This window comes from Arachis stenosperma, chromosome 5 (genome assembly GCF_014773155.1).
Source record: "Arachis stenosperma cultivar V10309 chromosome 5, arast.V10309.gnm1.PFL2, whole genome shotgun sequence".
Classification (NCBI taxonomy): Eukaryota; Viridiplantae; Streptophyta; class Magnoliopsida; order Fabales; family Fabaceae; genus Arachis; species Arachis stenosperma.
The window spans coordinates 85,662,604-85,734,692 of record NC_080381.1 but is presented as its reverse complement, the minus strand read 5'-3'; the positions used below and the strand labels follow the sequence as shown (position 1 = coordinate 85,734,692).

General features: G+C 39.2%; 1 non-coding gene across 1 annotated transcript; it reads right to left on the bottom strand.

Annotated features, from left to right (window-relative positions):
* Positions 1-30,375: 30,375 nt before the first annotated feature.
* Positions 30,376-30,479, bottom strand: LOC130983683 (small nucleolar RNA R71). Its single transcript, XR_009087663.1, has one exon. It is a non-coding gene; the product is annotated as a small nucleolar RNA R71 (small nucleolar RNA).
* Between the last annotated feature and the right edge of the window lie 41,610 nt (positions 30,480-72,089).

The window sequence follows — 72,089 nt, the reverse complement described above, 5'->3', positions numbered from 1 at the left end:
GCAATCTAGCGCTCATTTTTCTGCTCTGCCCTCTTGGAGAGCAGGGCAATGTCGTGCTCTTCTTGAAGAAAATCCACGAAAAAATCAAACTCCAAGTGCCACCCATGAGTTTCGAACCAAGCACCTAAGGGGAGTGAGGAGCGCATCATGACACGGTCCAAGGAAGTGAGCGCGCAAGACACACATGCAAGGCAACATTGCCCTGCCCTCCCCAAGGGCAGGGCAGCATCCTGATGCTTCCAAGCCTTGGCATGCAAATTGGATACCCACACAAAGTTTCCCTGCTCTGCCCTCCACAAGAGCAGGGCAGCCTCCTGGGAGCAACATATGGGCCAAAATCAACCAAAATTCAATTTAATTCAATTCCTCACCAAATTAAATCAAGGCCATCCAAGACCCATTCTCCTTCAAATACAAAGCAAGAAAAGCCCACTCAACATGACTCAAAGGCACACAGAGAAGCTAGATTAGGAATTTCATTTTGTGAATTTGTTTTCAATTTCATTTTATTTTCATTTTGTAAAAAGCCTATATAAAGGCATCACTCTCATTTCAAAAAAAAGGGAATTAGAAAGGCTTGCTCCATTAGGGAGTAGTAGTAGAAGAGAGCTCACTTTTACATCTTAACTTGAATTGGAGAACTGAAGGAATTCTGTTTCAATTCTCACCTTGAGTTCTCTCTTGTTCTTTTACTGCATAATTCAAAATTCATTTGCTGTTTTAAATCTTCTTCTTCTGCAACTTTAGCTTTTCTATTTTGGATCTTGAATTGAGGTTGAAGAGCTCCATTGATTCAAATTCTGAGAATCATTTTCCACTCTTCCTCTCAATTGATCTAAGGATCGGGTTTTACTCTTCTTTGCTATTTTTAAACCTCATTTTCTTCTGCAATATATTTTCTGACTGAGCAAAGGAGAATTGAGATCTAGATTTGCTTCCTGAGTTCATTGCTCTTCTTGGATCCTCAAATTCTCTTTTAGATTTTACAATTGAGCTAAGTTTCTTTCTGTCTTGTTCTTCAAGCAATTTTTCATTTCTGTTTGAATCTGCTGCACTTACTTCATCTTTTACTTCTTTGCTTGATTGCACTTTACATTTTCTTGTTGAAGTTTTAATTCCCAGCACCCAATCCCCTTTACTTTTCATGCAATTTAATTTTCTTGCAATTTAAGTTTAAGCTCTTTTACTTTCTTGCTCTTTAAGTTTTCTGCCCATTTACATTCTGCAACTTTATCATTCCTGCAATTTACTTTCTGTTGATCAACTTCACACAATTCACTTCAATGTTAGCATTGACTAGACTAATCACCCACTAAAGTTGCTTGATCCATCAATCCCTGTGGGATCGACCTCACTCTAAGTGAGTTATTACTACTTGATGCGACCCGGTATACTTGCCGGTTGGATTTGTGTGTTGGAAATTCGTTTTTCCACAAAAACACCATCACTAACCAGCAAGTGCACTGGGTCGTCCAAGTAATACCTTACGTGAGTAAAGGTTGATCCCACGGAGATTGTTGGTTTGAAGCAAGCTATGTTTATTTTATTATTCTTAGTCAGGAGATCAATTATAATTATCAGTTTGAATTACTAAAAAAATTAGAAGAGCATGAAATAATTACTTGTTGTGCAATAATGGAGAATATGTTGGAGTTTTGGAGATGCTTTGTCTTCTGAATTCCTGTTATGTAATATTCAACTCATGCAAAAGTGCAAAGTTCCTTCCATGGCAAGCTCTATGTAGGGTGTCACCGTTGTCAATGGCTACTTCTCATCCTCTCAGTGAAAATGGTCCAAATGCTCTGTCACAACACGACTAATCAGCTGTTGGTTCTCGATCATGTCGGAATAGAATCCATTGATTCTTTTGTGTTTGTCATCACGCAAAACACTCGCGAGTTTGAAGCTCGTCACAGTCATCTGATCCCAGAATCCTACTCGAAATACCACAGACAAGGTTTAGACTTTCCGGATTCTCATGAATGCCGCCATCAATTCTAGCTTATACCACGAAGATTCTGGTTAAGGAATCTAAGAGATACTCATTCAATCTGATATAGAACGGAGGTGGTTGTCAGACACACGTTCATAGATTGAGGAAGGTGATGAGTGTCACGGATCACCACCTTCTCCATAGTTAAGCGCGAATGAACATCTTAGATAAGAACACGCATGTTTGAATGGAAAAACATAAATAATTACATTAATTCATCGAGACGCTGCAGAGCTCCTCACCCCCAACAATGGAGTTTAGAGACTCATGCCATCAAAGTGTATAAAATTCAGATCTAAAAATGTCATGAGATACAAAATAAGTCTCTAAAAGTTGTTTAAATACTAAACTAGTAACCTAGGTTTATAGAAAATGAGTAAATTGAGATAATTGGTGCAGAAATCCACTTCTGGGGCCCACTTGGTGTGTGCTGGGGCTGAGACTTAAGCTTCTCACGTGACTGGGCTGTTTCTGGAGTTGAACGCCAGGTTGTAACGTATTTTTGGCATTGAACTCCAACTTGTAACCTGTTTCTGGCGCTAGACGCCAGACTGCAACATGGAACTGGCGTTGAACGCCAATTTACATCGTCTATCTTCGCGCAAATTATGGACTATTATATATTGTTGGAAAGGACTGGATGTCTACTTTCCAACCCAATTGAGAGCACGCCAATTGGACTCCTGTAGCTCCAAAAAATTCATTCCGAGTGCAGGGAGGTCAGAATCCAACAACATTAGCAGTCCTTTTTCAACCTAGATTAGATTTTTGCTCAGCTCCATCAATTTCAGCCAGAAAATACCTTAAATCACAGAAAAACACACAAACTCATAGTAAAGTCCAGAAATATGATTTTTGCTTAAAAACTAATAAAATTCTATTAAAAACTAATTAAAACATGCTAAAATCTATATGAAATTACCCCCAAAAAGCGTATAAAATATCCGCTCATCACAACACCAAACTTAAACTGTTGCTTGTCCCCAAGCAACTAGATAAATTAAATAGGATAAAAAGAAATTAAGAAGCAATAATATCTCAAAGTTTTAAGTGAAGCTCAGATTCTAATTTAGATGAGCGGGGCTAGTAGCTTTTTGTTTCTGAACTGTTTTGGCATCTCACTTTATCCTTTGAAATTTAGAATGATTGGCATCTATAGGAACTCAGAATTCAGATAGTATTATTGTTTCTCTTAGTGTAGTATGTTGATTCTTGAACACAACTACTTTATGAGTCTTGGCCGTGACCCTAAGCACTTTATTTTCCAGTATTACCACCGGATACATAAATGCCACAAACACATAACTGGGTGAATCTTTTCAGATTGTGACTTAGCTTTGCTCAAGTCCCCAATTAGAGGTGTCCAGAGTTCTTAAGCACACTCTTTTGCCTTGGATCACGACTTTAACCACTTAGTCTCAAGCTTTTCACTTGGACCTGCATGCCACAAGCACATGGTTAGGGACAACTTGATTTAGCTGCTTAGGCCTGGATTTATTTCCTTGGGCCCTCCTATCCATTGATGCTCAAAGCCTTGGATCCTTTTCACACTTGCCTTTTGGTTTAAAGGGCTATTGGCTTTTTCTACCTCTTGCTTTTTTTTTCTTTTTTTTTTCACTGCTTTTTCTTGCTTCAAGAATCAAATTCATAATTTTTCAGATCAGCAATAATATCTCTCGTGTTTCTCATTCTTTCAAGAGCCAATAATTTTATCATTCATAAAATTCAAGATAAAAAATATGCACTGTTCAAGCATTCATTCAGAAGACAAAAAGTATTGGCACCACATATAATTAATTATAATTTTTCTTATTAAGAACTCGAAAGATATAAATTACCTCTTTATTTTAAAACTCTACTACTTTATTCATGTTTGATGATGATGAGAAAAATAAATTATAACTTAATTGGAAATAAAGTCAAAATAGAGATACTAATTACTACTACTAATATATAGCTTCTAAGGTAAATTCATAATAAGAATAGTTATCACAGAGTTAAGGCAAAGATTAGGACTCAACAACCTTTATTTTGGAAAATGGGTGTTCCTCTAGTCTGTGGGGTGCTTGATCCTTCAAGAGATAATTTTTGACGCTTCAGTTCCTTCAAGTCACATCCTTGCTCTTCCTGTTCCCTTAGGTGCCGTGATCTTGATGAGTTTTAGCTCAGTGATTAGTGCACGAAATTGTGATCATCAATGGCGCCATCAACATGGTACGCTCAATTGCAATCTCAACTCCTTATCACAACTTCGCACAACTAACCAGCAAGTGCACTGGGTCGTCCAAGTAATAAACCTTACGCGAGTAAGGGTCGATCCCACGGAGATTGTTAGTATGAAGCAAGCTATGGTCATCCTGTAAATCTCAGTCAGGCAGATTCAAATGGTTATGGAGGATTAATGATTAAAATATAAATAAAACATAAAATAAAGATAGAGATACTTATGTAATTCATTGATGAGAATTTCAGATAAGCGTATGGAGATGCTTTATCCCTTCCGTCTCTCTGCCTTCCTACTGTCTTCATCCAATCCTTCTTACTCCTTTCGATGGCAAGCTGTATGTTAGGCATCACCGTTGTCAATGGCTACATTCCCGTCCTCTTAGTGAAAACGTTCAATGCGCTTTGTCACAGCACGACTATTCATCTGTCGGTTCTCGATCATGTCGGAATAGAATCCATTGATTCTTTTGCGTCTGTCACTAACGCCCCACAATCGCGAGTTTGAAGCTCGTCACAGTCATTCAATCCTTGAATCCTACTCGGAATACCACAGACAAGGTTTAGACTTTCCGGATTCTCAAGAATGCTGCCATCAATTCTAGCTTATACCACGAAGATTCTGATTAAGGAATCCAAGAGATAAACATTCAAGCCTTGTTTGCATGTAGAACGGAAGTGGTTGTCAAGCACGCGTTCATAAGTGAGAATGATGATGAGCGTCACATAATCATCACATTCATCAAGTTCTTGAGTGCGAATGAATATCTTGGAACAAGAATAAGCTGAATTGAATAGAAGAACAATAGTAATTGTATTAATACTTGAGGTACAGCAGAGCTCCACACCTTAATCTATGGTGTGTAGAAACTCCACCGTTGAAAATACACAAGAACAAGGTCTAGGCATGGCCGAGAGGCCAGCCCCCTGATGTAAGATAGCATAAGACTACTCAAAGATAGCTACCAAGATGAAAATACAATAGTAAAAGGTCTTATTTATAGAGAACTAGTAGCTTAGGATTTACAGAAATGAGTAAATGACATAAAAATCCACTTCCGGGCCCACTTGGTGTGTGCTTGGGCTAAGCATTGAAGCTTCCATGTGTAGAGACTTTTCTTGGAGTTAAATGCCATCTTTTGTGCCAGTTTAGGCATTTAACTCCCACTTTTGTGCCAGTTCCGGCGTTTAACGCCGGGAATTCTTGAGCTGAATTGGAATGCCGGTTTGGGCTATCAAATCTCAAGCAAATTATGCTGGAAAGCCCAGGATGTCTACTTTCCAACGTAATTGAGAGTGCGCCAATTGGGCTTCTGTAGCTCTAGAAAATCCACTTTGAATGTAGGGAGGTCAGAATCCAACAGCATCTGCAGTCCTTTTTCAGCCTCTGAATCAGATTTTTGCTCAGGTCCCTCAATTTCAGCCAGAAAATACCTGAAATCACAGAAAAACACACAAACTCATAGTAAAGTCCAGAAAAGTGAATTTTAAATAAAAACTAATAAAAATATAATAAAAACTAACTAAAACATACCAAAAACATACTAAAAACAATGCCAAAAAGCGTATAAATTATCCGCTCATCAGTGATCATGGCAAATCACACCAAACTTAAAGGTTTGCTTGTCCTCAAGCAAAAGAAAGGAAAGGAGAGGAATATAGGGAGAGGCAATTTCGAAATTCAAAAGATATGATGAGTTGAAAAAGATTTGAAAAAGAGTTGGATTGGATTGAAAAAGATTTGTGTTTATGGATTAAGATACATTTGATATTTTTGAAAAAGGGATTTTAGAAATTAGGATTAAAATTTTTGGAATTGAAGGATGAGAGTTTGTAACATGTTTATGCAAGAAATCATGATTTGAAACGTAAAAAAATTTAAAAAATTGTGAAGTAAAAACGAATTTACCTCCTCCCCACTATCCTGGCGTTAAACGCCCAAACGCTGCATGTTTTGGGCGTTTAACGCCCAAACGCTGCTTCTCCTGTGCATTCAACGCCTAGCTGTTGCTTCTTTCTGGCGTTGAACGCCAGGAAGTCCTTTGTCACTAGGCATTTTTTTGAACGCCTAGGACGCTGTAAATCTGGCGTTAAACGCCCAGAAGGTGCTTCTTTCTGGCGTTCAACACCCAGAAGATGCTTCTTTCTGGCGTTTAATGCCCAGAAGGCTATCCTTACTGGCGTTGAACGCCCAGTGGATGCTTCTTTTGGGTGTTCAACGCCCAAAACAGCTTTTACTGGCTTTTTCGCACCAGTGAGCTTCCTTTTTGCTGTTTTATCCTGCGAATCCTTCTGTAACTCTATGAACTTAAGCAATTGCTATTTTACCTTGAAGATACTTGACATATACCTGTAAAAATCAATTAATTAACAAATAAACTTTGTAAATGGCTGGGTTGCCTCCCAGCAAGCGCTTCTTTATTGTCTTTAGCTGGACTATTACTGAGCTTTAATCAAGCCTCAGTTTTAAGCATTCTTGCTCAAAATTGCTTTCAAGATAATGTTTAACTCTCTGTCCATTAACAATGAACTTTTTGTTAGAATCATTATCCTGAAGCTCTACGTATCCATATGGTGACACACTTGTAATCACATATGGTCCTCTCCACCGGAATTTTAATTTCCCGGGGAATAATCTGAGCCTATAATTAAATAGCAGAACTTTCTGCCCTGGCTCAAAGACTCTGGATGACAGTTTCTTATCATGCCATCTTTTTGCTTTCTCTTTGTAAATTTTTGCATTCTCGAAAGCATTGAGTCTAAATTTCTCTAGCTCATTTAACTGGAGCAATCATTTTTCTCCAGCTAACTTGGCATCAAGGTTCAGGAATCTGGTTGCCCAATAGGCCTTATGTTCCAGTTCCACTGGCAAGTGACATGCCTTTCCATACACAAGCTGGTATAGAGAGGTCCCTATAGGGGTTTTGAATGCTGTTCTGTATGCCCACAGAGTATCATCCAAGCTTCTTGCCCAATCCCTTCTACGGTTAATCACAGTCCATTCCAGGATTCTTTTAAGTTCTCTATTAGAGACTTCAGCTTGCTCATTTATCTGTGGATGATATGGAGTGGCCACCCTGTGGCTAACTCCGTACCGAACCAAAGCAGAGTAAAGCTGTTTATTGCATAAATGAGTGCCCCCATCACTGATTAATACTCTAGGGGTACCAAATCTACTGAAGATGTGTTTCTGGAGGAATTTCAGCACTGTCTTAGTATCATTAATGGGTGTTGCTATAGCTTCTACCCATTTGGATACATAATCCACTGCCATCAGAATATAAGTGTTTGAGTGTGATGGTGGGAATGGCCCCATGAATTCAATACCCCATACATCAAACAACTCGATCTCCAAGATCCCTTGTTGAGGCATGGCATAACTGTGAGGCAGATTGCCAGATCTTTGGCAACTGTCACAATTGAGTACAAATACTTGGGAGTCTTTATAGAGAGTAGGCCAGTAGAAGCCACATTGGAGGACTCTTGTGGCTGTTCACTCACTTCCAAAATGTCTTCCATACTGTGATCCATGGCAGTGCCAGATGATCTTCTGTGCTTCTTCTTTAGGCACACATCTACGGATTACTCCGTCTGCACATCTCTTGAAGAGATATGGTTCATCCCAAAGATAGTACTTTGCATCTGTGATCAATTTCTTTGATTGTTGCCTACTGTACTCTTTGGGTATGAACCTCACTGCCTTGTAGTTTGCAATGTCTGCAAACCATGGCACTTCCTGGATGGTAAAAAGTTGCTCATCTGGAAAGGTTTCAGAGATCTCAGTAAGAGGGAGGGATGCCCCTTCTACTGGTTCTATTCGGGACAGGTGATCTGCTACTTGGTTCTCTGTTCCTTTTCTGTCTCTTATTTCTATATCAAACTCTTGCATAAGCAACACCCATCTGATGAGTCTGGGTTTTGAATCCTGCTTTCTGAGTAGATATTTAAGAGCAGCATGATCAGTGTACACAATCACTTTTGATCCTACTAAATAGGATCTAAACTTGTCAATGGCGTAAACCACTGCAAGCAACTCTTTTTTTGTGGTTGTGTAATTCTTCTGTGCATCATTTAAAAGATGAATGGCATAGTAAATGACGTGCAGAAGCTTGTCATGCCTTTGTCTCAACACTGCACCAATGGCATGGTCACTGGCATCACACATTAATTCAAATGGTAATGTCCAGTCTTGTGCAGAGATGACTGGTGCTGTGACCAGCTTAGCTTTCAGAGTCTCAAATGCTTGCAGACACTCCTGATCAAAGATAAATGGCGTGTCAGCAGCTAGCAAATTACTTAGAGGTTTGGCAATTTTTGAAAAATCCTTTATAAACCTCCTATAGAATCCTGCATGCCCCAGAAAGCTTCTGATTGCCTTAACATTGGCTAGTGGTGGTAATTTTTCAATTACCTCTACCTTAGCTTGATCCACTTCTATTCCCTTGTTCGAAATTTTGTGTCCAAGGACAATTCCTTCAATCACAATAAAGTGACATTTCTCCCAGTTTAAAACCAGGTTAGTCTCTTGGCACCTCTTTAGAACAAGTGCTAGATGGTCAAGACAGGAGCTGAATGAGTCTCCAAATACTGAGAAGTCATCCATGAAGACTTCCAGAAATTTTTCCACCATATCAGAGAAAATTGAGAGCATGCACCTTTGAAAGGTTGCAGGTGCATTGCACAAACCAAATGGCATCCTTCTGTATGCAAATACTCCAGATGGACATGTGAATGCTGTTTTCTCTTGATCCTGAGGATCTACTGCAATTTGATTATAACCTGAATATCCATCCAGGAAGCAGTAGTATTCATGACCTGCTAGTCTTTCTAGCATCTGGTCTATGAATGGTAAAGGAAAATGATCCTTTCTGATAGTTGTATTGAGCCTTCTGTAATCAATACACATACGCCACCCTGTAACTGTTCTTGTAGGAACCAGTTCATTTTTTTCATTATGGACCACTGTCATGCTGCCTTTCTTAGGGACGACTTGGACAGGGCTTACCCAGGGGCTATCAGAAATAGGATAAATAATCCCAGCCTCTAGTAATTTAGTGACCTCCTTTTATACCACCTCCTTCATGGTTGGATTCAGCCGCCTTTGTGGTTGAACCATTGGCTTAGCATCACCCTCCAATAAAATCTTGTGCATGCATCTGGCTGGGCTAATGCCCTTAAGATCACTGATAGACCACCCAAGAGCTGTCTTGTGTGTCTTTAGCACTTGAATTAGTGCTTCTTCTTCCTGTGGCTCTAAGGTAGAGCTTATAATTACAGGAAAGGTATCACCTTCTCCCAGAAATGCATATTTAAGGGATGGTGGTAATGGTTTGAGCTCGGGTTTAGGAGGTTTCTCCTCTTCCTAAGGGATTTTAAGAGGTTCTATTATTTTCTCTGATTCCTCTAGATCAGGCTGAACATCTTTAAAGATATCCTCCAGCTCTGATTCAAGACTCTTAGCCATATTGACTTCTTTTACCAGAGAGTCAATAATATCAACGCTCATGCAGTCATTTTGGGTGTCTGGATACTGCATGGCTTTGACAACATTCAACTTGAACTCATCCTCATTGACTCTCAGGGTTACTTCCCTTTTTTGAACATCAATGAGGGTTCGGCCAGTTACTAGGAAAGGTCTTCCCAGAATGAGAGTTGCACTCTTATGCTCCTCCATTTCCAGCACCACAAAGTCAGTGGGAAAAGCAAATGGCCCAATCTTGACAATCATGTCTTCAATCACGCCTGATGGGTATTTAATGGAGCCATCAGCAAGTTGGAGACATATCCGGGTTGGTTTAACTTCATCAGTCAACCCAAGCTTTTTGATAGTAGCTGCAGGTATTAGGTTAATACTTACCCCAAGATCACATAGAGCTTGCTTGGTACAAGTACCTTCTAATGTGCATGGTATCATGAAGCTTCCTGGATCTTTAAGCTTCTCAGGTAAGCTTTTCAGAATGACTACACTGCATTCTTCAGTGAGGTAAACTTTTTTAGTTTCCCTCCAATCCTTCTTATGACTTAAGATCTCTTTCATGAACTTAGCATAATAGGGTATTTGCACAAGTGCCTCTGCAAACGGAATCTTTATTTCAAGAGTCCTGAGGTAGTCTGCAAAGTGGGTGAATTGCATATTCTGTTCCGCTTGGTGGAGTTTCTGAAGATAACGCATTTTGGCTTTGTTTTCCTCAACCTTAGTTGCTGCAGATTTATTACCTACAGATGTGGGTTGAGAAGCTGGTGCACGAAATTGTGATTCATTCTTTTCACAACTCAAACAGTCCCCGGTAATGGCTCCAAAAACTTGGTGCTCAATACCATGGTCTGAACATAATTTCACAACTTCGCACAACTAACTAGCAAGTGCACTGGGTCGTCCAAGTAATAAACCTTATGCGAGTAAGGGTCGATCCCACGGAGATTGTTGGTATGAAGCAAGCTATGGTCACCTTGTAAATCTTAGTCAGGCAGACTCAAATGGTTATGGATGATATATGAATAAAACATAAAGATAAAGATAGAGATACTTATGTAATTCATTGGTGAGAACCTCAGATAAGCGAATGGAGATGCTTTGTCCCTTCCGTCTCTCTACTTTCCTACTGTCTTCATCCAATCCTTCTTACTCCTTTTCATGGCAAGCTGTATGTTGGGCATCACCGTTGTCAATGGCTACAGTCCCGTCCTCTCAGTGGAAATGTTCAACGCACCCTGTCACGGCACGGCTATCCAGCTATCGGTTCTCGATCATGTCGGAATAGAATCCAGTGATTCTTTTGCGTCTGTCACTAACGCCCCACAATCGCGAGTTTGAAGCTCGTCACAGTCATTCAATCATTGAATCCTACTCAGAATACCACAGACAAGGTTTAGATCTTCCAGATTCTCTTGAATGCCGCCATCAATTCTAGCTTATACCACGAAGATTTTGATTAAGGAATCCAAGAGATAAACATTCAAGCCTTGTTTGCTTGTAGAACGGAGGTGGTTGTCAGGCACTCGTTCATAAGTGAGAATGATGATGAGCGTCACATAATCATCACATTCATCATGTTCTTGTGTACGAATGAATATCTTGGAATAAGAACAAGCTGAATTGAATAGAAGAACAATAGTAATTGCATTAATACTCGAGGTACAGCAGAGCTCCACACCTTAATCTATGGTGTGTAGAAACTCCACCGTTGAAAATATATAAGAACAAGGTCTAGGCATGGCCGTGAGGCCAGCCTCCCAATAATCTAAGAACTAGACGTCCAAAGATGATCCTAAGATCGAAAATGATCAAAAGATGAAAATGCAATAGTAAGAGGTCCTATTTATAGGGAACTAGTAGCTTAAGAATTACAAAGATGAGTAAAAGACATAAAAATCCACTTCCGGGCCCACTTGGTGTGTGCTTGGGCTGAGCATTGAAGCATTTTCGTGTAGAGACTCTTCTTGGAGTTAAACGCCAGCTTTTGTGCCAGTTTGGGCGTTTAACTCCCATTCTTGTGCCAGTTCCGGCGTTAAACGCCGGGCAGTTTTGAGCTGATTTGGAACGCCGGTTTGGGCCATCAAATCTTGGGCAAAGTATGGATTATTATACATTACTGGAAAGCCCAGGATGTCTACTTTCCAACGCCGTTGAGAGCGCGCCAATTAGGCTTCTGTAGCTCCAGAAAATCCACTTCGAGTGTTGGGAGGTCAGAATCCAACAGCATCTGCAGTCCTTTTCAGTCTCTGAATCAGATTTTTGCTCAGGTCCCTCAATTTCAGCCAGAAAATACCTGAAATCACAGAAAAACACACAAACTCATAGTAAAGTACAGAAAAGTGAATTTTAACTAAAAACTAATAAAAATATACTAAAAACTAACTAAAACATACTAAAAACATACTAAAAACAATGCCAAAAAGCGTACAAATTATCCGCTCATCACAACACCAAACTTAAATTGTTGCTTGTCCTCAAGCAACTGAAAATCAAATAAGATAAAAAGAAGAGAATATGCAATGAATTCCAAAAACATCTATGAAGATCCGTATTAATTAGATGAGCGGGGCCTTTAGCTTTTTGCCTCTGAACAGTTTTGGCATCTCACTCTATCCTTTGAAATTCAGAATGATTGGCTTCTATAGGAACTCAGAATCCAGATAGTGTTATTGATTCTCCTAGTTAAGTATGATGATTCTTGAACACATCTACTTTATGAGTCTTGGCCGTGGCCCAAAGCACTCTGTCTTCCAGTATTACCACCGGATACATACATGCCATAGACACATAATTGGGTGAACCTTTTCAGATTGTGACTCAGCTTTGCTAGAGTCCCCAATTAGAGGTGTCCAGGGTTCTTAAGCACACTCTTTTTGCCTTGGATCACAACTTTATTTCTTTCTTTTTCTTTCTTTTTCTCTTTCTCCTTTTTTTTCGTTTTTTTTCTCTTTTTTCTTTTCTCTCTTCTTTTTTTTTCGCTTCTCTTTTTTTTTTTGTATTCACTGCTTTTTCTTGCTTCAAGAATCATTTTTATGATTTTTCAGATCCTCAGTAACATGTTTCCTTTTTCATCATTCTTTCAAGAGCCAACCAATCATGAACCACAAATTCAAAAGACATATGCACTGTTCAAGCATACATTCAGAAAACAAAAGTATTGCCACCACATCAAAATAATTAATCTGTTATAAAATTCAAAATTCATGCAATTCTTCTCTTTTTCAATTAAGAACATTTTTCATTTAAGAAAGGTGATGGATTCATAGGACATTCATAACTTTAAGGCATAGACACTAAGACACTAATGATCATAAGACACAAACTTGGATATCAAATTCGAAAAACAAGATAAAGAACAAGGAGATTAAAGAACGGGTCCACCTTAGTGATGGCTTGTTCTTCCTCTTGAAGGTCTTATGGAGTGCTTGAGCTCCTCAATGTCTCTTCCTTGTCTTTGTTGCTCCTCTCTCATGATTCTTTGATCTTTTCTAATTTCATGGAGGAGGATGGAATGTTCTTGGTGCTCCACCCTTAGTTGTCCCATGTTGGAACTCAGTTTTCCTAGGGAGGTGTTGATTTGCTCCCAATAGTTTTGTGGAGGAAAGTGCATCCCTTGAGGTATCTCAGGGATTTCATGATGAGTGGGGTCTTTTGTTTGCTCCATCCTTTTCTTAGTGATGGGCTTGTCCTCATCAATGAGGATGTCTCCTTCTATGTCCACTCCGACTGAATAACAGAGGTGACAAATGAGATGAGGAAAGGCTAACCTTGCCAAGGTAGAAGACTTGTCCGCCACCTTATAAAGTTCTTGGGCTATAACCTCATGAACTTCTACTTCTTCTCCAATCATGATGCTATGAATCATGATGGCCCTGGTCTAGAGTAACTTCGGACTGGTTGCTAGTGGGAATGATTGAGCGTTGGATAAACTCCAACCATCCCCTAGCCACGGGCTTGAGGTCATGCCTTCTCAGTTGAACCGGCTTCCCTCTTGAATCTCTCTTCCATTGGGCGCCTTCTTCACAAATGTCAGTGAGGACTTGGTCCAACCTTTGATCAAAGTTGATCCTTCTAGTGTAAGGATGTTCATCTCCTTGCATCATGGGCAAGTTGAATGCCAACCTTACATTTTCCAGACTAAAGTCTAAGTATTTCCCCCGAACCATTGTAAGCCAATTCTTTGGGTCCGGGTTTACACTTTGATCATGGTTCTTGGTGATCCATGCATTGGCATAGAACTCTTGAACCATTAAGATTCCGACTTGTTGAATGGGGTTGGTAAGAACTTCCCAACCTCTTCTTCGGATCTCATGTCGGATCTCCGGATATTCACTCTTTTTGAGTTTGAAAGGGACCTCGGGGATCACCTTCTTCAAGGCCACAACTTCATAGAAGTGGTCTTGATGCACCCTTGAGATGAATCTCTCCATCTCCCATGACTCGGAGGTGGAAGCTTTTGCCTTCCCTTTCCTCTTTCTAGAGATTTCTCTGGCCTTGGATGCCATAAATGGTTATGGAAAAACAAAAAGCAATGCTTTTACCACACCAAACTTAAAAGGTTTGCTCGTCCTCGAGCAAAAGAAGAAAAAAGAGAGTAGAAGAAGAAGAAATGGAGGAGATGGAGGTGGCTTTGTGGTTCGGCCATAGGGGGGAGAAGTAGTGTTTAGGGTGTGTAAAAATGAAGGAGTGAAGATGGGTTTATATAGGGGTGAAGAGAGGGGTAGGGTTCGGCCATTATGGGTGGGTTTGGGAGGGAAAGTGGTTTGAATTTGAATGGTGAGGTAGGTGGGGTTTTATGAAGGATGGATGTGAGTGGTGAAGAGAAAGATGGGATTTGATAGGTGAGGGGTTTTTGGGGAAGAGTGGTTGAGGTGATTGGTGAATGGGTGAGGAAGAGAGAGGGTGGTGGGGTAGGTAGGGATCCTGTGGGGTCCACAGATCCTGAGGTGTCAAGGAAAAGTCATCCCTGCACCAAGTGGTGAGCAAAATTGCTGTTTGTGCCAATTCTGGCGTTAGACGCCGGACTGGTGCCCATTTCTGGCGTTTAACGCCAGCTTCTTGCCCTTTTCTGGCATTTAACGCCAGTCTGGTGCCCCTTTCTGGCGTTAAACGCCCAGAATGGTGCCAGACTGGGCGTTAAACGCCCATTTGCTAGCTTCACTGGCATTTAAACGCCAGTAAGTTCTCCTCCAGGGTGTGCTATTTTTCTTTCTGTTTTTCATTCTGTTTCTGCTTTTTCAATTGATTTTGTAACTTCTCATGATCATCAATCTACAGAAAATATAAAATAACAAAGGAAAATAGATAAAATATAACATTGGGTTGCCACCCAACAAGCACTTCTTTAATGTCAGTAGCTTGACAGAGGGCTCTCATGGAGCCTCACAGATACTCAGAGCAATGTTGGAACCTCCCAACACCAAACTTAGAGTTTGAATGTGGGGGTTCAACACCAAACTTAGAAGTTGGTTGTGGCCTCCCAACACCAAACTTAGAGTTTGACTGTGGGGGCTCTGTTTGACTCTGTTTTGAGAGAAGCTCTTCATGCTTTCTCTCCATGGTGACAGAGGGATATCCTTGAGCCTTAAACACAAAGGATTCTGCATTCACTTGAATGATCAATTCTCCTCTGTCCACATCAATCACAGCCTTTGCTGTGGCTAGGAAGGGTCTGCCAAGGATGATGGATTCATCCATGCATTTCCCAGTCTCTAGGACTATGAAATCAGTAGGGATGTAATGGTCTTCAATCTTTACCAGAACATCCTCTACAAGTCCATAAGCTTGTTTTCTTGAGTTGTCTGCCATCTCTAGTGAGATTCTTGTAGCTTGTACCTCAAAGATCCCTAGCTTCTCCATTACAGAGAGAGGCATGAGGTTTACACTTGACCCTAAGTCACACAGAGCCTTCTTAAAGGTCATGGTGCCTATGGTACAAGGTATTGAAAACTTCCCAGGATCTTGTCTCTTTTGAGGTAATCTCTGCCTAGACAAGTCATCTAGTTCTTTGGTGAGCAAAGGAGGTTCATTCTCCCAAGTCTCATTACCAAATAACTTGTCATTTAGCTTCATGATTGCTCCAAGGTATTTAGCAACTTGCTCTTCAGTGACATATTCATCCTCTTCAGGGGAAGAATACTCATCGGAGCTCATGAATGGCAGAAGTAAATCTATTGGAATCTCTATGGTCTCTATGTGAGCCTCAGATTCCCATGGTTCCTCATTAGGGAACTCAGTGGAGGCCAGTGGACGTCCATTGAGGTCTTCCTCAGTGGCGTTCACGGTCTCTTCATCCTCTCCAAGTTCGGCCATGTTGATGGCCTTGCACTCTCCTTTTGGATTTTCTTCTGTATTACTTGGAAGAGTACTAGGAGGGAGTTCAGTAATTTTCTTGCTCAGCTGACCCACTTGTGCCTCCAAATTCCTAATGGAGGACCTTGTTTCAGTCATGAAACTTTGAGTGGTTTTGATTAGATCAGAGATCATGGTTGCTAAGTCAGACTGGTTCTGCTTAGAATTCTCTGTCTGTTGCTGAGAAGATGATGGAAAAGGCTTGCCATTGCTAAACCTATTTCTTCCACCATTATTGTTGTTGAAACCTTGTTGAGGTCTCTGTTGATCCTTGCATGAGAAATTTAGATGATTTCTCCATGAAGAATTATAGGTGTTTCCATAGGGTTCTCCCATGTAATTCACCTCTTCCATTGAAGGGTTTTCAGGATCATAAGCTTCTTCTTCAGATGAAGCATCCTTAGTACTGCTTGGTGCATTTTGCATTCCAGACAGACTTTGAGAAATCAAATTGACTTGCTGAGTCAATATCTTGTTCTGATCCAGTATGGCATTCAGAGTATCAATCTCAAGAACTCCTTTCTTCTGATTTGTCCCATTGTTCACAGGATTCCTTTCAGAAGTGTACATGAATTGGTTATTTGCAACCATTTCAATTAGTTCTTGAGCTTCTGTAGGCGTCTTCTTCAGATGAAGAGATCTTCCAGCAGAGCTATCCAAAGACATCTTGGATAGTTCAGACAGACCATCATAGAAAATACCTATGATGCTCCATTCAGAACGCATGTCAGAGGGACATTTTCTGATCAATTGTTTGTATCTTTCCCAAGATTCATAGAGGGATTCACCTTCCTTCTGTCTGAAGGTTTGGACTTCCACTCTAAGCTTACTCAATTTTTTAGGTGGAAAGAACTTTGCCAAGAAGGCATTGACTAGCTTTTCCCAAGAGTTCAGGCTTTCTTTAGGTTGTGAGTCCAACCATATCCTAACTCTGTCTCTTACAGCAAAAGGGAATAGCATAAGTCTGTAGACCTCAGGGTCAACCCCATTAGTCTTGATAGTGTCACAGATTTGCAAGAATTCAGCTAAAAACTGATGAGGATCTTCCAATGGAAGTCCATGGAACTTGCAATTCTGTTGCATTAGAGAAACTAATTGAGGCTTAAGCTCAAAGTTGTTTGCTCCAATGGCAGGGATAGAGATGCTTCTCCCATAGAAGTTGGGAGTAGGTGTAGTAAAGTCACCCAGCACCCTCCTTGCGTTGTTGGCATTGTTGTTATTTTCGGCTGCCATAAGTTCTTCTTCCTTGAAGAATTCTGTTAGGTCCTCTACAGAGAGTTGCGCTTTAGCTTCTCTTAGCTTTCGCTTCAAGGTCCTTTCAGGTTCAGGGTCAGCTTCAACAAGAATGCCTTTGTCTTTGTTCCTGCTCATATAAAAGAGAAGATAACAAGAAAATATGGAATCCTCTATGTCACAGTATAGAGATTCCTTGAGGTGTCAGAGGAAAAGAAAAATAGAAGGAAGAAGTAGAAGAATTCGAACTTATCAAAAGAGATGGAGTTCGAATTGTTCCTTAAGGAATAATGTTAGTCCATAAATAGAAGGATGTGAGAAGAGGGGAAGAAATTTTCGAAAATTAAGTAAAAGATTTTAAAAACATTTTGAAAAACTTTAATTTGATTTTCGAAAAACAAGAGTGGAAAAGAAATCAAGTGATTTTTGAAAAAGATTTGAAATTAGAAATTAAAAAGATATGATTGAAAACTATTTTGAAAAAGATGTGATTAAAAAGATATGATTGAAAAGTTATGGTTTTAAAAAGATATGATTGAAAAGATATGATTTGAAAAACAGTTTAAAAAGATTTGATTTTAAAAATCAATGACTTGGCTAACAAGAAAAGATATGATTCAAACATTAAACCTTTCTCAACAGAAAAGGTAACATACTTGAAATGTTGAATCAAATCATTAATTGTTAGCAAGTATTTTTGAAAATGGAAAGAAATTGATTTTGAAAAAGATTTGATTGAAAAGATATGATTTGAAAAAGATTTGATTTTGAAAACTTGAAAAAAATTTGAATTGAAAACAGAATCTTCCCTCTTGTGCCATCCTGGCGTTAAACGCCCAGAATGGTGCACATTCTGGCGTTTAACGCCCAAAGCACTACCCTTTTGGGCGTTAAACGCCCAGCCAGGCACCCTGGCTGGCGTTTAAATGCCAGTTTTTCCTTTTTCACTGGGCGTTTTGAATGCCCAGCTTTTTCTGTATAATTCCTCTGCTGCATGTACTGAATCTTCAGTTCCCTGTATTATTGACTTGAAAAGACACAAATTAGATTTTTCTTGGATTTTTGATGATGAGGAATAATCAAAATGCAACTAAAATCAAATAACAATGCATGCAAGACACCAAACTTAGCAGTTTGTATACTACTGACACTAACAAAATGAGAATGCATATGACAAACAACAAAAATACTCAAGACAAGAGAATTTAAAGATCAGAGCAAGGAAATTATCAAGAACATCTTGAAGATCACTTAAGACACAAGAATGAATGCAAGAAGAACAGAAACATGCAATTGACACCAAACTTAACATGAGACACTAGACTCAACAAGAAACATACAATATTTTTGGTTTTTATGATTTTGTAATTTTTTTTGGATTTTTTTCGAAAATTAAGTGGAAAAGAAAATAAAGATATCAAAATTCTTAATGAGAATTCTAGGAATCATGCAATGTTAGTCTAAAGCTTTAGTCTAAAGGAATTAGACATGGCTAGCCAAGCTTCAGCAGGACATTACATTCAAGAGCTAAATTGATAAGAATCAATCAGCTTTGGTGATGATAAGAACATCACCTTGAAATACTAGAATTCATTCTTAAGAACTCTGAAAAATACCTAATCTAAGCAACAAGATGAACCGTCAGTTGTCCAAACTCGAAACAATCCCAGGCAACGGCGCCAAAAACTTGGTGCACGAAATTGTGATTCATTCTTTTCACAACTCAAACAGTCCCCGGTAATGGCTCCAAAAACTTGGTGCTCAATACCATGGTCTGAACATAATTTCACAACTTCGCACAACTAACCAGCAAGTGCACTGGGTCGTCCAAGTAATAAACCTTACGCGAGTAAGGGTCGATCCCACGGAGATTGTTGGTATGAAGCAAGCTATGGTCACCTTGTAAATCTTAGTCAGGCAGACTCAAATGGTTATGGATGATATATGAATAAAACATAAAGATAAAGATAGAGATACTTATGTAATTCATTGGTGAGAACTTCAGATAAGCGAATGGAGATGCTTTGTCCCTTCCGTCTCTCTGCTTTCCTACTGTCTTCATCCAATCCTTCTTACTCCTTTCCATGGCAAGCTGTATGTTGGGCATCACCGTTGTCAATGGCTACAGTCCCGTCCTCTCAGTGGAAATGTTCAACGCACCCTGTCACGGCACGGCTATCCAGCTGTCGGTTCTCGATCATGTCGGAATAGAATCCAGTGATTCTTTTGCGTCTGTCACTAATGTAACGACCCAATTTCTTGTACGTCATGATCATACTAGAAACTGAGCGCTACCAACTTGTCTTCCTAATTATTATCTATTATTTATCATATGAGCCTGATTCGTTGTTAAAAACGTAGTTAATTCGCGAGGTACTTTTTTTTTTGAAAACATTTGGATTAATAAACAGAATCATTCATAAGCAATTCACAAATAATAATAGATAAAACAGTTATAAACAACCACACATAAAAACATCTCAAGCAGTTGATAACATTCCGTGATCCAGCTTTATTAGAACATAGACCGTTACTTAAAACACCCCTAGATATAGCTAAATAATAACTATATACATATATATACATACAACATCCCAGGTCCTGACCTGTTCAAGAGGTCCCTAAGCTGGCACCCAGGCTAGCCTAGACTCTATACTCGCCTAGTCCCTCTAAACTACCAAAGCGAGGGAGAGTACGCTCTAGGTCTTCAAAACTCAAGTCAAGTGGAACGTCATCAAAAGGTAGAACATCATTTGCTACTCCTCGGCACGATCAGACATTGCTATAGGACGTCTCTCTGGTACCTCATCAAGTAGCCACACAATAGGAGTCTCGTACACAGGAGTTAGGTTAAAGTTCGCATACAAATGGGGTGCAGACGATGGCTGGTCCCACGGTATATACATATAAACAGATAACAGAGTTCACTCTAGACTCAGAAGACTATCTAGAGCAGAATCCTCTTCTTGCGAACGGTCATCAGCAAACTACGGAAGCGTACTCATGCTTCCATCTGGAGGGGGAAGGGAGAGAGAAGGGGTAAGAACTGGGGAGTTCTTAGTAGGGTCGGGGTTATTAGTTACATTCATTAATTCTATGTTGTTTAGTAGACTATTAGCAGAATACAAAGAAGCAGTAACTAGAAAGCACAGATAAGTAGAGAAGATAGAGAAAACAGATAGCAGAACACAAACAGAAGAATACAAGAAAATAACACAAGTACAGAGAATGGAATACAAACAAGGAAAGCATACATTCATACCACAATCATAACAAAGGAAATGCGCAACCAAGTATGATGCATGTCTGTCCTATGCAGGCCATGAGCTCACGTGTCGGTTTACATCCTACATCCCGACATTACCTAGGAACAAGTCCCAGATATGGCTTCCCTTTGTGTCCTTAGTGCATATGTGTCGGTGGTAAGAATACCACTCCTTCGTGACTACCGGCAGTCGGCGCAAAGCCCGACCCCATAATATACGCACAAGGGGAAACAGTGATCCTCAGTTCGTGGGCGTCCCCGAGATCAATTCACAACAATAAAACAGAGATCTTCAGTTCGTGGGTTATTCCCCGAGATCAATACACAATAACATAGTGATCTTCAGTTCGTGGGTTATACCCGAGATCAACATACAACGATTCATGGGTTATTCCCGTAATCAATGATTATCAGTCCGTGGGTTTTTCCCGCTTATAAACAAATAACAATTTATGGGTTTCCCGAGATCAATGATCATTCAGTTCGTGGGTACTTCCCGAATTCAACCAATTATCAGTTCATGGGTGTTCCCCGTAGTTAAACAATTAACAGTTCGTGGGGTATTCCCGCCTTTTATCGTTTTTCGTTATCCTTTCTCAACCTCAACAAATCCACAAATCAATCTTCATTTCCTCTTTCCCTTTGAATCCTTAACACATATTCCTAAACCTTTCTTAACTTTCTCTTTATCTCTTTACTCTGCTCTAATTACTCTATTTTCTGTATCTCTTTATTTTTCTCTGATTACTATTTCCTTTATATATATGTTACTCTTCTTCTCTTTATCTCTTTCCTCAACTCTGATTATTCTGTTCTCTGTGTTTCCCTACTCTGCTCTGATTTTCTCTGCTTAACATATATAGTTGAAGCTTATGTAAATTTCGGTATAAATAGTTAGCCTGTCCCAAGTATAGGTTCATTAAGTCTATACTGAAACAGTTTAACTTTTCATATAATACCTAACCCTAGTCACAACTCAAGTACTATCTAAGTTGCCCTAGTTCGTTCACTAGTCTCTGTCTGTTTTTCTGTCGTTAAAACATTACAGACTTTTTCTTGGGTTTTTATCTTTCCTTTGACTTTTATCTTTCTTTTATCTTTACCTCACTAATATGTTCTTACCACTCCCTAAGTGTTTTATGAAGGTAATTAGGAGAATTCTGCACTTAAAGTTGTCTTTCTAAAGCTTTTACAGAAAACTGCCTTTTTCGCATTATTTTATTATTTTTATTAAAATATTATTTTTAATTAAATATTATTATTTAATATTTTATTATTATTTATTATTTTATCATTAATTTTCGAAAATTAACTTTACTTTAACCTTTAACCTTTAAAATTCACTTTTTACCCCGGTAACTTTTAATATTTCTACTTTTACCACCCTAACTTTCAGAAATTACCAAATAACCCCTTAAACACCAAAATAATTACTTCCTTGCCCTTTCTAAGATCTAAAAGGTGTTCTTCAATGTTCTTCACCACACTCAAAGTGTTCTTCATGTTCTTCATATATTCTTCAAATTCTTTCTCTGTTTTTACCCGTTTTTCAATCTTTTCAGCAACCGATTTTTACCAAAATTCATAATAAATTAGCAGCCACTAAAACCCCATCTTTTCTACATGATTTCAACACAAATTGACCCTCAATTTAAGCTTAGGGTTTCGTTTTTCCAGCTGCCCAAGAACATGAACTTTAAAGCTTAAATTTCATCAAATTTCATCAGAATTTCACCAAATTTTCACCAAGAATCAATCATATATGCAACCAATTTTTAGCACAGCCAAATAATACAACATTCACACATCTCAAACACAAATAATCAAGATTAATTTCGTGACACCCTACCTTGATTTGCTGCCTCAAATCCGGTTACTCTTTCAGGTGGTCCTTAAGCACTTTTTCTTCCTAAATCACATCAAGAACAACTTTAAATCCAAAAATCCTCAACTAACCAAATCTCACCCAGCATGTTAGGAAGTGATTTCTAACCTTAGACTTTCTGGAAAGTCACGTTTCTTGGCCCTCAAGTCAAGTTAAGCATGATTCCTAAGGAAGAACATCAAGAAAACACATGTTTTGCATGGTTTTCCTTGAAAACCGAATTGAAGAGGGAGGGAGACAGCCATCTCACCTTATTTCCAGCCTTGATATGTTATATGGTTTTGTAGAGGAAGAAGAGAGGATCATTTTGGTGAAATTGGAGTTTTGATTTGAGTTTTAGTTCAGAAGAAATCAAGCTTTGAAGATTTATGAACCAAGAACTTTCTCTCCTTTTTCTCTTGGTGATTTTCGGCCACAATGAGCAAATGAGGCAGCCTTGGGGGTTTTGGGGGTGTAGGGTGAGTTGTGATTGGTTGGCTTGGAGGTGGATTAAAATAATATTAAAATATCTCAGGTGTATAACAACGAAAACTAGATGTATCGGAACACTTGTAAAAACATCTCTAAAAATTATTTTCTGAGCTACTAGCATAAATGACACTAGTAACATATTTATTATGATAATAAAACATGTATAATGAGGCCTTAGCATTGCTAAAGTCATCAGAGAGTGCTGGTGCTAAGCTACACCAGTAAACTGTTAACCCGGTTAAACCGATTTTCTGTTTTTAACTAAAACTGACCAGGTAACCTTATAATATCATTCAAGAAGCTTCTAATACTCATATAATGATGATATTACCCTATTATCTCTCTTTTCTCATGAATCGAGTCCGGTTCGTCAAACTGAGACTATTTACGGAAAACCGGATCAAAACTCCTAACCGATACGGTTCAAAAACTATGTTCTTCGTGACTGCGTTATCGAGCTTGACTCGGAAAAGGTTCTAGCTTAAAGATGACATAATGACAATGAGGATTGAGATACTTGATGATATATCAAAGGTTCTTCTTTTACCGATCCTCCAGAGTTCTCCGTATCTTTAGAAAAGATCTCACGTACTCGAAAATCAAGGTTGTTACAACTAACGCCCCACAATCGCGAGTTTGAAGCTCGTCACAGTCATTCAATCATTGAATCCTACTCAGAATACCACAGACAAGGTTTAGACCTTCTGGATTCTCTTGAATGCCGCCATCAATTCTAGCTTATACCACGAAGATTCTGATTAAGGAATCCAAGAGATAAGCATTCAAGCCTTGTTTGCTTGTAGAACGGAGGTGGTTGTCAGGCACTCGTTCATAAGTGAGAATGATGATGAGCGTCACATAATCATCACATTCATCATGTTCTTGTGTACGAATGAATATCTTGGAATAAGAACAAGCTGAATTGAATAGAAGAACAATAGTAATTGCATTAATACTCGAGGTACAGCAGAGCTCCACACCTTAATCTATGGTGTGTAGAAACTCCACCGTTGAAAATACATAAGAACAAGGTCTAGGCATGGCCGTGAGGCCAGCCTCCCAATAATCTAAGAACTAGACGTCCAAAGATGATCCTAAGATCGAAAATGATCAAAAGATGAAAATACAATAGTAAGAGGTCCTATTTATAGGGAACTAGTAGCTTAAGAATTACAAAGATGAGTAAAAGACATAAAAATCCACTTCCGGGCCCACTTGGTGTGTGCTTGGGCTGAGCATTGAAGCATTTTTGTGTAGAGACTCTTCTTGGAGTTAAACGCCAGCTTTTGTGCCAGTTTGGGCGTTTAACTCCCATTCTTGTGCCAGTTCCGGCGTTAAACGCCGGGCAGTTTTGAGCTGATTTGGAACGCCGGTTTGGGCCATCAAATCTTGGGCAAAGTATGGACTATTATACATTACTGGAAAGCCCAGGATGTCTACTTTCCAACGCCGTTGAGAGCGCGCCAATTGGGTATCTGTAGCTCCAGAAAATCCACTTCGAGTGTAGGGAGGTCAGAATCCAACAGCATCTGCAGTCCTTTTCAGTCTCTGAATCAGATTTTTGCTCAGGTCCCTCAATTTCAGCCAGAAAATACCTGAAATCACAGAAAAACACACAAACTCATAGTAAAGTCCAGAAAAGTGAATTTTAACTAAAAACTAATAAAAAGATACTAAAAACTAACTAAAACATACTAAAAACATACTAAAAACAATGCCAAAAAGCGTACAAATTATCCGCTCATCAGAAGCCTTTTTAGATGGGTTATTATCAGCACTTGTATGTGTCTGATCCCCCACTGGTATTTGAATGCCAGGGGTGGAAGCTGGAGTGGCGTTAGACGCCAACTCCTTACTTGCTTCTGGTGTCTGAACGCCAGAACTGTGCTCCCTTTGGGCGTTCAACGCCAACTCCTTGCTTGTTTCTGGCGTTGAACGCCAGGACTGAGCATGGTTTAGGCGTTCAACGCCAGTTTTCCACTTATTTTTTGGCGTTTGAGAGCTAGAATTATTCCTCTCTGGGCTCTTACTCTCCTCAGATGGATTTTGGGTAGTTTGCTCATTCCTTGGCTTCCTTCTACCTTTAAGTGAGGTATTTAACGTTTTTCCACTTCTTAATTGAACTGCTTGGCATTCTTCTATTATTTGTTTTGATAACTGCTGTTCTGTTTGCTTCAATTGCACTTCCATATTCATATTAGCCATTCTTGTTTCTTGTAATATCTCTTTGAATTCGGCTAACTGTTTTGTTAGAAAATCCAATTGCTGAAAGAATTCTGTAACTTGTTCTACAGGACTCATTTCAGCAGTTACTGTTTTAGCCTCTTCTTTCATGGAAGGTTTACTGCTTAGGTACAAATGTTGATTTCTAGCAACTGTATCAATGAGCTCTTGAGCTTCTTCTACTGTCTTTCTCATGTGTATAGATCCACCAGCTGAGTGGTCTAGAGAAATCTGAGCTCTTTCTGAACTGCACCCACTCTGAAAACATTTCAGAGGGGCATTTTCTTAGCATCTCTCTGTATCTCTCCCAGGCATCATAGAGAGATTCATTATCTCCTTGTTTGAAGCCTTGGATGCTCAGCCTTAGCTGTGTCATCCGTTTCGGAGGAAAATAGTGATTCAGGAAGTTTTTTGACAGCTGTTTCCATGTCTTTATGCTGTCCTTAGGTTGGTTATTTAACCACCTCTTAGCTTGGTCTTTTACAGCAAATGGGAACAGTAATAGCCTGTAGACATCCTGATCTACCTCCTTATCATGTATTGTGTCAACAATTTGTAAAAACTGTGCCAGAAACTCTGTAGGTTCTTCTTGTGGAAGACCGAAATACTGACAACTTTGCTGCACCATGATAATGAGCTGAGGATTCAACTCAAAACTACTAACTCCAATGGAGGGTATACATATACTACTCCCATATGAAGTAGTAGTGGGGTTAGCATATGACCCCAGAGTCCTTCTGGACTGTTCATTTCCACTTATGTCCATGTTGGAGTAAAGGAGATGATATGGATGTAAATATTATTTATTTTATTATATATAAAAATTTATTTTCGAAATAATAAAATAAAATAAAATAAAATAAAAACGAAATAAAAATAAAAAATTTTAAAATGTTTTGTGAAGATTTTCGAAAAAGTTGAGGAGAGAGAAAGTGGTTAGGATATTTTTGAAAAAGATAATAAAATATTATTATAATTTTTTTTAAATCTTAAAAGGATAAGATTTGAAAAATTTTGAAATTGAAATCTGAATTTTTTAAAAAAAATTTCGAAAAAGTAGCTTAAAAATAGTTAGAAAAGATATTTTTTTGAACTTTGAATTTTATGATAAAAGAGAAAAACACACAAAAGACACAAGACTTAAAATTTTTCGATCTAATGCTCCTTATTTTCGAAAATTTTGGAGGGAAAACACCAAGGAACACCAAACTTAAAAATTTTAAGATCAAAACATAAAGAAGACTCAAGAACACCAAGAACAAAAGAAAGAACACTAAACTTAAAATTTTTAGGAAAACTAAAATAAATTTTCGAAAATTATAAAAAGATTAACAAGAAGATACCAAACTTGAAGTTTGGCACAAGAATTAATCAAAGAAAAATTATTTTTGAAAAAGTTTTAAAAAGAAGATACCCAATTGCCAAGAACATAAACCAACGCTCTAGCCAACTGAGCTATAAATGTAACGTGTTTTAAAGATGTATTATTTTTATAGATAAAAAAAATTTTTTTTTGAAAACTAATGTTTTGAAAAAGCACAAGAAAAACAAGAAAAGACACAGAACAAGACAAACCAAAGATCAAACAAGAAAAAATTGACAAGAACAATTTGAAGATCAAGGAAAAACAAAGAACACTAATTCGAAAATTTAAAGGAAAATACAAGATATGCAATTGACACTAAACTTAGAACAAGACACTAAACCCACGAAAAATTAAAAATTAATAAGGACAAGTAATATTTTCGAAAAATTTTTGAAGAGAAATTAAAGGACTCAAATTTAATGACTCTATAGCATCAATAGTATATTCCTAATCTAAGCAACAAAATAAACCTTTAGTTGTTCAAACTCAAACACTTGGTGCACGAAATTGCAATCACACTTTTGCAATCCGCACAACTAAACAGCAAGTGCACTGGGGGGTCGTTCAAGTAATACCTTACGTGAGTAAGGGCCGATCCCACGGAGATTGTTGGTTTGAAGCAAGCTATGTTTATTTTATTATTCTTAGTCAGGAGATCAATGATAAACCCCATTTTGAGGGTTTATCTTATATTGATTTCAGGGGTTTTATCAATGATTCCACACGCTTTTCATATGAAAATACAAGACTTTGTGTTCTTTTCCTAATTTTTGCCTCATGGATGAAAACATGCTTATTTTGCACTAAACTAGATACATTTCTAATCTTCTCTTGGTGCCATTTGATGCCGTGACCTGTGTGTTAAGTGGTTTCAGAATATAGGGCAAGGATGAACCGGGAGAGAGAAGGAGAATGGGTGCAAAGGAAGGGAGCATGAGAAATTGAGCCTTGGGAACTTCAGCAAGGGCGCTGATGCCAAGGCATCTTAGGCTAGTTTCACTAGCATTTTTCTGTTAGTTTTAGTTGTTTTATGCATTTTCTTGAGCTTAAAGTAACCAAGAATGGTTAAATGAATAACAAAGCAATGAACCATCCAAACAGTATGATTTTGATGCAAATTCCATGAGTTTTTAGTTATATTACTTGAATGCTATGAATGGAAGATTTCTCATGAAATTTTGCAAGACTTTGATGCAGTTGTTTGGATGACTTCAGGGAAGAAGAGGCTAGGCAAGGAAGCAACAAAATCAATAAAGGAAGCTTAAATATCACATGTGGAGTTTAAGTTCCAGTTTAAGCTTAAACTGGAACTTAAACTGCCAAGCCATATAATGCTGGGAACTATCGGTGGCGTTTAAGCTCCAGTTTAAGCTTAAACTGGAGCTTAAACGCCAAAATCATGAAAGCTGAGGAAAAGCTGAAAGTGGCGTTTAACCTCCAGTTTAACCTTAAACTGGAAGTTAAACGCCAGAAATGAGAAATGCACCAGGGAGCCATTTCCACGTTTAAGCTCCAGTTTAACCTTAAACTGGAGCTTAAACGTATTCGACCAAAATTCTCCTCCAGGGTTGCTTTCTTCATTTCCACGTTTAAGCTCCAGTTTAAGCTTAAACTGGAGCTTAAACGTGTTCGACTACTTTACCCTCCAGGGTTGCTTTCTTCCATTTCCACGTTTAAGCTTCAGTTTAACCTTAAACTGAAGCTTAAACGTGCTTGAGTTATACCACCTCCAGGAGTGTCCAACGTTTAAGTTCCAGTTTAAGCTTAAACTGGAACTTAAACGTGCTTCCACAAAAGGCATCACTGGAAGTGTCTGGCGTTTAAGTTGCAGTTTAAGCTTAAACTGCAACTTAAACGCCACTATTTAAAAAGGTTTCTGGGCCAAAGATATTGCAGTTTTAAGTTAGCATTTGAGCACAAACATTAACTTAAACGTACTCTGGTATGAAACCCAATTGAATATCATGGTTTATGGGATTGGGCCTGAAGAATTGATGAGTCTGGAATTTCAATTTGTTGAGTCATGTGTCATTACTTGATTATCACTAAGTTGGCTCAATGAATGTTACAGAATTGGATCAGCAGCCTCATCAGGATTATGGATCATAAACCCAAAGCAAAAGGAAATCAGGGAAAGGCCTCAAAGCCGAAGAAACACAACAGAAGCTCAATTTAGAAAGTGTATAAATAGGATAGAATTTAAGTTAGTTAAAAAAAGGAGGGATCATTTTTCTAGTTTTCATACTTTTTGTAATTGAATTCAGAGCTATGACTCACTAAACCCCCTTTCATTGGGTTAGGGAGCTCTATTGTAATTCAATGAATCAATAATAGTTTTTATCTTCTTCTTCAATCTTTTCTCTTGAATTTTTGTTAGAAAGCTTCTCGATCTAATTCCATTGGTTAGTTGTCTTGGGAAAGAAACTATCCATAATTGGAATCCTTCGGAACCTTGGGAAAGGAATGGAGGATTCATGCTAGAGAAGCTTTCTCACAGTGAATTGGATTGGGGTTTGGATGGATATTGTGACATGTAATCCTACCAAATTGTGGTTCATGAAACTGTGTGGTATAATCAGTGATCGAGCGTCATCTCTTCTTATGAACATTTAAACCAAGGGATTGGGAATTTGTTTATTTTTAGAGAGAATTGGTGAGCCAAGGGATTGGGATCCAATCATATAAGATTGCCAAGCAAAATTCAATGAACGCATTGTTTTGATTCACCCCGATCCCTTTTTAATTTCAGCAATTTAGCTTCTCGCTCTTTAATTCATGCAATTTAAGATTCCGCAATTTCAATTTCTTGCCATTTACGTTTCCCGCCAATTTTACATTCCGCAATTCTCATCTAAATCTTGATTCCGCTCAACTAGAACACACTTCTAATCCGAATTGCTCACTCAACCAATCCTTGTGGGATTCGACCTCACTCTATTGTGAGTTTTTACTTGACGATAACCGGTGCACTTGCCGGAAGGAATTTTTGCCGATCGTGCAATTTCCTAAAATCGTAGCATCAAGTTTATGGCGCCGTTGCCGGGGATTGGTTTTTGATTGACAATTCTCAAATTGGAAGTTAACTAGATTGAGCATTTTTCTTGTTTTGTTAATTCAGTTCAAGTTACTTGTTGAATTTTAATTTCTGCACTCTGTTACTTGCTTTCTTTCTTTATGCCTTTAAATTCAAGCAACTAACTCACTGACTCACTAACTATTTGAATTAATTCCTCAACTGCTCTAACCATACTCTTCCATTAACCAAGAGTATTTCACTTGTTTGTTGCCTGTGCTGTGTTCTTGTATGACAGGTAGGAGAGGAGAGACATCAACTCCTCCATATACCAAACCAGAGAGGACCCTTCATAAACTTAGAAGGGAAGCAAGAGGGAAGAGAGTACTGGGAGAAGAAGAATCTGAAGGAGAATCTGAGGACAATTTTGAGGAAGCTCTAGATCTCAACATGGATAGAGAAGTTCACAACCATGAGAGAGCTGATGGAAACAATGCCATTCCCGAGAGGAGGGTTCTTGGTTCATACATAAACCCAACCTCTGGGAATTGTGGTAGCAGCATTCAGAAACCACCCATTCAGGCCAACAATTTTGAACTCAAACCACAGCTAATATCACTGGTGGAGAATCATTGTTCATTTGGTGGGAGTGCTAATGAAGATCCAAACCAATATCTCACAAAATTCTTGAGAATTTACGACACTGTGAAGTCCAATGGAGTCCAGGAAGATGCCTATAAACTGCTCTTGTTCCCATTTTCACTTAGGGACAAGGCAGCTAAGTGGCTGGAATCATTCCCAAGGGGGAGCCTAACAACCTGGGATGAGGTGGAAAGCAAGTTTCTGGCACGTTTCTACCCCCCACAAAAGGTCAATAGGCTTCGATCTGAGGTTCAGACTTTTAGACAACAAGATGGTGAAACTCTCTACGAGGCATGGGAGAGGTTCAAGGATTTGACAAGGAAATGCCCACCAGACATGTTCCATGACTGGGTGCAATTGCATATTTTCTATGATGGACTTTCTTATGAATCAAGGAAGGCTGTAGACCATTCATCAGGAGGTTCATTGAACAGGAAAAAGACTGTGGAAGAAGCCATTGAAGTGATTGAGACAGTGGCTGAGAATGAGTACTACTATGCTTCAGAGAGACACAACACTAAGGGAGTCATGGAGCTGAACCATGTTGATACAATTCTAGCCCAAAACAAGGTGTTTGCCAAGCAACTAGCAGAGCTCACCAGTAAATTAGAAACAAATCAAGTGGCTGCAATACACACACAAGATCAAGAGGAGGTAAGAACTGAAGGAGGTGATTGGGAAGAGGCCAACTATGTGGGAAATCAACAAAGGCAACCATATGATCCACATTCCAACACTTACAACCCAGGCTGGAAAAACCACCCAAACTTTGGGTGGGGAAACCAGCAAACCCAACCACAAAACCACAAACCTTACAACCCCAACCAACATAACAATTCCACATACCAAAACTCCAACCAAAGATCATACCAAGCCACACAAAACACTTACTCCCAACCACCATATCATGGCCAAAATAATCAACCTGCCCAACCTAATCCGAACCAACAATTTCAAGATCAATTAAACAGGATAGAAGGAATGCTTGCAAACATGGGTCAGGACATAAGTGAGTTGAAAAGCTTTAGGGATGATGTGAGATCTACCTTAAGGAACCATGGTGAAAAACTCAAGAGGATGGAGTCTCGAGTAGGAGAGCTATCTCAACAGGCCCCCAAGTCAACTGCAGTGTTCCCTAGTGACACAGAAAAGAATCCTAAAGGGGAACAAAAGGGAGTGAGATGGGAAGAATGCAAGGCCATCACCATATTGAAGGAAGTCTCAGAAGAAGAAGGAATCAGACCCTCAGAACAGGAGCCAGAAATCTTGAAGGAAGGTGTGGAAGAAGCTAAGCAGGAAAGTGAAACTGAGCAAGCCAAGGAACTGCAAAATAAAGGCATGCTGGAAACATACCAACCAAAAGCACCATTTCCTCAGAGGTTAGGAGGAGGTGAAAAAGGGAAAACATATTCAAGGTTTTTAGAGACATTTAAGTCTCTCCATATCAATATTCCCTTTCTTGAGATTCTCCAGCAGATGCCTACACATATCTAGTATTTGAAGGAATTGCTGAGCAAGAAAAGAGTTTTGAAGGGAGGACAAACTGTAATAATGAACAAAGAATGCAGTGCCCTCATCAAGAAGGACATAGTCTCTAAGAAAACAGACCCAGGAAGTTTTCATATCCCCTGCATCATAAGGGAAACAAAAATTGACAGAGGATTCTGTGATCTAGGAGCTAGCATAAATGTGATGCCTCTGACTCTTATGAAGAGGCTACAACTGAATGAGGTGAGATCCACTGATGTAATCATACAACTGGCTGACAAAACTCAGAAGCAAGCTGAAGGGGTAGTTGAGAATGTGCTGGTGAAAGTGGGAAATTATTTCTTCCCCACAGACTTTGTCATTTTGGACATGGAGGAAAGCTACCTACACCCTATCATTTTGGGAAGGCCATTTCTAGCCACTGCTAGAGCGCTCATAGATGTAGAACAAGGAGAGCTAATTTTGAGAATACATGATAAACAGCTCATTTTCCATGTTTTCAAACCTGCATCTGAGCCTGAACCAGAACCTGAAAAGCCTAAGGATGATAGTAGCCATCTGTGTTTGGAGGAAAGCAACCCAGCAGCTGAAACTCTGAAACAGTCCTTGGAAGGCAAACAAGAATTGCAAGAGTTAAAGCCACAAGAATCAATAGAAACAGCTCAGAAGGATCCTCCTGGCATAAGGGTCAATGAAGAAATCCTCAAGAGAGAGGGAAGAATTGTAAAGAAATTGCCAAGAGGGTGGAGAAACAAGAAAATTCCCACTGAAGGTTTCTCTCCGGGAGATAAAGTGATATCAAGTCATTATCTGCCAATCCCACCTGGCCTCAAAACCATTCCTTCCCAGCTCCCTCAAGTGTTCACAATCAGGAAAGTTCTTTCTATGGAACATTTGGAAATCATGAAGGAATCAAATGGGGACGTTTTCATAGTGAGAGGAGAGGACATCAAGCACTACAATCCACCCTAACAAGGGACAACCGTCAAGCTAATGACGTTAAAGAAGCGCTTGTTGGGAGGCAACCCAACCTGAGGTAATACTCCTTTGCTGTTTCTTTTATTTGTTTCAATAAAAAGGTGAAGTAGTTTCTGTGCATTGCAAAGAATTAAGTTTGGTGTTTCACACCAAATAATGAATTCGTGGATCAATAATTCAAAGGGGAATGTGTGACTCTAAGTTTGGTGTTCCACCATACAGATCAACTGAACACAACAACCTTTGAATTATATGAAAGGAACAACCATTCTAAGCAATCACAGAAATGCTTAAAATCCTTAGCAGCAACTTCATTCCAAGGAGAATTCAAGGATTCAAAGAGCAGAGGAGTAAGTAGGAGACTAAGTTTGGTGTTCACACACCAACTTAAGACTCAGACACTTGCCCATACATAGTTGAGCTAACCACTCAAGTGCTTGAGAAGCAAGCAACTTCATCACTCTTTGCAGGAAAGGAAACAAGGATCTTAGAAAGAACATGAAGCAACAACTAGGAGAAGAAGGAGAAATCAAATTGTTTCCTGGCAACAAAGAGAAAACAAGAAATTTCACAAGGTGGTGTTGTTCCTTGACCATTCTTTAAAAGGCAAACAAAAGCATGCTTGTTCTGGTTTAAACTGTAATTGTTGAATCTTTCTGGAATGTGAAGTTTTTAGTATGAGTGTTGGTTTACTGCTTTGAATAAAGTGAATGCCTAGATGTTTGGATATAACTTCACCTTCTTAAACAAATGCTTGCCATGCTTGTTCTGTTTCCAAAAATAAAAGAAAAGTTTGAACAAAAGTAACTTGGCTCAATTAGTGACAAATCAAGTAGAATTAAGTGGTGGTATGCATGCTTGATTGTTTAGTCAGATCACTGGAAATTGAGTGTAGAATTATCATTTTTGTGTAGAAGTTTGAATACTGTCTATGGATCTTGATGAATAAATGTCTTTGGCCATGAAAAAGAAAGAAAAAGAAGAAGAAAAAGCCACTGAAAAAGGGCAACCAAAAAGCAAAAAAAAAATTGAGAAAATAAGCTAGGCACCAATGGTTTGAACTTCTGAGACAAATGCCTATGGTGTTTATGTATTAAGGATATGCTTGGATGAATAGGTTCTGAGGAGTGTTTCAACACTTGGTAACTTGGGTTAACTAACCCGGGATTATCAACCAAAAGTCCATTATCAAGAGCAACCTAAATACAAAACATTTAGTCACACAAAGAGGTGCTGGGCACCAATGTCTCAAGAAGAAATGTGAACTAAAATGCCTGTAGTGGATATGTGTAGTGCACTGATAAGAAAAAGAAAATGCCAAAGGCTTGTGCAACACATGACACTGAGCAAACAAGGAGCAAAGGAGCTCTAAGAAAAAGAAAAACAAAGAAGGGAAAAGTGCCAAGGACATAAGAATAACAAGAGGCCATAGCAGTGTTTGATGGATGCAATGAAAAAGTGATAATCTTACCTGACAAGAATGAAAAAGTGATGCTGCAACTTTCTGCATAAAACCCTTCTGATGAACTTCAAATGCTTGCTAATATAGCCAATGTAATTGCTTTCTGTTTCATACTTTCTTTTCAAATAACTCAGAACTTGCTTAGGGACAAGCAAGTATTAAGTTTGGTGTTGTGTGATGCCAAGGCATCTTAGGCTAGTTTCACTAGCATTTTTCTGTTAGTTTTAGTTGTTTTATGCATTTTCTTGAGCTTAAAGTAACCAAGAATGGTTAAATGAATAACAAAGCAATGAACCATCCAAACAGTATGATTTTGATGCAAATTCCATGAGTTTTTAGTTATATTACTTGAATGCTATGAATGGAAGATTTCTCATGAAATTTTGCAAGACTTTGATGCAGTTGTTTGGATGACTTCAGGGAAGAAGAGGCTAGGCAAGGAAGCAACAAAATCAATAAAGGAAGCTTAAATATCACATGTGGAGTTTAAGTTCCAGTTTAAGCTTAAACTGGAACTTAAACTGCCAAGCCATATAATGCTGGGAACTATCAGTGGCGTTTAAGCTCCAGTTTAAGCTTAAACTGGAGCTTAAACGCCAAAATCATGAAAGCTGAGGAAAAGCTGAAAGTGGCGTTTAACCTCCAGTTTAACCTTAAACTGGAAGTTAAACGCCAGAAATGAGAAATGCACCAGGGAGCCATTTCCACGTTTAAGCTCCAGTTTAACCTTAAACTGGAGCTTAAACGTATTCGACCAAAATTCTCCTCCAGGGTTGCTTTCTTCATTTCCACGTTTAAGCTCCAGTTTAAGCTTAAACTGGAGCTTAAACGTGTTCGACTACTTTACCCTCCAGGGTTGCTTTCTTCCATTTCCACGTTTAAGCTTCAGTTTAACCTTAAACTGAAGCTTAAACGTGCTTGAGTTATACCACCTCCAGGAGTGTCCAACGTTTAAGTTCCAGTTTAAGCTTAAACTGGAACTTAAACGTGCTTCCACAAAAGGCATCACTGGAAGTGTCTGGCGTTTAAGTTGCAGTTTAAGCTTAAACTGCAACTTAAACGCCACTATTTGAAAAGGTTTCTGGGCCAAAGATATTGCAGTTTTAAGTTAGCATTTGAGCACAAACATTAACTTAAACGTACTCTGGTATGAAACCCAATTGAATATCATGGTTTATGGGATTGGGCCTGAAGAATTGATGAGTCTGGAATTTCAATTTGTTGAGTCATGTGTCATTACTTGATTATCACTAAGTTGGCTCAATGAATGTTACAGAATTGGATCAGCAGCCTCATCAGGATTATGGATCATAAACCCAAAGCAAAAGGAAATCAGGGAAAGGCCTCAAAGCCCAAGAAACACAACAGAAGCTCAATTTAGAAAGTGTATAAATAGGATAGAATTTAAGTTAGTTAAAAAAAGGAGGGATCATTTTTCTAGTTTTCATACTTTTTGTAAATGAATTCAGAGCTATGACTCACTAAACCCCCTTTCATTGGGTTAGGGAGCTCTATTGTAATTCAATGAATCAATAATAGTTTTTATCTTCTTCTTCAATCTTTTCTCTTGAATTTTTGTTAGAAAGCTTCTCGATCTAATTCCATTGGTTAGTTGTCTTGGGAAAGAAACTATCCATAATTGGAATCCTTCGGAACCTTGGGAAAGGAATGGAGGATTCATGCTAGAGAAGCTTTCTCACAGTGAATTGGATTGGGGTTTGGATGGATATTGTGACATGTAATCCTACCAAATTGTGGTTCATGAAACTGTGTGGTATAATCAGTGATCGAGCGTCATCTCTTCTTATGAACATTTAAACCAAGGGATTGGGAATTTGTTTGTTTTTAGAGAGAATTGGTGAGCCAAGGGATTGGGATCCAATCATATAAGATTGCCAAGCAAAATTCAATGAACGCATTGTTTTGATTCACCCCGATCCCTTTTTAATTTCAGCAATTTAGCTTCTCGCTCTTTAATTCATGCAATTTAAGATTCCGCAATTTCAATTTCTTGCCATTTACGTTACCCGCCAATTTTACATTCCGCAATTCTCATCTAAATCTTGATTCCGCTCAACTAGAACACACTTCTAATCCGAATTGCTCACTCAACCAATCCTTGTGGGATTCGACCTCACTCTATTGTGAGTTTTTACTTGACGATAACCGGTGCACTTGCCGGAAGGAATTTTTGCCGATCGTGCAATTTCCTAAAATCGTAGCATCAGGCGCGTGCAGGTACTTCGCGCGCCTGCGTGGATTGCGCAGTGGTGGACGAAATTGTGATCCATATTCCTTGTATTTGTATGAAATCATTATTATGGCACCAGTTGAATTCACAACTCCGTTCAACTAACCAGCAAGTGTACTGGGTCGTCCAAGTAATAAACCTTACGCGAGTAAGGGTCGATCCCACAGAGATTGTTGGTATGAAGCAAGCTATGGTCACCTTGTAAATCTCAGTTAGGCAGATTAAATTTGTTTATGGTTTCGAAAATAGAAATAAGAAAATAGAAATAATAAAAGGGATAGAATACTTATGCAGATTCATTGGTGGGAATTTCAGATAAGCGAATGGAGATACTGTATGGCTCAAGAACGCCTACTTTCCTACTGCTTCAACTCAATCCTTCTTACTCCTTTCCATGGCAAGCTGTGTATAGGGGTTCACCGTTCGACGATGGCTACTTTGTATCCTCTCTGGAAAATGGTCCTCTGCGCTGTCACTCGCATGGCTAATCGTCTGGAGGCATCACACTGGCCGAAGGCTACATCCCATCCTCGCAGTGAAAACTACGCTCACGCGCTCTGTCACAGCACGGCTAATCACTGGTTGGTTCCCACTCCTGCTGGAATAGAATCCCTTGATTCTTTTGCGTCTGTCACTAACGCCCAGCACTTGCGAGTCTGAAGCACGTCACAGTCATTCATTACCGGAATCCTACTCGGAATACCACAGACAAGGTTAGACTTTCCGGATTCCCAGGATCCTACTCGGAATACCACAGACAAGGTTAGACTTTCTGGATCCTCATGAATGCCGCCATCTATCTAGCTTATACCACGAAGATTCTGTTGGGGAATCTAAGAGATACACATTCAAGCTCGGTTGCATGTAGAACGAAGGTGGTTGTCAATCACGCGCGTTCATAGGTGAGAATGATGATGAGCGTCACATAATCATCACATTCATCATGTTCTTGGGTACGAATGAATATCTTGGAATAAGAACAAGAGAGAATTGAATAAAAGAAAATAGAATTGCATTAATACTTGAGGTACAGCAGAGCTCCACACCCTTAATCTATGGTGTGCAGAAACTCCACCGTTGAAAATACATAAGTAAAAGGTTCAGGCATGGCCGAATGGCCAGCCCCCAAAACATGATCAATAGCCTCTTAAGATGAAGAATAAAACAAAACTGAGACCAAAGATATCTAATACATTAGTAAATCATCCTATTTATAATAAACTAGCTCCTAGGGTTTACATGAGTAAGTAATTGATGCATAAATCCACTTCCGGGGCCCACTTGGTGTATGCTTGGGCTGAGCTTGATCTATCCACGAGCTGAGGCTTTTCTTGGAGTTGAACTCCAAGTTATGACGTGTTTTGGGCGTTCAACTCCGGATCATGACGTTTTTCTGGCGTTTAACTCCAGACAGCAGCATGTACTTGGCGTTCAACGCCAAGTTACGTCGTCAATTTCCAAATAAAGTATGGACTATTATATATTGCTGGAAAGCTCTGGATGTCTACTTTCCAACGCCGTTGAGAGCGCGCCAATTAGAGTTCTGTAGCTCCAGAAAATTCATTTTGAGTGCAGGGAGGTCAGATTCCAACAACATCAGCAGTCCTTTTGTCAGCCCCTTTTTCAGAGTTTTGCTCAAGTCCCTCAATTTCAGCCAGAAATTACCTGAAATCACAGAAAAACATACAAACTCATAGTAAAGTCCAGAAATATGAATTTAACATAAAAACTAATGAAAATATCCCTAAAAGTAGCTTGAACTTACTAAAAACTACCTAAAAACAATGCCAAAAAGCGTATAAATTATCCGCTCATCACAACACCAAACTTAAATTTGTGCTTGTCCCCAAGCAACTGAAAATCAAATCGGATAAAAAGAAGAGAATATACTATAAATTCCAGAATATCAATGAATATTAATTATAATTAGATGAGCGGGACTTGTAGCTTTTTGCTTCTGAACAGTTTTGGCATCTCACTTTTTCCTTTGAAGTTTAGAATGATTGGCTTCTCTAGGAACTTAGAATTTCGGATAGTGTTATTGACTTTCCTAGTTAAGCATGTTGATTCTTGAACACAGCTACTTATGAGTCTTGGCCGTGGCCCTAAGCACTTTGTTTTCCAGTATTACCACCGGATACATAAATGCCACAGACACATAACTGGGTGAACCTTTTGTGACTTAGCTTTGCTAGAGTCCCCAGTTAGAGGTGTCCAGAGCTCTTAAGCACACTCTTTTTGCTTTGGATCACGACTTTAACCACTCAGTCTCAAGCTTTTCACTTGGACCTTCATGACACAAGCACATGGTTAGGGACAGCTTGATTTAGCCGCTTAGGCCTGGATTTTATTTCCTTGGGCCCTCCTATCCATTGATGCTCAAAGCCTTGGATCCTTTTTACCCTTGCCTTTTGGTTTTAAGGGCTATTGGCTTTTTCTACTTGCTTTTTCTTTTTCTTTCTATTTTTTTTGCCATTATTATTTTTTTTTGCAAGCTTTTTATTTTTCACTGCTTTTTCTTGCTTCAAGAATCAATTTCATGATTTTTCAGATCATCAATAACATTTCTCTTTGTTCATCATTCTTTCAAGAGCCAACAATTTTAACATTCATAAACAACAAGATCAAAAGACATATGCACTATTCAAGCATTCATTCAGAAAACAAAAGTATTGCCACCACATCAATATAATTAAACTAAATTCAAGGATAAATTCAAAATTCATGTACTTCTTGTTCTTTTGAATTAAAACATTTTTCTTTTAAGAGAGGTGAAGGATTAATGGAATTTATTCATAGCTTTAAGGCATGGTTACATACTAATGATCATGAAGTAGAGACACAAAACACAGCATAAAAACCGAAAAACAGAAAGAAATAAAGAACAAGGAATGAATCCACCTCTAGTGGCGTCTTCTTCTTGAAGGTCCAACAATGTCCTTAAGCTCTTCTATGTCCCTTCCTTGCCTTTGTTGCTCCTCCCACATTGCTCTTTGATCTTCTCTTATTTCTTGGAGAATGATGGAGTGCTCATGATGTTCCACCCTTAGTTGTTCAACATTGTGGCTCAAACCTTCTAAGGAAGTGTTGAGTTGTTCCTAATAGTTGTTTGGAGGAAAGTGCATCCCTTGAGGCATCTCAGGGATTTCTTGATGATGAGCTTCCTCATGCACCTCTTGAGAACCGTGAGGGGTCTCTCTTGCTTGCTCCATCCTCTTCTTGGTGATGGGCTTATCCTCTTCAATGAGGATGTCTCCTTCTATGATAACTCCAGCTGAGTAACATAGATGGCAAATAAGGTGAGGAAAAGCTAGCCGTGCCATGGGTGAAGGCTTGTCGGCTATTTTGTAGATTTCATTGGAGATGACCTCATGAACTTCTACATCCTCTCCAATCATGATGCCATGAATCATGATGGCCCGATCCACAGTAACTTCAGATCGGTTGCTAGTAGGAATGATGGAGCGTTGAATGAACTCCAACCATCCTCTAGCTATGGGCTTGAGGTCCAGTCTTCTTAGTTGGACTGGCTTGCCTTTGGAGTCTCTCTTCCATTGAGCTCCTTCCACACAAATGTCCATAAGGACTTGGTCCAACCTTTGATTAAAGTTGACCCTTCTAGTGTAGGGGCGTTCATCTCCTTGCATCATGGGCAAGTGGAATGCCAACCTCACGTTTTCCGGACTAAAATCCAAGTATTTCCCCCGAACCATTGTGAGATAATTCTTTGGACTTGGGTTCATACCTTGATCATGGTTCCTAGTGATCCATGCATTGGCATAGAACTCTTGAACCATTAAGATTCCGACTTGTTGCATGGGGTTGGTTAGGACTTCCCAACCTCTTCTTCGGACTTCATGTCGGATCTCCGGATACTCATTTTTCTTGAGCTTGAAAGGGACCTCAGGGATCACCTTCTTCTTTGCCACAACATCATAGAAGTGGTCTTGATGGCTCTTGGAGATGAATCTTTCCATCTCCCATGACTCGGAGGTGGAAGCTTTTGTCTTCCCTTTTCCTTTTCTAGAGGATACTCCGGCCTTAGGTGCCATTGATGGTAATGGAAAAACAAAAAGCTTATGCTTTTACCACACTAAACTTAAAATATTGCTCGCCCTCGAGCAAGAGAAGAAAGAAGAGAAGAAGAAGAAGAAGAAATGATGGTAGAGAAGGGGAAGTGATGGTTCGGCCAAGGGGGAGAAGAAGGGGTTGTGTTGTGTGAAAATGAAGTAGAATGGAAGGGTATTTATAGGGAGAGGGGGGAGGTTGTGTTCGGCTATTTAGGGTGGGAAAGGGAGGGAAATTGGTTTTATATTTTTGAAGGTAGGTGGGTGGTGCACGAAATTGCAATAACACTTTTGCAATCCTGCACAACTAACCAGCAAGTGCACTGGGTCGTCCAAGTAATACCTTGCGTGAGCAAGGGTCGATCCCACGGAGATTGTCGGCTTGAAGCAAGCTATGGTTATCTTGTAAATCTTAGTCAGGATATCAGGAATTATCAGGATTGATTGTAAAGAGCTAAAGAACATGAAAAAGGTACTTGTTTTGCAGTAATGGAGAATAGGTTGAGGTTTGGAGATGCTCCATCTTCTGAATCTCTGCTTTCCTACTATCTTCTTCTTCAAACACGCAAGTCTCCTTCCATGGCAAGCTGTGTGTAGGGTTTCACCGTTGTCAGTGGCTACCTCCCATCCTCTCAGTGAAAGCGATTGCATATGCTCTGTCACAGCATAGCGGAATTCATCTGTCGGTTCTCAATCAGGCCGGAATAGAATCCAGTGATCCTTTTGCGTCTGCCACTAACGCCCCGCCTTCAGGAGATTGAAGCACGTCACAGTCATTCAATCATTGAATCCTACTCAGAATACCACAGACAAGGTTTAGACCTTCCGGATTCTCTTGAATGCCGCCATCAGTTCTAGCTTATACCACGAAGATTCCGATTAAAGAATCCAAGAGATAACTACTTAATCTAAGGTAGAACGGAGGTGGTTGTCAGTCACACATTCATGGTTGAGAATGATGATGATTGTCACTGATCATCACATTCATCCGGATTAAGAACAAGTATTATCTTAGAATGGAAGCAAGCATGATTGAATGAGAAACAGTAGTAATTGCATTAATCCATCAAGACACAGCAGAGCTCCTCACCCCCAACCATGGGGTTTAGAGGCTCATGCTGTGGAAAGTACACAATGAAACGTCTAAAATGTTATGAGGTCATAAGGTGCGGATACAATGTCAAAAGATCCTATTAATAGTAAACTAGTGTCCTAAGGTTTACAGAAATGAGTAAATGACATAAAAATCCACTTCCGGGCCCACTTGGTGTGTGCTTGGGCTGAGCAATGAAGGAATTTCGTGTAGAGACCTTTTCTGGAGTTAAACGCCAGCTTTCATGCCAGTTTGGGCGTTTAACTCCAAATTTTATGCCAGTTCCGGCGTTTAACGCTGGAATTTCTGTAGGTGACTTTGAGCGCCGGTTTGGGCCATCAAATCTTGGGCAAAGTATGGACTATATATATTGCTGGAAAGCCCAGGATGTCTACTTTCCAATGCCGTTGAGAGCGCGCCAATTGGGCTTCTGTAGCTCCAGAAAATCCACTTCGAGTGCAGGGAGGTCAGAATCTAACAGCATCTGCAGTCCTTTTCAGTCTTTGGATCAGATTTTTGCTCAGGACCCTCAATTTCAGTCAGAAAATACCTGAAATCACAGAAAAACACACAAACTCATAGTAAAGTCCAGAAAAGTGAATTTTAATTAAAAACTAATAAAAATATACTAAAAACTAACTAAAAGATACTAAAAACATACTAAAAACAATGCCAAAAAGCATACAAATTATCCGCTCATCACAACACCAAACTTAAATTGTTGCTTGTCCCCAAGCAACTGAAAATCAAAATAGGATAAAAAGAAGAGAATATACTATAGACTCCAAAATATCAAAGAAACATAGCTCCAATTAGATGAGCGGGACTAGTAGCTTTTTGCCTCCGAACAGTTTTGGCATCTCACTCTATCCTTTGAAGTTCAGAATGATTGACATCTATAAGAACTCAGAACTCAGATAGTGTTATTGATTCTCCTAGTTAAGTATATTGATTCTTGAACATAGCCAGTGTATGAGTCTTGGCTGTGGCCCAAAGCACTCTGTCTTCCAGTATTACCACCGGATACATACATGCCACAGACACATAATTGGGTGAACCTTTTTAGATTGTGACTCAGCTTTGCTAAAGTCCCCAATTAGAGGTGTCCAGGGTTCTTAAGCACACTCTTATTGCTTTGGATCACCACTTTATTTCTTTCTTATTCTTTCTTTTTTTTTTCGAAAATATATTTTTTTTTTGTATTCACTGCTTTTTCTTGCTTCAAGAATCTATTTGATGATTTTTCAGATCCTCAATAACAGTTCTCTTTCTCCTCATTCTTTCAAGAGCCAACAATTTTAACATTCTTAAAACAACAAATTCAAGAGACATATGCACTGTTCAAGCATTCATTCAGAAAACAAAAAGTATTGTCACCACATCAAGCTAATTCAACTAGTTTCAGAGATAAATTTCGAAACCCTGTACTTCTTGTTCTTTTGTGATTAAAGCATTTTTCTTTTAAGAGAGGTGATGGATTCATAGGACATTCATAACTTTAAGGCATAAATTTTATTAATTATGAACTAAGAACAAGACTTAAATATAGATATAAGATGAGACTAAAATAATAAAAATAGAAAACAAAGAAACGCAAAAATAGGCTCCTAATGATAGAGGTTTTCACAGAGTTAGGACTCAACAACCTTGATTTTGAGAAGTGGATGCTCCCTCAGCTTGAGAGGAGAGCTTTTGGCGTTTCATCTCTTGGATTTCACGCCCCTGCTTCTCTTGTTCCTTTAGCAATTTGCAGAGCATGCAGTTCTGATTCTGCTGTTCTTCCTTCAGTTGCTCCATAGTCTCTTGCAACTTGGTGATAGATGCTTCTAGGCTGGACCAGTAGTCAATTCTTGGGAATTCAGGGAGGAATTCCTGCGCCCTCCTCTTGATGGAGTTGTCTTGCACTTGTCCTTCCATTGACTTCTTGGTGATTGGATGCTCAATGGGTATGAACTCATCTATTCCCATCTTCACCCCAGCCTCTTTACAGAGCAAGGAGATCAAGCTTGGGTAAGCCAATTTGGCTTCAGTGGAATTCTTATTTGCAATTGTGTAGATCTCACAAGCAATCACATGATGCACCTCCACTTCTCTTCCAAGCATAATGCAATGAATCATCACTGCTCTCTTGATGGTGACCTCAGAACGGTTGCTAGTGGGTAATATGGAACGCCCAATAAAGTCTAGCCAACCTCTTGCAATTGGTTTGAGGTCTCCCCTCTTGAGTTGGTTTGGGACACCCTTAGAATTGGTTATCCACTTAGTTCCAGGGAGGCATATGTCCTCTAGAACTTGATCCAACCCCTTATCTACTCTCACCATCCTCCTATTAAAGGAATCAGGATCATCTTGCAGTTGAGGCAACTTGAAGATTTCTCTTATTTTGTCCAGATGGAAGTATATAACTTTCCCTCTGACCATGGTTCTATAGGTATGGTAAGCAGTTCCAGTCATTCTCTGCTTATCTGTTAGCCACAGATTTGAGTAGAATTCCTGAACCATGTTCCTTCCAACCTTTGTCTCAGGATTGGTTAGAACTTCCCATCCTCTGTTTCGAATTTGCTCTTGGATCCCCGGATATTCATCTTCTTTCAGATCAAATTTCACTTCCGGGATCACTGACCTCAGACCCATTATTTTGTGATAATGGTCTTCATGTTCTTTAGTTAAGAACTTCTCTTAATTCCAAAGATTCTTTGGATTATTCTCTTTCTTGCCTCTTAAATTGGTTTGTTTTCCCTTAGGAGCCATGATATTGATGAATCTTGGCTTAGTGATCACGAAAAAGCACACCAAACTTAGAGGTTTGCTTGTCCTCAAGCAAAAGAAAAGAAAGAAGAGAGAGAGAGAAAGAGGAAATTCGAATGGTGTGGGTAAAGGGGGTTCCAAACGTGAATTTATAAGGGAGGGGAGAAGAGATTTCGAAAAAATAAAAATTTGAAAGGAGATTTGAGAAGATATGAAAAGAAATTGAGAAAAGGGTGAGTTTTTGAAGAAGATTTGTGATTAATTTGAAATAGATTTGAAGAATGGTTTTGATTTGTGAAGATTTGAAAGTGAATGATGAAAGGTTGAAGTGCATTTATGTAGAAGAGTATGGTTAAAAAGAGGAAAGTTTGAAAAAATTTGAGTTGAAAACAAAAATGTGGTCCCCCCACCTTTCTGGCATTAAACGCCTAGAATGGCACCCATTCTGGCGTTTATCGCCCATTTGCTACCCTTTTTGGGCGTTTAACGCCCAGCCAGGTGCCCTGGCTGGCGTTAAACGCCAGAAATCCTTTATCACTGGGCGTTTTTCCAAAACGCCCAAGATGCTGCACACCTGGCGTTAAACGCCCAGAATGGTGCCCATTCTGGCGTTTAACGCCCAGAATGGTGCCCATTCTGGCGTTTAACGCCCAGAATGGTGCCCATTCTGGCGTTTAACGCCCAGAATGGTGCCCATTCTGGCGTTTAACGCCCAAAATGCCCCTTACTGGCATTTTTTCTCCAGTAAGCTCATTTTCTCTGCTTTTTGAGCTGAATCCTTCTGTAACTCTGTGAATTCCTTCATTTTTGATACTTGCCTCTGTAAGAACAATTCATACAACTTTCTAATGACTGGGTTGCCTCCCAGCAAGCGCTTCTTTACTGTCTTTAGCTGGACTTTTACTGAGAATCACTCAAGCCTCAGTTTTGAGCATTCCTGCTCAAAATTTCCTTCAAGATAGTGCTTGATTCTCTGTCCATTTACAATGAACTTTCTGTCAGAATCAGTATCCTGAAGCTCAACATATCCATATGGTGAGACTCTTGTAATCACATACGGACCCCTCCACCGGGATTTGAGTTTTCCTGGAAACAGTTTGAGCCTAGAGTTGAAGAGCAGAACTTTTTGTCCTGGCTCAAAGAATTTGGTTGACAACTTCTTGTCATGCCATTTCTTTGCCTTTTCCTTATAAATTTTTGCATTTTCAAAGGCATTGAGTCTGAACTCCTCTAGCTCATTTAGATGGAGCAATCTTTTTTCACCAGCTAACTGTGCATCCATGTTTAGGAATCTGGTTGCCCAGTAGGCTTTGTGTTCCAGTTCCACAGGCAAATGACAGGCCTTCCCATACACCAATTGGTATGGAGAGGTTCCTATAGGAGTCTTGAATGCTGTTCTGTATGCCCACAGAGCATCATCCAAGCTCTTTGCCCAATCCTTTCTTCGGGCTATCACAGTCCGTTCTAGGATTCTTTTTAGCTCTCTGTTAGAGACTTCAGCTTGCCCATTTGTCTGTGGATGATACGGAGTTGCCACCTTATGGCTGATTCCATATCTAACCATAGCAGAGTATAGCTGTTTATTGCAGAAATGAGTGCCCCCATCACTGATTAGCACTCTGGGGACGCCAAACCTGCTGAAAATGTTTTTCTGGAGGAATTTCAGTACGGTTTTGGTATCATTAATGGGTGTAGCAATTGCTTCTACCCACTTAGATACATAGTCCACTGCCACCAGAATATAAGTGTTTGAGTATGATGGTGGGAATGGTCCCATGAAGTCAATTCCCCATACATCAAACAATTCTATCTCTAATATCCCTTGTTGAGGCATGGCATATCCGTGAGGCAGGTTACCAGCTCTTTGGCAACTGTCACAGTTACGCACAAACTCTCGGGAATCTTTATAGAGAGTAGGCCAGTAGAAGCCGCACTGGAGAACTTTAGTGGCTGTTCGCTCACTTCCAAAATGTCCCCCATACTGTGATCCATGGCAGTGCCATAGGATCCTTTGTGCTTCTTCTCTAGGTAAACACCTGCGGATCACTCCGTCAGCACATCTCTTAAAGAGATATGGTTCATCCCAAAGGTAGTACTTGGCATCTGAAATTAGTTTCTTTCTCTGCATATAACTGTACTCTTTGGGTATGAACCTCACAGCTTTATAGTTTGCAATATCTGCAAACCATGGAGCTTCCTGAATGGCAAAGAGTTGCTCATCTGGGAAAGTCTCAGAGATCTCAGTAGAAGGGAGGGACGTCCCAGCTACTGGGTCTATCCGGGACAGATGATCAGCCACTTGGTTCTCTGTCTCTTTTCTGTCTCTTATTTCTATATCAAACTCTTGCAGAAGCAACACCCATCTTATAAGCCTGGGTTTTGAATCCTGCTTTGTGAGTAAGTATTTAAGAGCAGCATGGTCAGTGTACACAATCACCTTTGATCCCACTAAGTAGGATCTAAACTTGTCAATGGCATAGACCACTGCAAGCAACTCTTTTTCTGTGGTTGTGTAATTCTTCTGTGCATCATTTAGAACACGGCTAGCATAATAAATGACATGCAGAAGTTTGTTATGCCTTTGTCCCAACACTGCACCAATGGCATGATCACTGGCATCACACATTAATTCAAATGGTAATGCCCAATCTGGTGCAGAGATGACTGGTGCTGTGACCAGCTTAGCTTTCAGGGTCTCAAATGCCTGCAAACACTGTGTGTCAAACACAAATGGCGTGTCAGCAGCTAACAGGTTACTCAAAGGTTTAGCAATTTTCGAAAAATCCTTGATAAACCTTCTATAGAATCCTGCATGCCCCAGAAAGCTTCTGATTGCCTTAACATTGGCAGGTGGTGGTAATTTTTCAATTACCTCTACCTTTGCCTTATCCACCTCTATTCCCCTGCTTGAAATTTTGTGCCCAAGGACAATTCCTTCAGTCACCATAAAGTGACATTTCTCCCAGTTTAAAACTAGGTTAGTCTCTTGGCATCTTTTCAGGACAAGTGATAGGTGGTTAAGACAGGAGCTGAATGAGTCTCCATATACTGAGAAGTCGTCCATGAAGACTTCTAGGAATTTCTCTACCATATCTGAGAAGATAGAGAGCATGCACCTCTGAAAGGTTGCAGGTGCATTGCACAGACCAAAAGGCATCCTTCTGTAGGCAAACACGCCAGAAGGGCAAGTGAATGCTGTCTTTTCTTGGTCCTGAGGATCTACTGCAATTTGGTTGTAGCCTGAATAGCCATCCAAAAAGCAGTAATAATCATGACCAGCTAGTCTTTCTAGCATTTGGTCTATGAATGGTAAAGGAAAATGATCCTTTCTGGTGGCTGTATTGAGCCTTCTGTAGTCAATACACATGCGCCACCCTGTGACTGTTCTTGTAGGAACCAGTTCATTTTTTTCATTATGAACCACTGTCATGCCTCCCTTTTTGGGAACAACTTGGACAGGGCTCACCCAGGGGCTATCAGAAATAGGATAAATAATCCCAGCCTCTAGTAATTTAGTGACCTCTTTCTGCACCACCTCCTTCATGGCAGGATTTAGCCTCCTCTGTGGTTGAACCACTGGTTTGGCATTATCCTCCAACAGGATTTTGTGCATGCATCTAGCTGGACTAATGCCCTTGAAATCACTTATGGACCACCCAAGAGCTGTCTTGTGTGTCCTTAGCACTTTAATCAGTGCTTTCTCTTCCTGTGGATTTAAATCAGAGCTTATAATCACTGGAAAAGTGTCACCCTCTCCCAGAAATGCATATTTCAGGGATGATGGTAGTGGTTTGAGTTCAGGCTTAGGAGGCTTATCCTCCTCCTGAGGAATTTTTGAAAATTCCTTTGCCTCCTCTGGCTCTTCCTGATCAGTTTGAGCATCTTTGAAGATGTCCTCAAGCTCTGATTCTAGGCTTTCAGCCATATTGATCTCTTCTACCAGAGAGTCAATAATGTCAGCGCCCATGCAGTCATTTGGTGTGTCTGGATGCTGCATAGCTTTTACAGCATTCAACTTGAACTCATCCTCATTGACTCTCAAGGTTACTTCCCCCTTTTGTACATCAATGAGAGTTCGTCCAGTTGCTAGGAAAGGTCTTCCTAGAATGAGAGTTGCACTCTTGTGCTCCTCCATTTCCAGCACCACAAGTCAGTTGGAAAGGCAAATGGCCCAACTTTGACATCATGTCCTCTATTATGCCTGATGGGTGTTTAATGGAGCCATCAGCAAGTTGGAGGCATATCCTGGTTGGTTTGACTTCTCTAATCAACCCAAGCTTTCTGATAGTGGATGCAGGTATTAGATTGATGCTTGCTCCAAGATCACATAAAGCTGTCTTGGTGCAAGTGCCTTCTAATGTGCATGGTATCAGAAAGCTTCCAGGATCTTGAAGCTTTTCTGGTAAGCTTTTCAGAATGACTGCACTGCATTCTTCAGTGAGAAATACTTTTTCAGTTTCTCTCCAATCCTTCTTATGACTTAAGATTTCCTTCATGAACTTAGCATAAGAAGGTATTTGCTCAAGTGCTTCTGCAAACGGAATCTTTATTTCAAGAGTCCTTAAATAGTCTGCAAAGCGGGCAAATTGCTTATCCTGTTCCGCTTTGCGGAGTTTCTGAGGATAAGGCATCTTGGCTTGATATTCTTCAACCTTAGATGCTGCAGGTTTATTCCTTACAGAAGTGGTTGAAGAAGCCTTGTTATAGGGATTACTGTCAGCACTCTCAGGTGTCTGATTTTCCCTTGGCGTTTGGACTCCAGGATTGGGTGGAAAATGGGCGTTTAACGCCAACTTTTCCCCCTTTTCTGGCGTTTGAACGCCAGAACTGGGCAAGGAATGGGCGTTTAACGCCAGCTTTCCTTCTCTTTCTGGCGTTTGAACGCCAATATTCCTCTCTGGGCTCTTACTGTCCTCAGAGGGATTTTGAACAGAGGTTTGGTTGTCCTCTGTCACTTGTTTCTTGTTTGGCTTTTTACTCTTTTGAACAGTGTTATTCAAGGTCTTTCCACTCCTCAATTGAACTGCTTGACACTCCTCTGTTATTTGTTTAGATATTTGCTATTTTGCTTGATTCAACTGTAGTTCTATGCTCTTATTAGCAACTTTAGTTTCATGGAGCATCTCTTTAAATTCTGCTAACTGTTCTGTCATCAGGAGCAATTGTTGATTAAGCTCATTCATCTGTTCTTGAGGATTAGGATCAGTGACTAATGCCATGACTTCCTCCTTTGGAACGAACTCATTGCTAGAATACAAGTATTGGTTTCTAGCAACAGTGTCTATAAGCTCTTGAGCTTCTTCAATTGTCTTCCTCATGTGTATAGATCCACCAGCTGAGTGGTCTAAAGACATCTGAGCTTTTTCTGTAAGCCCATAGTAGAAAATGTCTAACTGGACCCACTCTGAAAACATTTCAGAGGGACATTTCCTTAGCATACCTCTATACCTCTCCCAGGCATTATAAAGGGATTCATTATCCTTGTTTAAAGCCTTGGATGTCCAGCCTTAGCTGTGTCATCCTCTTTGGAGGGTAAAAATGATTCAGGAATTTGTCTGATAGCTGTTTCCATGTCTTTATGCTTGCTGTAGGTTGGTTGTTCAACCACCTTTTAGCTTGATCCTTTACAGCAAATGGAAACAGTAATAGTCTATAGACATCCTGATCTACCTCTTTATCATGTACTGTGTCAGCAATTTGTAAAAATTGTGCCAGAAACTCAGTAGGTTCTTCCTGTGGAAGACCGGAATACTGGCAATTTTGCTGCACTATGATAATGAGTTGAGGGTTTAGCTCAAAGCTGCTTGCTTTGATGGGAGGTGTACAGATGCTACTCCCATATGCAGCTGTAATGGGGTTAGCATATGACCCCAGAGTCCTCTTAATAAAGAGAAATGATGATGATTGCAAAGAGATAAATTTTGTTTATTTTTATTTTTTTTTTGGAATAACCGAAAAATATAAAATTAAAATAAAATAAAGGAAAATTAAAATGAAAATTCGAAAATCAAAAGAGAATAAGATCAAAGTCAATTGAGAACTGAATCAATTAGTAAAAAAAAATATTTTGAAAACAGCAATTACAAAGATATGATTGAAAAATTTTTATGAAAAAGATTTGATTTTTAAAAAGAGGAAGGAGAAAAACACAAAAAGACACCAAACTTAAAATTTTTAGAAAATCAAACACACAGTTTTCGAAAAATTTTAAGGGAAACACAAAGAGGACATCAAACTTAGAATTTTTATAAATCAAAAAGGGACTAAGAACATGCAAAATTCGAAAATTAAAAGAAAAACAAAAGCATGCAATTGACACCAAACTTAAAATATGAAACTAGACTCAACTAAAAGACTCTAAACCAACAAAAATAAAACAGTCCTAATCTAAGCAACAAGATAAGCCGTCAGTTGTCCAAACTCGAACAATCCCCGGCAACGGCGCCAAAAACTTGGTGCACGAAATTGCAATAACACTTTTGCAATCTCGCACAACTAACCAGCAAGTGCACTGGGTCGTCCAAGTAATACCTTGCGTGAGCAAGGGTCGATCCCACGGAGATTGTCGGCTTGAAGCAAGCTATGGTTATCTTGTAAATCTTAGTCAGGATATCAGGAATTATCAGGATTGATTGTAAAGAGCTAAAGAACATGAAAAAGGTACTTGTTTTGCAGTAATGGAGAATAGGTTGAGGTTTGGAGATGCTCCATCTTCTGAATCTCTGCTTTCCTACTATCTTCTTCTTCAAACACGCAAGTCTCCTTCCATGGCAAGCTGTGTGTAGGGTTTCACCGTTGTCAGTGGCTACCTCCCATCCTCTCAGTGAAAGCGATTGCATATGCTCTGTCACAGCATAGCGGAATTCATCTGTCGGTTCTCAATCAGGCCGGAATAGAATCCAGTGATCCTTTTGCGTCTGTCACTAACGCCCCGCCTTCAGGAGATTGAAGCACGTCACAGCCATTCAATCATTGAATCCTACTCAGAATACCACAGACAAGGTTTAGACCTTCCGGATTCTCTTGAATGCCGCCATCAGTTCTAGCTTATACCACGAAGATTCCGATTAAAGAATCCAAGAGATAACTACTTAATCTAAGGTAGAACGGAGGTGGTTGTCAGTCACACGTTCATGGTTGAGAATGATGATGATTGTCACTGATCATCACATTCATCCGGATTAAGAACAAGTATTATCTTAGAATGGAAGCAAGCATGATTGAATGAGAAACAGTAGTAATTGCATTAATCCATCAAGACACAGCAGAGCTCCTCACCCCCAACCATGGGTTTAGAGGCTCATGCTGTGGAAAGTACACATGAAACGTCTAAAATGTTATGAGGTCATAAGGTGCGGATACAATGTCAAAAGATCCTATTAATAGTAAACTAGTGTCCTAAGGTTTACAGAAATGAGTAAATGACATAAAATTCAACTTCCGGGCCCACTTGGTGTGTGCTTGGGCTGAGCAATGAAGGAATTTCGTGTAGAGACCTTTTCTGGAGTTAAACGCTAGCTTTCATGCCAGTTTGGGCGTTTAACTCCAAATTTTATGCCAGTTCCGGCGTTTAACGCTGGAATTTCTGTAGGTGACTTTGAGCGCCGGTTTGGGCCATCAAATCTTGGGCAAAGTATGGACTATTATATATTGCTGGAAAGCCCAGGATGTCGACTTTCCAACGCCGTTGAGAGCGCGCCAATGGGGCTTCTGTAGCTCCAGAAAATCCACTTCGAGTGCAGGGAGGTCAGAATCCAACAGCATCTGCAGTCCTTTTCAGTCTCTGGATCAGATTTTTGCTCAGGACCCTCAATTTCAGTCAGAAAATACCTGAAATCACAGAAAAACACACAAACTCATAGTAAAGTCCAGAAAAGTGAATTTTAATTAAAAACTAATAAAAATATACTAAAAACTAACTAAAAGATACTAAAAACATACTAAAAACAATGCCAAAAAGCATACAAATTATCCGCTCATCAGTGGGGTTTATGGGGAAGAGTGGATGGATGTGAGTGGTGAATGGGGTAATTGGGAAGAGGAATTGAGGTGATTGGTGAAAGTTGTTGGGAAGTGTGACATGGGGAAGAGTGAAATAGGATTAGGAGAGTGTAATTAGGATTAGGAGGTAAGGTGGAATATGGTAGGTGGGGATCCTGTGGGGTCCACAGATCCTGAGGTGATCCTGTGGGGTCCACAGGTCCTGAGGTGTCAAGGAATTCCATCCCTGCACCAAATAGGCATGTAAAATGCCTTCGTGCATCATTCTGGCGTTTAAACACCCATTGGTGCACATTCTGGGCGTTCAACGCCCATGTAAAGCATGTTTCTGGCGTTGAACGCCAGTTTCATGCTTGTTACTGGCGTTCAGCGCCAGTTTTTCCTCTCTGGGCACATTCCTGGCGTTCAGCGCCAGAATGTTGCTTGTTTCTGGCGTTCAGCGCCAGAATGATGCTCTGTTCTGGCATTGAACGCCAGCCAGATGCATCTTACTGCCATTGAACGCCAGCCTGTGCGTCCTCCAAGGTGCGAATTTTTTTCTGCTGTTTTTGACTCTGTTTTTAATTTTTTTTTTGATTTTTTTCGTGACTCCTCATGATCATGTACCTAATAAAACACAAAATAACAATAATATAGAATAAAATAAAAATTAGATAAATAAAATTGGGTTGCCTCCCAACAAGCGCTTCTTTAATGTCAATAGCTTGACAGTGGCTCTCATGGAGCCACAAGGTGATCAGGTCAATGTTGTATAGTTGCCCACACCAAACTTAGAGTTTGGATATGGGGTCTTAACACCAAACTTAGAGTTTGGTTGTGGCCTCACAACATCAAACTTAGAGTTTGACTGTGTGGGCTCTTCTTGACTCTGAACTGAGAGAAGCTCTTCATGCTTACTCTCTTCTGTCACAGAGGGATGGCCATGTGCCTTAAATACAAGGTAGTCCCCATTCAATTGAAGGACTATTTCACCTCTGTTGACATCTATCACAGCTCCTGCTGTGGCTAGGAAAGGTCTTTTAAGGATGATGCAATCATCCTCTTCCTTCCTAGTGTCTAAGATTATGAAATCAGCAGCGATGTAAAGGCCTTCAACCTTTACTAACACGTCCTCTACTATTCCATAAGCTTGTCTCAATGACTTGTCTGCCAGTTGTAATGAGAACAAGGCAGGTTATACCTCAATGATCCCCAGCTTCTCCATTACAGAGAGTGGCATAAGATTTATCCCTGACCCCAGATCACACAGAGCTTTTTCAAAGATCATGGTGCCTATGGTACAAGGTATTAAGAACTTGCCAGGATCTTGTTTCTTTTGAGGTAGAATTTTCTGAATCCAAGTATCCAGTTCATTAATGAGCAAGGGAGGTTCACTTTCCCAAGTCTCATTACCAAATAACTTGGCATTCAGCTTCATGATAGCTCCTAAATATTGAGCAACTTGCTCTCCAGTCACATCTTCATCCTCTTCAGAGGATGAATAGTCTTCAGAGCTCATGAATGGCAGAAGGAGATCTTCCTCTTGCTTAATAGGAAACTCCTTCTTGCTTGAGGAACGTCCCAGGAGGTCTTCCTCACTAGGATTTTCGTCCTCCTCCTCCCTTGTGCATTCGGCCATATTGACTATGTCAATGGCCTTGCACTCTCCTTTTGGATTCTCTTCTGTATTGCTTGGGAGAATACTGGGAGGAGTTTCAATGACTTTCTTACTCAGCTGGCCCACTTGTGCCTCCAGATTTCTAATGGAGGATCTTGTTTCACTCATGAAACTGAAAGTGGCCTTTGACAGATCAGAGACTACATTGGCTAAATTAGAAGTGTTTTGTTCAGAATTCTCTGTCTGTTGCTGAGAAGATGATGGATATGGCTTGCTATTGCCCAGCCTATTACGTCCACCATTGTTAAAGCCTTGTTGAGGCTTTTGTTGATCCTTCCATGAGAAATTTGGATGATTTCTCCATGATGGGTTATAGGTGTTTCCATAAGGTTCACCCATGTAATTAACCTCTGCCATGGCAGGGTTCTCAGGATCATAAGCTTCTTCAGAAGCTGCCTCTCTAGTACTGTTTGCATGTTGCCATCCATTTAGATTTTGAGAGATCATGTTGACTTGTTGAGTCAACACTTTGTTCTGAGCCAATATGGCATTCAGAGCATCAATTTCAAGAACTCCTTTCTTCTGAGGTATCCCATTGTTCACGGAATTCCTCTCAGAAGTGTACATAAATTGGTTGTTTGCAACCATGTCAATGAGTTCTTGAGCCTCTTCAGGCGTTTTCTTTAGGTTAATAGATCCACCTGCAGAATGGTCCAAAGACATTTTCGAAAATTCAGAGAGACCATAATAGAATATATCTAATATGGTCCATTCTGAAAACATGTCAGATGGACATCTTTTGGTCAGCTGCTTGTATCTTTCCCAAGCTTCATAGAGGGATTCACCATCTTTTTGTTTGAAGGTTTGAACATCCACTCTCAGCTTGCTCAGTTTTTGAGGAGGAAAGAATTTATCCAAGAAGGCTGTGACCAGCTTATCCCAGGAGTCCAGGCTATCCTTAGGTTGTGAATCCAACCATATTCTAGCTCTGTCTCTTACAGCAAAAGGGAAAAGCATGAGTCTGTAGACTTCAGGATCAACCCCATTCGTCTTTACAGTCTCACAGATCTGCAAGAACACAGTTAAAAACTGATAAGGATCTTCAGATGGAAGTCCATAAAACTTGCAGTTTTGTTGCATTAAGGCAACTAGCTGAGGTTTCAGCTCAAAGTTGTTGGCTCCAATGGCAGGAATGGAGATGCTTCTTCCATCAAACTTGGACGTTGGCTTTGTGAAGTCACCAAGCATTCTCCTTGCATTATTATTATTTTCGGCTGCCATCTCCTTCTCTTGTTCGAAAATTTCTGAAAGGTTGTTTCTGGATTGTTGTAATTTAGCTTCTCTTAATTTTCTCTTCAAAGTCCTTTCAGGTTCTGGATCAATTTCAACAAGAGTGCCTTTATCCCTGTTCCTGCTCATATGAAAGAGAAGAAAACAAGAAAAGAAAGAGGAATCCTCTATGTCACAGTATAGAGATTCCTTTATGTTAGTAGAAAAAGAAAGGGGAGAAGAGTGAAGAAGGATGGGTTCGGATTTTTAGATGAAGAGAGGTGAAGAGAAGTGTTAGTAATTAAATAATTAAATAGAAGAAGAAAAGAGAAGGGATATTTCGAAAATAATTTTGAAAAAGGGGTTAGTAATTTCAAAAATTAAAAGATAAGCTATAATTAAAATTAAAACAATTAATTAATTAAAAAGAATTTTTGAAAAAGGGAGAGGTATTTTCAAAAATTAGAGAGGGAAAAGTAGTTAGGTGGTTTTGAAAAAGATAAGAAACAAACAAAAAGTTAGTTAGTTGATTGAAAAAGATATTGAAATTAAATTTTTAAAAGGATAAGAAGAAAAGAAGTTAGATAAGATATTTTGAAATCAAATTTTGAAAAATATAAAATTTTGAAAAGGATAAGATAAAAAGATAAGATAAAAGTTTTAAGAAAAAGATATTTTGAAAAAGATTTAATTTTTAAAATGACTTAGCTAACAAGAAACTACAAGATAAGATTCTAGAATTTAAAGATTGAACCTTTCTTAACAAGAAAGTAACAAACTTCAAATTTTTGAACCAATCACATTAATTGTTAGCTAATTTTCGAAAATTAGATATAAAAGATAAGAAAAAGATTTTGAAAACATTTTGAAAAAGATTTTTGAAATTTTCGAAAATTAAAAAAAATGAAAAAGATATGATTTTTGAAAAAGATTTTGAAAAGATAAGATTTTTAAAATTGAAATTTTGACTTGACTTGTAAGAAACAACTAATTTTAAAAATTTTTGACCAAGTCAACCCAAAATTTCGAAAATTTGGAGGGAAATAAGGAAAAGATATTTTTTTGATTTTGAATTTTTAATGAGGAGAGAGAAAAACACAAACATGACCCAAAACATAAAAATTTTGGATCAAAACACAAGATGCATGCAAGAACACTATGAATGTCAAGATGAACACCAAGAACACTTTGAAGATCATGATGAACATCAAGAACATATTTTTGAAAAATTTTTGATGCAAAGAAAACATGCAAGACACCAAACTTAGAAATCTTTAATGCATGGACTCTAACAAACGAAAAATGCATATGAAAAACAACAAACAACACAAAACAAGAAAACATCAAGATCAAACAAGAGGACTTATCAAGAACAACTTGAAGATCATGAAGAACACTATGAATGCATGGAGTTTTCGAAAAATACAAGAAAATTTTTTAAAGCATGCAATTGACACCAATACTTAAAAATTGACTCAAGACTCAAACAAGAAACACAAAATATTTTTTATTTTTGTGATTTTATTAATTTTTTGGATTTTTATTAATTTTTTTTCAAAAATAAAGTTTAGAAAAACGAAAAATAAAAGAAAAATTTTGAAAAAGATTTTTGAAAAGAAAATTACCTAATCTGAGCAACAAGATGAACCGTCAGTTGTCCATACTCGAACAATCCCCGGCAACGGCGCCAAAAACTTGGTGGACGAAATTGTGATCCATATTCCTTGTATTTGTATGAAATCATTATTATGGCACCAGTTGAATTCACAACTCCGTTCAACTAACCAGCAAGTGTACTGGGTCGTCCAAGTAATAAACCTTACGCGAGTAAGGGTCGATCCCACAGAGATTGTTGGTATGAAGCAAGCTATGGTCACCTTGTAAATCTCAGTTAGGCAGATTAAATTTGTTTATGGTTTCGAAAATAGAAATAAGAAAATAGAAATAATAAAAGGGATAGAATACTTATGCAGATTCATTGGTGGGAATTTCAGATAAGCGAATGGAGATACTATATGGCTCAAGAACGCCTACTTTCCTACTGCTTCAACTCAATCCTTCTTACTCCTTTCCATGGCAAGCTGTGTATAGGGGTTCACCGTTCGACGATGGCTACTTTGTATCCTCTCTGGAAAACGGTCCTCTGCGCTGTCACTCGCATGGCTAATCGTCTGGAGGCATCACACTGGCCGAAGGCTACATCCCATCCTCGCAGTGAAAACTACGCTCACGCGCTCTGTCACAGCACGGCTAATCAGTGGTTGCTTCCCGCTCCTGCTGGAATAGAATCCCTTGATTCTTTTGCGTCTGTCACTAACGCCCAGCACTTGCGAGTCTGAAGCACGTCACAGTCATTCATTACCGGAATCCTACTCGGAATACCACAGATAAGGTTAGACTTTCCGGATTCCCAGGATCCTACTCGGAATACCACAAACAAGGTTAGACTTTCCGGATCCTCATGAATGCTGCCATCTATCTAGCTTATACCACGAAAATTCTGTTGGGGAATCTAAGAGATACACATTCAAGCTCGGTTGCATGTAGAACGAAGGTGGTTGTCAATCACGCGCGTTCATAGGTGAGAATGATGATGAGCGTCACATAATCATCACATTCATCATGTTCTTGGGTACGAATGAATATCTTGGAATAAGAACAAGAGAGAATTGAATAAAAGAAAATAGAATTGCATTAATACTTGAGGTACAGCAGAGCTCCACACCCTTAATCTATGGTGTGCAGAAACTTCACCGTTGAAAATACATAAGTAAAAGGTTCAGGCATGGCCGAATGGCCAGCCCCCAAAACATGATCAATAGCCTCTTAAGATGAAGAATAAAACAAAACTGAGACCAAAGATATCTAATACATTAGTAAATCATCCTATTTATAATAAACTAGCTCCTAGGGTTTACATGAGTAAGTAATTGATGCATAAATCCACTTCCGGGGCCCACTTGGTGTATGCTTGGGCTGAGCTTGATCTATCCACGAGCTGAGGCTTTTCTTGGAGTTGAACTCCAAGTTATGACGTGTTTTGGGCGTTCAACTCCGGATCATGACATTTTTCTGGCGTTTAACTCCAGACAGCAGCATGTACTTGGCGTTCAACGCCAAGTTACGTCGTCAATTTCCGAATAAAGTATAGACTATTATATATTGCTGGAAAGCTCTGGATGTCGACTTTCCAACGCCGTTGGAAGCGCGCCAATTAGAGTTCTGTAGCTCCAGAAAATCCATTTTGAGTGCAGGGAGGTCAGATTCCAACAGCATCAGCAGTCCTTTTGTCAGCCCCTTTTTCAGAGTTTTGCTCAAGTCCCTCAATTTCAGCCAGAAATTACCTGAAATCACAGAAAAACACACAAACTCATAGTAAAGTCCAGAAATGTGAATTTAACATAAAAACTAATGAAAACATCCCTAAAAGTAGCTTGAACTTACTAAAAACTACCTAAAAACAATGCCAAAAAGCGTATAAATTATCCGCTCATCACGCAGCTAGAAGCCAAAGTCAGAAGCCAAGCTACGAGCCGGCACGTGTAGCGGCCAAGCCATGATCCCCATGGGCGCGCATGCGTACGTTACGCTTCCGCTCGCATTGCAAGATGCCCTTGTGGCGCGCACGCGTGCTTTGCGCGTGCGCGCCGATGCTCGAATATGATTTTTTAAAGAGTCACGTGACCTAGGCGTGGAGACAGTTGGAGATCCCATCTTTGGGAAGTGCCTTGGCGGGAAGAGCTTAAGAAGACCAGGGGTTGAAGGGTTAAGGGACTTTTTGTTCATTTTAGATGGTCCTATATATTTTTGCTAGTGGTAGTTACACTCTTGGGGTAGAGAGAGAGATTCCAAGCTCTCATTAGGGTTCATCTTCTTCAACTTCTGAATTCTCAATCACTCTTTGGTGAGATCCATTGCAATTCTCAATTTACTTTGTTCATGTTATAGATCTTCTTCTCTAATCTCAATTAGTGCTTGTAATTGCTCAATTCTCATAGATCCTAGATTCAACTTTGTAGTTTTGGATTCTATCAATTTCTTGAGAAGTTCATTTCCATTGTTGTTCTTTGTTGATTGTTGCTAATTTCTTGTGTTGAAGCACTTTTAATTCTAACTTCTTCTCATTTTTACTATGCCTTTCATCCTTGCTCATCAATTGTTTGATAAAATGCCAACACTAGTTATGGAGTAAAAGTTTCTTACTTGGCATAGGGTTTGGACCATTAGAAAGAGTTGAATAGCTTATATCAATTGTTGATTTGGAATTAGAAATTGCTAATTGACTTGAAGTGCACTAAAGCTAGATTTCCCTAGGGTAAAACTAGGACTTGTGACTCAAGTTAGTTACTCTCATTTGACTTTCCTCTATACCTAGGGGTTAACTAAATGAAGCAAGGCCTAATTGTTATCATCATTGAGGAAGCTATAATGATAGAATTTCTAATGCCGACCCTAGGCCAAGTCTTCTAAAATTGCTTGTTTGTCATCTATTTTGCTAAACCCTCAAAGAATCAGAACGAGGCTTTCTAATCAATAAGATGCATTCTCTAGCAATTCCAAGGGAGGACGACTCGGGAGACTAGTACTCTCGGTTATAGATTGTAGGATTGTTTGATGCGAAGTTTAAGTGTCGATTAGACTATACTCACGATCATATTCATCATTGAATTCTAAATCGACATGCTAAATTTCGTTTATCAATCAATTATAATTATCAATTTGAATTACTAAAAAAATTAGAAGAGCATGAAATAATTACTTGTTGTGCAATAATGGAGAATATGTTGGAGTTTTGGAGATGCTTTGTCTTCTGAATTCCTGTAATGTAATATTCAACTCATGCAAAAGTGCAAAGTTCCTTCCATGGCAAGCTCTATGCAGGGTGTCACCGTTGTCAATGGCTACTTCCCATCCTCTCAGTGAAAATGGTCCAAATGCTCTGTCACAGCACGGCTAATCAGCTGTTGGTTCTCGATCATGTCGGAATAGAATCCATTGATTCTTTTGCATTTGTCATCATGCCCAACACTCGCGAGTTTGAAGCTCGTCACAGTCATCCAATCCCAGAATCCTACTTGGAATACCACAGACAAGGTTTAGACTTTTCGGATTCTCATGAATGTCGCCATCTATTCTAGCTTATACCACGAAGATTCTGGTTAAGGAATCTAATAGATACTCATTCAATCTGATATAGAATGGAGGTGGTTGTCAGACACACGTTCATGGATTGAGGAAGGTGATGAGTGTCACGGATCACCACCTTCTCCATAGTTAAGCGCGAATGAACATCTTAGATAGGAACACGCATGTTTGAATGAAAAAACATAAATAATTGCATTAATTCATCGAGATGCTGCAGAGCTCCTCACCCCCAACAATGGAGTTTAGAGACTCATGCCGTCAAAGTGTATAAAATTCAGATCTAAAAATGTCATGAGATACAAAATAAGTCTCTAAAAGTTGTTTAAATACTAAACTAGTAACCTAGGTTTACAGAAAATGAGTAAACTGAGATAATTGGTGCAGAAATCCACTTCTGGGGCCCACTTGGTGTGTGCTGGGGCTGAGACTTAAGCTTCTCACGTGTCTGAGCTGTTTCTGGAGTTGAACGCCAGGTTGTAACGTGTTTTTGGCATTGAACTCCAACTTCTAACCTGTTTCTGGCGCTGGATGCCAGACTACAACATGGAACTGGCGTTGAACGCCAGTTTACATTGTCTATCTTCGCGCAAAGTATGGACTATTATATATTGCTGGAAAGCCCTGGATGTCTACTTTCCAACCCAATTGAGAGCGCGCCAATTGAACTCTTGTAGCTCCAAAAAATCCATTACGAGTGCAGGGAGGTCAGAATCCAACAGCATCAGCATTCCTTTTTCAGCCTAAATTAGATTTTTGCTTAGCTCCCTCAATTTCAGCCAGAAAATACCTGAAATCACAGAAAAACACACAAACTCATAGTAAAGTCTAGAAATATGATTTTTGCTTAAAAACTAATAAAATTCTATTAAAAACTAATTAAAACATGCTAAAATCTATATGAAATTACCCCCAAAAAGCGTATAAAATATCCGCTCATCAAAGTGTCCGACTTGCTATTCCAATACTTTTCTAAGATTTTCTACTATTTTATTTTCTCTCATGCAATACTGGACAGACTTAAGCCGGTACTGCCAGCTAATCTATCGGTACGCATTTTCAGAAGAAAACATTTTTCCACTCAGAAAAATCTACTAAATCCGAATCTCACCTTTATATTTAGAAAAAATATTTTTTTATATTTTTGAATCTATTCCGAATAATTAAATTATTCTACTCTACTTAAGCGATTTTACTTAAAAACTTAGGTTCTTACACTTAGAAGATGTCCACATCATACTTTTCCGAATGGATTCAAATCCAAGCTTTTTATGATGGTGTGTCTCAAACCTCGAGAGCAATGATGGACTCATCCGCTGGGGTTTCTCTACATAAAAAGCCACCTGAATAAGCATTGAAATTAATAGAGACAATGGCGGTCATTGACTCTTATCATCAATGTCTTCTCTTAATTCATCTTTCACGCTTACTATCCGTAACATCCAAGCATTCAACATTCAAAAATCTCTAAAAAAGTAAAATAAATAATATAAAAAGCAAAACAAAAAAAGAAAAAAACATAAATAATATAAAGAGACATAAACAATGTGAAAAAATACAAAAGAATACACTCTTAAAAAAGACAAAAAAAGATATAAACACAATGGAGAAAAATAGAAACATGAGAAACAAAGAAGGAAAATGGAGTCTTTCGACGCGGAATTTCGGTGGATCTGGAACGGCATGCCACAGGGACGACAGATATAGGGTGGCGCGGCATTGATGAATCGGATATGAAACTATGAAGGGAGTTATGCGGGATTGGTGGCTATGGCATGAAACTATGAATATGAGGACTTGAGGAGTGATATACTAGGGTTAATAGATATGGGCTTCCATTTGAGCCCAAAAAAAATTATTCTCTTTTTACTGACTATATACAAATTTAATGTCAAATCCTTATCCTCCTTGGGCAACCCTGGAAAAGCGGGATGCGGTGGCATAATTAGGAATGAACATGGTAAATGGTTGGCTGGATATATGGTGAATATAGAAAATTGTATAGCTTTTCAGGCAGAATTATAGGGACTACTACATGGATTGAGAACAGATTGGGAGCTTAGACTAAGAAGAATCATGTTTGAAATTGATGCTAGAGCGGTGTACAACCTAATTATCAAACCCAAGCGGTGCATGAATCATCACGAGCCACTGGTTAGACAAATTCACTAAATGATGATAAGGGAATGGAAAATTGAATTCAGACATATATACAGGGAAGGAAACAAAGGAGCAGACTTCTTATCCCGTAAAAGCTTGATGGCAGCACTGGGATTTCATTTTGTTGACTTACCATCAGCAGAGCTTAGGAACATTGTCTTAGATGATGCTAGAGGGGCTGTACTACCCCGAACTATTTCTATAATGTAATTTTGGGCTTCCAACCCCGTTTAGTATACCAAAAAAAATGTCAAATCCTTATCCACAGCAGCAAAAGGGAGGAAACTAAAAGTTGATCTTATTGTCCAAATCACATCACTGCCATAGTTTGTGGTCGGGGCCACTAAATTATACATTTATAGCTTACAAAAACAATAATATGACCCAAAAAATTATACCTATGCTTAAAATATTAATATAAATAATCTATTTATACAATATAAAATATATTTTATTTGAAAGTATATATTAAAAATTATATTGTGTTTTAAAAAAAATTTAAATGTTTAAAAGTTTAAAACTTCTAAATTCTTAAATTTAGTTAGAATTTAAATATTATAAATTATAAAAAATTTAGTCAAATAATTATAATTATAATATAACACTAATATAAAATCTTAGTACAAATATATGTTAAAATAATAAAAATATAATTTTTAAGTATTTTATTATAATTTGATTATTTCAATTAAACTACGGTTGCAATTGTTAAATTTTTAAATTAATAAATTAATAACTAGACCGATTCGATAATTGATGCGATTTTTAGAACATTGATATTAGAGAATAAGACTTAATTTAGTAAAACTTTTACTTTTTAAAAGTTTTAGTATTTGTATTTGATAAATTAAATTGATAAAAATTTTTAATAAGTCCAAATAATAACAAATATATTTAGTAAAATAATTTTTAAAATTTAAAAATATTATAATAGACATTTATATAAAAATTAAATTTAAATATTAATTAATATATAAAATTATATCACATATTTTAATTTTAAATTTTAATAAATACAAACTAATTTTAAAAAACTCTCCTTAGTACCCTAAAAAAATATCCCCAACTTTTAAAAACTATCATCTCAAACACGGATTTTTTATTTAAATAAATAAAATAAAAGAATTAATTACCGAAATAAATAATTTTAAAAATATTTACCGATTTGCGTTCCCCGGTGTAAACGAGATATGACACATCAGCTGCGTCGTGGCTATCTCGTTTACACTGTAAACGATATATATATATATATCCCAATTGCCATATGAGAAATGGCGACAACGGGGTGACATTTGAGTGCGAGGATCTGATATTGTTTCGTACTCAGCATGTGAATACGTTGTCGGATGTGAAGAGTTTGATATTGAGCAAGTTCGGTAGTACAGAAGCGAGGGAGATCGGAAGGGTGGTGTATAGGTTGCTGTCCCCCATGGGTAACGGAGTTTTCCGGTTTCGACTATTCTGACTTCAAGGGGACGAGCATGTGCGAGTGATATTCGACAACCATGGGAGGATCAAGGTGGAGCAAGTAATGGAGCTATTTGCAGAGGTAGGACACAGTGGCGGTGGTTCTTTCGTACACTCGACCTATGTCCAGGATGACCGATCTCTTGCACCATCGCCCATTCATATTGCCGTTCCAGTGGATGAGGCAGAGGAGGGCGAGGAGGAGTTGGACGAGGATTACGTGGCGAACAGTGGTGATAGCTACTTGTCTGATAGTGGGGTTGAGAATGAGTGTGTTCTGGAGATACCCGTTCCGACTGCGGCCCGCCACGTCCTGCCTCCACCTCTTCTAATACCGGCGCTTTTAGCAGTTCCATTTCACTATCATAGTCTGGATGTGGACGCCATGCATGAGAGGACTCCCTTTCTTGACACGGGTGAAGAGGATTACAACCTAGACAGTGGTGTAGAGTTTCGGGTCGGCCACAAGTTTAGAAGCCGGGAGGCAGTGCTTCAGGGTGTGAAAAACTACAGTATTCGAAGGAGTGCTGAGTACCGAGTGATTGAATCGGACCGGTTAAAGAACCATGTGCAGTGCCGTCAAGCTGAGAATGGGTGTTCCGCCAAACAAAGTGACTGGTAAGTCCAAGCCTGCACAGCAGAGCGCCATGATAACGCTCTGCACTCTGTGAAGTCCCGGAGAAGCGGTAGCCACCGTACGTGCACCAGGTTGTAAACAGATACTGTCGACAGATACTCTCCGATCAGTAACATAATGTAGCATTGGGCATACTGTCAGACGGTCTCAGGATCATCGGTCGGGGGCATCTGGCAAACACGATCACGCAACCAAACCAACTTTATCATGAAAGACTCCTTCCTCTGCGCCACCTGCTGTGCCACCACCGGAGGGATGGCACCAAACAGCTGCTCTACCATGGCCCACGTCTCTGTGTTGTACCACCTACCAAAGTCACGAAGGCACCCCCCAACGGGATTCCCGTGTGCACGTAGGCCCAGGTGGTACGCCACGTCCTGCAGGGTCATAGTGACCTCACCCCACGGGAGATGAAACGTGTAGGTCTCCAGACGCCAAAGCTCCACGAATGCCGAATGACGTGGCGGAAATTAGCAGATTAAGAATTATTAAGAAAACTGGCGTTGCAAGTACAGCTCTTAACTGATGCCAGGGCATCTTGGCCAGTTTCACTGACCTTTTTTTTACTGTTTTAGGGTAGTTTCATGCAATTTCTTAGTAAATAAGAAAGTTTTGGACTAAAATACACTTACACCTTGATTCAAGCAAATATTGTGAACTTTACATGATTTCATGAGGATTAGGCAGTACTTTAATAATATAATTGATGATGCGAAATCTCATGACTTGGAACAGAGCTTTGATGCACTTTGATTGCTTGATTTCTGGACAAAGGAAGCAAGAAGGAGCCACGTTAGCAGCCACGTTAATCTAATTAACGTGACTACTAACGTAGAATGGGGACAAGCTTGTAGCGTTAATGGAAAAAGTGATCGCCAATGACTCCTTTGAAGCCATCATAGCCCACGTTAGTTGCCACATTAACTACATTAACGTGGTAGCTAACGTAGAGGAAGAAGAGGAGCTCCAACGTTAGTGGTAAAAGTGAATGCCACTAACATTCCACAAAGGCACAATTAAGCCACGTTAAGAGTCATGTTAATCTAATTAACGTGAACTCTAACGTGGGATGAGAAGCAATCGCCAATGTTAGTGACACTCACCATTGTCACTAACGTTGGACTAAGCCAAGAGTGCCCACGTTAGTGGTCACGTTAAGACCACTAACGTGAAGAGTAACGTGGAGCCAAGCATGATAAGCCAACGTTAGTGACACTCACCTTTGTCACTAACGTTGGAGATGGCAATTACCACCACGTTAGTGGCCACGTTAATCCAATTAACGTGAACTCTAACACAGGAAGGAGGGGCGTTTAGAGCGTTAGTGACAAAGGTAAGTGTCACTAACGCTCTAGAAGCTTAGGCATGCCCACGTTAAGGGTCACGTTAGTTATACTAACGTGAACTCTAACGTGGGAAAAGGGGGCAAAAAGCAACATTATTGGAAAAGGTGAGTGCCAATAACGTTTGCGAAGGACCAAGAGGCAACGTTAGTGGTCACATTAGTGCCACTAACGTTGAAGTTAACGTAGATCATTTTGGATTGGAACGTTAATGAAAAAGGTGATCATCACTAACGTTCTCGAACCCACATTTTCACTTAACGTTAACGCCACTAACATCCTAACTAACGTTGGTGCACGAAATTGTGATCATCAATGGCGCCATCAACATGGTACGCTCAATTGCAATCTCAACACTTTATCAAAACTTCGCACAACTAACCAGCAAGTGCACTGGGTCGTCCAAGAAATAAACCTTACGCGAGTAAGGGTCGATCCCACGGAGATTGTTGGTATGAAGCAAGCTATGGTCACCTTGTAAATCTCAGACAGGCGGATTCAAATGGTTATGGATGATATATGAATAAAACATAGAATAAAGATAGAGATACCTATGTAATTCATTGGTGAGAATTTCAGATAAGCGTATGGAGATGCTTTGTCCCTTCCGTCTCTCTGCTTTCCTACTGTCTTCATCCAATCCTTCTTACTCCTTTCCATGGCAAGCTGTATGCTGGGCATCACCATTGTCAATGGCTACAGTTCCGTCCTCTCAGTGAAAATGGTCCAAATGCTCTGTCACAGCATGGCTAATCATCTGTCGGTTTTCAATCAGGTTGGAATAGAATCCATTGATTCTTTTGCGTCTGTCACTAACGCCCAGCCTTCAGGAGTTTGAAGCTCGTCACAGTCATTCAATCATTGAATCCTACTCAGAATACCACAGACAAGGTTTAGACCTTCCGAATTCTCTTGAATGCCACCATCAATTCTAGCTTATACCACGAAGATTCCGATTAAGGAATCCAAGAGATAAACATTCAAGCCTTGTTTGCTTGTAGAACGTGAGTGGTTGTCAGGCACGCGTTCATAAGTGAGAATGATGATGAGCGTCACATAATCATCACATTCATCATGTTCTTGGGTTCGAATGGGTATCTTAGAACAAGAATAAGCTGAATTGAATAGGAGAACAATAGTAATTGCATTAATACTCGAGGTACAGCAGAGCTCCACACCTTAATCTATGGTGTGTAGAAACTCCACCGTTGAAAATACATAAGAACAAGGTCTAGGCATGGCCGAATGGCCAGCCTCCCAAAGAGGGTTCAATCATAAAAACATGATCAAAAGATGATCCTAAGATCTAAAGTGATCAAAAGATATGAATACAATAGTAAAAGGTCCTATTTGTAGAGAACTAGTAGCCTAGGGTTTACAGAAATGAGTAAATGACATAAAAATCAACTTCCGGGCCCACTTGGTGTGTGCTTGGGCTGAGCATTGAAGCATTTTCATGTAGAGACTTTTCTTGGAGTTAAACGCCAGCTTTTATGCCAGTTTGGGCGTTTAACTCCCATTCTTGTGCCAGTTCCAGCGTTTAACGCTGGGCAGTTTTGAGCTGATTTGTAACGCCGGTTTGGGCCATCAAATCTCGGGCAAAGTATGGACTATTAAATATTGCTGGAAAGCCCAGTATGTCTACTTTCTAACTCTGTTAAGAGCGCACCAATTAGGCTTCTGTAGCTCTAGAAAATCCACTTCGAGTGCAGGGAGGTCAGAATCCAACAGCATCTGCAGTCCTTTTCAGCCTCTGAATCAGATTTTTGCTCAGGTCTCTCAATTTCTGCCAGAAAATACCTGAAATCACAGAAAAATACACAAATTCATAGTAAAGTCTAGAAAAGTGAATTTTAACTAAAAACTAATAAAAATATAATAAAAATAACTAAAATATACTAAAACATACTAAAAACAATGCCAAAAAGCGTATAAATTATCCGCTCATCACAACACCAAACTTAAATTGTTGCTTGTCCCCAAGCAACTGAAAATCAAATAATATAAAAAGAAGAGAATATGCAATGAATTCCAAAAACATCTATGAAGATCAGTATTAATTAGATGAGCGGGGCTTTTAGCTTTTTGCCTCTGAACAGTTTTGGCATCTCACTCTATCCTTTGAAATTTAGAATGATTGACTTCTATAGGAACTCAGAATCCAGATAGTGTTATTGATTCTCCTAGTTAAGTTTGATGATTCTTGAACACAGCTACTTTATGAGTCTTGGCCGTGGCCCAAAGCATTCTGTCTTCCAGTATTACCACCGGATACATACATGCCACAGACACATAACTGGGTGAACCTTTTCAGATTGTGACTCAGCTTTGCTAGAGTCCCTAATTAGAGGTGTCCAGGGTTCTTAAGCACACTCTTTTTGCCTTGGATCACAACTTCATTAATTTTTTTCTTTTTCTTTTTTTTCATTTTTTTCTCTCTTTTTTTTTGTATTCACTGCTTTTTCTTGCTTCAAGAATCATTTTTATGATTTTTCAGATCCTCAGTAACATGTCTCCTTTTTCATCATTCTTTCAAGAGCCAACATTCATGAACAACAAATTCAAAAGACATATGCACTGTTCAAGCATACATTCAGAAACCAAAATATTGCCCTTTTCTGGCGTTTAACGCCAGTCTGGTTCCCCTTTCTGGCGTTAAACGCCCAGAATTGTGCCAGACTGGGCGTTAAACGCCCATTTGCTGCCCTTACTGGCATTTAAACGCCAGCAAGATCTTCCTCCCGGGTGTGCTGTTTTTCTTTCTGTTTTTCATTTTGTTTTTGCTTTTTCAATTGATTTTGTGACTTCCCATGATCATTAACCTACAGAAAACATAAAATACAAAGGAAAATAGATAAATATAACATTGGGTTGCCTCCCAACAAGCACTTCTTTAATGTCAGTAGCTTGACAGAGGGCTCTCATGGAGCCTCACAGATACTCAGAGCAATGTTGGAACCTTCCAACACCAAACTTAGAGTTTGAATGTGGGGGTTCAACACGAAACTTAGAAGTTGGTTGTGGCCTCCCAACACCAAACTTAGAGTTTGACTGTGGGGGCTCTGTTTGACTCTGTTTTGAGAGAAGCTCTTCATGCTTCCTCTCCATGGTGACAGAGGGATATCCTTGAGCCTTAAACATAAAGGATTCTTCATTCACTTGAATGATCAATTCTCCTCTGTCCACATCAATCACAGCTTTTGTTGTGGCTAGGAAGGGTCTGCTAAGGAAGATGGACTCTTCCTTACACTTCCCAGTCTCTAGGACTATAAAATCTGCAGGGATGTAATGGTCTTCAATCTTTACCAGAACATCCTCTACAAGCCCATAAGCTTGTTTTCTTGAATTTTCTGCCATCTCTAGTGAAATTCTTGCAGCTTGTACCTCAAAGATCCCTAGCTTCTCCATTACAGAGAGAGGCATGAGGTTTACACTTGACCATAAGTCACACAGAGCCTTCTTAAAGGTCATGGTGCCTATGGTAGAAGGTATTGAGAACTTCCCAGGATCCTGTCTCTTTTGAGGTAATCTCTGCCTAGACAAATCATCTAGTTCTTTGGTGAGCAAAGGGGGTTCATCCTCCTAAGTCTCATTACCAAATAACTTGTCATTTAGCTTCATGATTGCTCCGAGGTATTTAACAACTTGCTCTTCAGTGACATACTCATCCTCTTCAGAGGAAGAATACTCATCAGAGCTCATGAATGGCAGAAGTAAATCCAATGGAATCTCTATGGTCTCAGTGTGAGCCTCAGATTCCCATGGTTCCTCATTAGGGAACTCATTGGAGTCCAGTGGACGTCCATTGAGGTCTTCCTCAGTGGCATTCACTGCCTCTTCCTCCTCTCCAAATTCGGCCATGTGGGTCATGTTAATGGCCTTGCATTCTCCTTTTGGATTCTCTTCTGTATTGCTTGGAAGAGTACTAGGAGGGAGTTCAGTAATTTTCTTGCTTAGCTGTCCCACTTGTGCCTCCAAGTTTCTAATGGAGGACCTTGTTTCAGTCATGAAACTTTGGGTGGTTTTGATTAGATCAGAGACCATGGTTGCTAAGTCAGAGTGGTTCTGTTTAGAATTCTCTGTCTGTTGCTGAGAAGATGATGGAAAAGGCTTGCCATTGCTAAACCTGTTTCTTCCACCATTATTGTTTTTGAAACCTTGTTGAGGTCTTTGTTGATCCTTCGATGAGAGATTTGGATGATTTCTCCATGAAGAGTTATAAGTGTTTCCATAGGGTTCTCCCATGTAATTCACCTCTTCCATTGAAGGGTTCTCAGGATCAAAAGCTTCTTCTTCATATGAAGCATCCTTCGTACTGCCTGGTGCATTTTGTACTCCAGACAGACTTTGAGAAATCAAATTGACTTGTTAAGTCAATATTTTGTTCTGAGCCAATATGGCATTCAGAGTATCAATCTCAAGAACTCCCTTCTTCTGATTTGTCCCATTGTTCACAGGATTCCTTTCAGAAGTGTACATGAATTGGTTATTTGCAACCATTTCAATGAGTTCTTGAGCTTCTGCAGGTGTCTTCTTCAGATGAAGAGATCCTCCAGTAGAACTATCCAATGACATCTTGGACAGTTCAGACAGACCATCATAGAAGATACCTATGATGCTCCATTCAGAAAGCATATCAGAACGACACTTTCTGATCAATTGTTTGTATCTTTCCTAAGCTTCATAGAGGGATTCACCTTCCTTCTGTCTGAAGGTTTGGCCTTCCACTCTAAGCTTACTCAATTTTTGAGGTGAAAAGAACTTTGCCAAGAAGGCATTGACTAGCTTTTCCCAAGAGTTCAGGCTTTCTTTAGGTTGTGAGTCTAACCATATCCTAGCTCTGTCTCTTACAGCAAAAGGGAATAGCATAAGTCTGTAGACTTCAGGGTCAACCCCATTGGTCTTGACAGTGTCACAGATTTGCAAGAACTCAACTAAAAATTGATGAGGATCTTCCAATGGAAGTTCATGGAACTTGCAATTCTGTTGCATTAGAGAAACTAATTGAGACTTAAGCTCAAAGTTGTTTGCTCCAATGGCAGGGATAGAGATGCTTCTCCCATAAAAGTCGGGAGTAGGTGCAGTAAAGTCACCCAACACCTTCCTTGCATTGTTGGCACTGTTGTTGTTTTCGGCTGCCATGGGTTCTTCTTCTTTGAAGATTTCTGTTAGGTCCTCTGCAGAGAATTGTGCCTTAGCTTCTCTTATCTTTCGCTTCAAGGTCCTTCCAGGTTCAGGGTCAGCCTCAACAAGAATGTTTTTGTCTTTGCTCCTGCTCATATGAAAGAGAATAGAACAAGAAAATATGGAATTCTCTATGTCACAGTATAGAGACTCCTTAAAGTGTCAGAGGAAAAGAAAAATAGAAGGAAGAGATAGAAAATTCGAACTTATCAAGGAAAGATAGAGTTCGAATTGTGCATTGAGGAGTAGTGTTAGTCCATAAATAGAAGGATGTGAGAATAGGGGAAGATATTTTCGAAAATTAAGTAAAAAAGATTTTAAAAACATTTTGAAAAATACTAATTGATTTTCGAAAACTAAGAGTGGAAAAGAAATCAAGTGATTTTTGAAAAAGATTTTAAAATTAGAAATCAAAAAGATATGATTGAAAACTATTTTGAAAAAAGATGTGATTAGAAGATATGATTGAAAAGTTATGGTTTTAAAAAGATGTGATTGAGAAGATATGATTTGAAAAAACAATTTAAAAAGATTTGATTTTGAAAATTAATAACCTGCCTAACAAGAAAGATATGATTCAGACATTAAACCTTTCTCAACAGAAAAGGCAACATAAGTAAAATGTTGAATCAAATCATTAATTGTTATCAAGTATTTTTGAAAATGGAAAGAAATTGATTTTAAAAATATATGATTGAAAAGATATGATTTGAAAAAGATTTGATTTTGAAAAATTTTGAAAACTTGAAAAAAATTTGCATTAAAAACAAAATCTTCTCTCTTGTGCCATCCTGGCGTTAAACGCCCAGAATGGTACCCATTCTGGCGTTTAACGCCCAAAACACTACCCTTTTGGGGTTAAACGCCCAACCAGGCACCCTGGCTGGCGTTTAAATGCCAGTTTTCCTTCTTCACTAGGCGTTTTGAATGCCCAGCTTTTTCTGTATAATTCCTCTGCTGTATGTTCTGAATCTTCAATTCTCTGTATTATTGACTTGAAAAGACACAAATTAAAAGTTTTTTGGATTTTTAATGCTGAAGAATAATCAAAATGCAACTAA